General features: G+C 37.9%; 2 protein-coding genes across 2 annotated transcripts; both read right to left on the bottom strand.

Moving 5' to 3' along the window:
• Positions 1 to 39,791: 39,791 nt before the first annotated feature.
• On the bottom strand, positions 39,792 to 47,234 carry LOC306998329 (ribonuclease inhibitor-like; the record flags this gene model as incomplete). The annotated part of the gene is made up of 6 exons (XM_079612294.1): positions 39,792 to 40,504; positions 41,299 to 41,460; positions 41,979 to 42,152; positions 44,355 to 44,528; positions 44,880 to 45,053; positions 47,164 to 47,234. 6 exons carry the CDS (start codon positions 47,232 to 47,234, stop codon positions 40,435 to 40,437), a joined length of 825 nt encoding a protein of 274 aa, XP_079468420.1. The 3' UTR covers positions 39,792 to 40,434.
• Positions 47,235 to 48,519: 1,285 nt separating this feature from the next.
• LOC306998328 (NLR family CARD domain-containing protein 3-like) lies at positions 48,520 to 71,868 on the bottom strand (the record flags this gene model as incomplete). Its single annotated transcript, XM_079612293.1, is given in 11 exon segments — positions 48,520 to 48,694; positions 60,901 to 61,074; positions 61,813 to 61,983; positions 64,549 to 65,308; positions 66,880 to 67,213; positions 67,215 to 67,963; positions 68,057 to 68,252; positions 68,389 to 68,473; positions 68,650 to 68,757; positions 70,664 to 70,791; positions 71,594 to 71,868. Coding segments are annotated over 10 exon segments (2,811 nt in total). The 5' UTR covers positions 70,723 to 70,791; positions 71,594 to 71,868.
• Between the last annotated feature and the right edge of the window lie 221 nt (positions 71,869 to 72,089).

Genomic DNA, 72,089 nt, shown 5'->3' with positions numbered 1-72,089 from the left:
TGTGTAGTGTTGTGTAGTGTTGTGTAGTGTTGTGTTGTGTTGTGTAGTGTTGTGTAGTGTAGTGTAGTGTAGTGTAGTGTAGTGTTGTGTAGTGTAGTGTTGTGTAGTGTTGTGTAGTGTAGTGTTGTGTTGTGTAGTGTAGTGTTGTGTAGTGTAGTGTTGTGTAGTGTAGTGTAGTGTAGTGTTGTGTAGTGTTGTGTAGTGTAGTGTTGTGTAGTGTAGTGTTGTGTTGTGTTGTGTTGTGTTGTGTAGTGTAGTGTGTAGTGTTGTGTTGTGTTGTGTAGTGTTGTGTAGTGTAGTGTAGTGTAGTGTAGTGTTGTGTAGTGTTGTGTAGTGTAGTGTAGTGTAGTGTTGTGTAGTGTTGTGTAGTGTAGTGTAGTGTTGTGTAGTGTGTAGTGTTGTGTAGTGTTGTGTTGTGTTGTGTAGTGTTGTGTAGTGTAGTGTTGTGTAGTGTTGTGTAGTGTTGTGTAGTGTTGTGTAGTGTAGTGTAGTGTAGTGTTGTGTAGTGTTGTGTGGTGTAGTGTAGTGTTGTGTAGTGTTGTGTAGTGTAGTGTTGTGTAGTGTAGTGTAGTGTTGTGTAGTGTAGTGTTGTGTTGTGTAGTGTTGTGTTGTGTAGTGTAGTGTTGTGTAGTGTAGTGTTGTGTAGTGTAGTGTAGTGTAGTGTAGTGTAGTGTAGTGTTGTGTAGTGTAGTGTTGTGTAGTGTAGTGTTGTGTAGTGTTGTGTTGTGTTGTGTAGTGTAGTGTGTAGTGTTGTGTTGTGTAGTGTGTAGTGTTGTGTAGTGTAGTGTAGTGTAGTGTAGTGTTGTGTAGTGTAGTGTAGTGTAGTGTTGTGTAGTGTTGTGTAGTGTAGTGTAGTGTTGTGTAGTGTGTAGTGTTGTGTAGTGTTGTGTTGTGTTGTGTAGTGTTGTGTAGTGTAGTGTTGTGTAGTGTTGTGTAGTGTTGTGTAGTGTAGTGTAGTGTAGTGTAGTGTTGTGTAGTGTAGTGTTGTGTGGTGTAGTGTAGTGTTGTGTAGTGTTGTGTAGTGTAGTGTTGTGTAGTGTAGTGTAGTGTAGTGTTGTGTAGTGTTGTGTAGTGTAGTGTAGTGTAGTGTTGTGTAGTGTGTAGTGTTGTGTAGTGTAGTGTAGTGTAGTGTTGTGTAGTGTAGTGTTGTGTAGTGTTGTGTAATGTTGTGTAGTGTTGTGTTGTGTAGTGTAGTGTGTAGTGTAGTGTAGTGTAGTGTTGTGTTGTGTTGTGTAGTGTAGTGTAGTGTAGTGTTGTGTAGTGTTGTGTAGTGTAGTGTTGTGTAGTGTAGTGTAGTGTAGTGTTGTGTTGTGTAGTGTTGTGTAGTGTTGTGTAGTGTTGTGTTGTGTTGTGTAGTGTTGTGTAGTGTAGTGTAGTGTAGTGTAGTGTAGTGTAGTGTTGTGTAGTGTAGTGTTGTGTAGTGTTGTGTAGTGTAGTGTTGTGTTGTGTAGTGTAGTGTTGTGTAGTGTAGTGTTGTGTAGTGTAGTGTAGTGTTGTGTAGTGTTGTGTAGTGTAGTGTTGTGTAGTGTAGTGTAGTGTTGTGTAGTGTTGTGTTGTGTTGTGTAGTGTAGTGTGTAGTGTTGTGTTGTGTAGTGTGTAGTGTTGTGTAGTGTAGTGTAGTGTAGTGTAGTGTAGTGTAGTGTTGTGTAGTGTTGTGTAGTGTAGTGTAGTGTTGTGTAGTGTTGTGTAGTGTAGTGTAGTGTTGTGTAGTGTGTAGTGTTGTGTAGTGTTGTGTAGTGTTGTGTTGTGTTGTGTAGTGTTGTGTAGTGTAGTGTTGTGTAGTGTTGTGTAGTGTTGTGTAGTGTTGTGTAGTGTAGTGTAGTGTAGTGTAGTGTTGTGTAGTGTTGTGTGGTGTAGTGTAGTGTTGTGTAGTGTTGTGTAGTGTAGTGTTGTGTAGTGTAGTGTAGTGTTGTGTAGTGTAGTGTTGTGTTGTGTTGTGTAGTGTTGTGTTGTGTAGTGTTGTGTAGTGTTGTGTAGTGTAGTGTTGTGTAGTGTAGTGTAGTGTAGTGTTGTGTAGTGTAGTGTAGTGTAGTGTTGTGTAGTGTAGTGTTGTGTGGTGTAGTGTAGTGTTGTGTAGTGTAGTGTTGTGTAGTGTAGTGTAGTGTTGTGTAGTGTTGTGTAGTGTTGTGTAGTGTAGTGTAGTGTAGTGTTGTGTAGTGTTGTGTAGTGTAGTGTGTAGTGTTGTGTTGTGTAGTGTAGTGTGTAGTGTTGTGTAGTGTAGTGTAGTGTAGTGTAGTGTTGTGTTGTGTAGTGTAGTGTAGTGTTGTGTAGTGTAGTGTAGTGTTGTGTTGTGTAGTGTTGTGTAGTGTTGTGTAGTGTTGTGTTGTGTAGTGTTGTGTAGTGTAGTGTAGTGTAGTGTTGTGTAGTGTAGTGTAGTGTTGTGTAGTGTTGTGTTGTGTAGTGTAGTGTGTAGTGTTGTGTAGTGTAGTGTAGTGTAGTGTTGTGTAGTGTAGTGTTGTGTAGTGTATTGTTGTGTAGTGTAGTGTTGTGTAGTGTAGTGTAGTGTTGTGTAGTGTTGTGTAGTGTAGTGTTGTGTAGTGTTGTGTAGTGTAGTGTTGTGTAGTGTAGTGTAGTGTTGTGTAGTGTAGTGTTGTGTTGTGTAGTGTAGTGTAGTGTTGTGTAGTGTTGTGTAGTGTAGTGTAGTGTAGTGTAGTGTTGTGTAGTGTTGTGTAGTGTAGTGTTGTGTAGTGTAGTGTAGTGTAGTGTAGTGTTGTGTAGTGTTCTGTAGTGTTGTGTAGTGTAGTGTAGTGTAGTGTAGTGTTGTGTAGTGTAGTGTAGTGTTGTGTAGTGTAGTGTTGTGTAGTGTAGTGTAGTGTAGTGTTGTGTTGTGTAGTGTAGTGTAGTGTAGTGTAGTGTAGTGTTGTGTAGTGTAGTGTTGTGTAGTGTAGTGTAGTGTTGTGTTGTGTTAAAGTTAGTTAGACAGAAAGATAGATTAGTTAGAAAGAAAGAAAGAAAGATGGATTAGTTAGAAAGAAAGAGAGAAAGATGGATGGATTAGTTAGAAAGAAAAAAAGATTAGTTAGTTAAAAAGAAAGAAAGAAAGAAAGATAGAAAGAAAGAAAGAAAGATGGATTAGTTGGAAAGAAAGAAAGATGGATTAGTTAGAAAGAAAGATGGATTAGTTAGAAAGAAAGATTAGTTAGAAAGAGAGAAAGAAAGAAAGAAAGAAAGAAAGAAAGAAAGAAAGATGGATTAGTTAGAAAGAAAGAAAGATGGATTAGTTAGAAAGAAAAAAGAAAGATGGATTAGTTAGAAAGAAAGAAAGATGGATTAGTTAAAAAGAAAGAAAGATGGATTAGTTAGAAAGAAAGAAAGAAAGAAAGAAAGAAAGATGGATTAGTTGGAAAGAAAGAAAGATGGATTAGTTAGAAAGAAAGAAAGAAAGATTGATGGATTAGTTGGAAAGAAAGAAAGATGGATTAGTTAGAAAGAAAGAAAGAAAGAAAGAAAGAAAGAAAGAAAGAAAGAAAGAAAGAAAGAAAAAAAAGAAAGAAAGAAAGAAAGAAAGAAAGATTGAAAGAAATATGGATTAGTTAGAAAGAAAGAAAGAACGAAAGAAAGTAAGATTATTTAGTTAGACAGAACGATGGATTAGTTAGAAAGAAAGAAAGATGGATTAGTTAGAAAGAAAGAAAGATGGATTAGTTAGAAAGAAAGAAAGAAATAAAGAAAGATGGATTAGTTAGAAAGAAAGAACAAAAGAAAGAAAGATTAGTTAGTTAGAAAGAAAGAAGGATTAGTTAGAAAGAAAGAAAGAAAGAAAGATGGATTAGTTAGAAAGAAAGAAAGATGAATTAGATAGATATAGTTTGAAAATAGATAGATAGATATAGTTTGAAGATAGATAGATAGATATAGTTTGTAGATAGATAGATAGATAGATAGATATAGTTTGAAGATAGATAGATAGATATAGTTTGTAGATAGATAGATAGATAGATAGATAGATAGATAGATAGATAGATAGATAGATATAGTTTGAAGATGATAGATAGATAGATAGATAGATAGATAGATAGATATAGTTTGAAGATGATAGATAGATAGATAGATAGATAGATAGATAGATAGATATAGTTTGAAGATGATAGATAGATAGATAGATAGATAGATAGATAGATAGATAGATAGATAGATAGATAGATAGATAGATAGATAGATATAGTTTGAAGATGATAGATAGATAGATAGATAGATAGATAGATATAGTTTGAAGATGATAGATAGATAGATAGATAGATAGATAGATAGATAGATAGATAGATAGATAGATAGATAGATAGATAGATAGATAGATATAGTTTATTGATAGATAGATAGATAGATAGATAGATAGATAGATAGATAGATAGATATAGTTTGAAGATAGATAGATAGATAGATAGATAGATAGATAGATAGATAGATAGATAGATAGATAGATAGATAGATAGAATGGTATAGTTTAATTGAATCTAGGGCTTCAGGGAGTTTAGTTTTGAGTTTTTGGCTTGTGCACTAATGGGCCACCGTAGTCTTGGCTCAATTTGAGCACTCTCCAATGTAAGTCAATAGGATTTTTATGATTTTTAATATTAATTTTTAAGAAAACTGAAAGTCAAATCAGTCTGAAAAGATATAGCACACTAAGTCAGAACAGTCTGAAAGTCTGACCCGAGTTTGGAGTTTGTAGAGTTAAAGCTCTAGGAGGAGATAGAGTCAGAAATTTAGGTAAGAAGAATAATAATAATAACTAGAACGTACATTTCCAGAAGAAAATGTGAATGGTGCTTGCAGTGGCAAAAAACACGACCCGGTTGCTAGAGTGTGGTACATGATTGCATACGAGCAAACAACCATGTCTGTACGATGTTCTGCTGCTGAGATATGGCTTATTCATGTTGTTCAGGTGGTTGCTAGGGTGTTCTGGGTGGTTGCTAGGGTGTTGCTAGGCGGTTGCTAGGGTGTTCTGGGTGGTTACTATGGTGTTCTGGGTGGTTGCTAGGGTGTTATGGATGGTTGCTATGGTGTTGCTAGGGAGTTCTTAGGTATTTTGGGTGGTTGCTATGGTGTTGCTAGGGAGTTCTACGGTATTTTGGGTGGTTGCTAGGGTGTTATGTGTGGTTCCTAGGGTGTTCTAAGGTGTTTTGGGTGGTTGCTAGGGAGTTCTAAGGTATTTTGGGTGGTTGCTAGGGTGTTGCTAGGGAGTTCTAAGGTATTTTGAGTGGTTGCTATGGTGTTGCTAGGGAGTTCTGAGGTATTTTGGGTGGTTGTTAGGGTGTTATGGGTGGTTGCTAGGGTGTTCTAATGTGTTTTGGGTGGTTGCTAGGGAGTTCTAAGGTATTTTGGGTGGTTGCTAGGGTGTTGCTAGGGAGTTCTAAGGTATTTTCGGTGGTTGCTAGGGTGTTCCGGGTGGTTTCTAGGCAATTGCTAAGGTTTTCTGGGTGGTTGTTAGGGTATTTGGGTGATTGCTAGGACATTTCTAGGCGGTTGCTAGGTTGTTCAGGGCGGTTGCTAAGGTATTTTTGGTGGTTGCTATGGTGTTACTAGGTGGTTGGTAGTTTTCACAGATGGTTACTATGGGGTTAGGGCTAAGGTTAGGCACTCGGCCGCAGAGTATTTAAAATCTCTATTAAACGAATGCATTATAATGAGTGCACGAGGCCTGCGGCCTCGTGCCTAGGAGTGAGTTTTTATAGAGTATTTAAAATCTCTATTAAACGAGTGCATTATAATGAGTGCACGAGGCCTGCGGCCTCGTGCCTATAGCCTATGGTTGCTAGGGTGCTGTAACTGGTTGCTATGGTGTGGCTATGAAGATTTTAGGCCATTACTTATTGGCTGCTGTATAATATAAATCCTCTGAGGGAGAGAGAGGGGGAGACATGCAGGGGTGTCAGGCCCTTTGTGTCTGTGTGTGTGAAAAATGACAGTTGGGATTTGAATTTTTGAAAATTCCGCAATGTTAAGTCAATGGGACTTTTTTGGCCGCTTTTTCGTCCGCTGTGCGAACATCGTACACCCGATCGCTTAGAAAAGATATAGCACACCTCTCCTCAATGAGCCGGTCGATTTGACACCTCACTCAGGGGTCTGTGACAAACGGTGCGGGGCGAGTTTCGCGCCAAACTTTTGTGTGGAATAATAATAAGAAGAAAAATAAGTATGCAAGATAACACTAATGTTGCTTTGCCTATAGGCAAGCACCATTAACTAGAACGTACATTTCCAGAAGAAAATGTGAATGGTGCTTGCAGTGGCAAAAACACGACCCGGTTGCTAGAGTGTGGTACATGATTGCATACGAGCCAACAACCATGTCTGTACGATGTTCTGCTGCTGAGATATGGCTTATTCATGTTGTTCGGGTCGTTGCTAGGGTGTTCTGAGTGGTTGCTAGGGTGTATTGGGTGGTTGCTAGGCGGTTGCTAGGGTGTTCTGGGTGGTTGCTAGGCAGTTGCTAGGGTGTTCTGGGTGGTTGCTAGGCGGTTGCTAGGGTGTATTGGGTGGTTGCTAGGCGGTTGCTAGGGTGTTCTGGGTGGTTGCTAGGCGGTTGCTAGGGTGTTCTGGGTGGTTGCTAGGCGGTTGCTAGGCAGTTGCTAGGGTGTTCTGGTTGGTTGCTAGGGCACCACAGATGGTAACTATGGGGTTAGGGCTAAGGCCTGTGGCCTCGTGCCTATAGCCAATGGTTGCTAGGGTGCTGTAACTGGTTGCTATGGTGTTACTAGGTGGTTGGTAGTTTTCACAGATGGTTACAATGGGGTTAGGGCTAAGGTTAGGCACTCGGCCTGCGGCCTCGTGCCTACGAGTGAGTTTTTATAGAGTATTTAAAATCTCTATTAAACGAGTGCATTATAATGAGTGCACGAGGCCTGCGGCCTCGTGCCTATGAGTGAGTTTTTATAGAGTATTTAAAATCTCTATTAAACGAGTGCATTATAATGAGTGCACGAGGCCTACGGCCTCGTGCCTATAGCCTATGGTTGCTAGGGTGCTGTAACTGGTTGCTATGGTGTGGCTATGAAGATTTTAAGCCATTACTTTTTGGCTGCTTGATAATATAAATCCTCTGAGGGAGAGAGAGGGGGAGACATGCAGGGGTGTCAGGCCCTTTGTGTCTGTGTGTGTGAAAAATGACAGTTGGGATTTGAATTTCTGAAAATTCCGCAATGTTAAGTCAATGGGACTTTTTTGGCCGCTTTTTCGTCCGCTGTGCGAACATCGTACACCCGATCGCTTAGAAAAGATATAGCACACCTCTCCTCAATGAGCCGGTCGTTTTGACACCGCACTCAGGGGTCTGTGACAAACGGTGCGGGGCGAGTTTCGCGCCAAACTTTGTCCAGAATAAAAAGAAGAATAATAACTAGAACGTACATTTCCAGAAGAAAATGTGAATGGTGCTTGCAGTGGCAAAACTCGACACTCGGTTGCTAGAGTGTGGTACATGATTGCATACGAGCCAACAACCATGTCTGTACGATGTTCTGCTGCTGAGATATGGCTTATTCATGTTGTTCGGGTCGTTGCTAGGGTGTTCTGAGTGGTTGCTAGGGTGTATTGGGTGGTTGCTAGGCGGTTGCTAGGGTGTTCTGGGTGGTTGCTAGGCGGTTGCTAGGTGGTTGCTAGGGTGTTCTGGGTGGTTGCTAGGCGGTTGCTAGGCAGTTGCTAGGGTGTTCTGGGTGGTTGCTAGGGCACCACAGATGGTTACTATGGGGTTAGGACTAAGGTAACGAGTGCATTATAATGAGTGCACGAGGCCTGCGGCCTCGTGCCTATAGCTTATGGTTGCTAGGGTGCTGTAACTGGTTGCTATGGTGTGGCTATGAAGATTTTAGGCCATTCTGGGTGGTTGCTAGGTGGTTGCTAGGCAGTTGCTAGGGTGTTCTGGGTGGTTTCTATGGTGTTCTGGGTGGTTGCTAGGCAGTTGCTAGGGTGTTCTGGGTGGTTGCTAGGGCACCACAGATGGTTACTATGGGGTTAGGACTAAGGTAACGAGTGCATTATAATGAGTGCACGAGGCCTGCGGCCTCGTGCCTATAGCTTATGGTTGCTAGGGTGCTGTAACTGGTTGCTATGGTGTGGCTATGAAGATTTTAGGCCATTACTTATTGGCTGCTTGATAATATAAATCCTCTGAGGGAGAGAGAGGGGGAGACATGCAGGGGTGTCAGGCCCTTTGTGTCTGTGTGTGTGAAAAATGACAGTTGGGATTTGAATTTCTGAAAATTCCGCAATGTTAAGTCAATGGGACTTTTTGGGCCGCTTTTTCGTCCGCTGTGCGAACATCGTACACCCGATCGCTTAGAAAAGATATAGCACACCTCTCCTCAATGAGCCGGTCGTTTTGACACCTCACTCAGGGGTCTGTGACAAACGGTGCGGGGCGAGTTACGCGCCGAACTTTTGTGTGGAAGAATAATAAGTATGCAAGATAACACTAATGTTGCTTTGCCTATAGGCAAGCACCATTAATAAGTATGCAAGAGAACACTAATGTTGCTTTGCCATAGGCAAGCACCATTAATAATAAGTTTAAATAGGATTTCAGTAAGTTGGCTTTTCCAAGCCAACTTAATAAGTTTAAATAGGATTTCAGTAAGTTGGCTTTTCCAAGCCAACTTAATAATACAAAAATATTAGAAAAAATTTGATTTTAAGTTGTCATTAATGGACCATAATTATTGCACAATTAGTATTCAGTATTAAAAGATCTCCTCACAATATTTACAGTTTTTCTCGATTGCTTAAACACTATAACCAGGCTTTTGAACTAAAATTTCAAAACCATAATGCCATTTATCAAAAAGCACACCCATTTCACTAAACTATAAACACAAATCCCTTCATTTCTCATTGCCTACACCATGTGGTCATTTAGAAAGCACTAGTATTCAGTATTGTTCACCCAAGTCAACACAGCTTCAGCTCAGTTAGCACACAATTCCCCAGGTGAAAACACTAAGAGTCAAAATTTAACACACATCAATCAGATCCTTCAATAGATGGGCCCGAATCAGTTTATTGAGTTTTGGAACAATAGATCCAAAGATATGAAGAAAGAAGTCAGGGAGGGATAAGAAGAGGAGGAAAGGTAAGGGAAAGGGCAAGAAGACAAGAAGTCTCGGATGAAATTCAAGCCACTTTAGTTGACCATGTCCTTGTCCATGATATGACTATGAGGGAGACTGGGCTATGACATGAGTAAGGCAGAATTTGAGACACTTCACCGTCACCTCCATCATCAGAAGCTTCAGGGAGGTGTGCTGGCAAACAAAATTCTGTCACTGAATAAGAGGCAAACATTTCCAATTGTCTTTGATGAGGTTTATTTTCTACCAAGAAAAGGCCAGCAGTCGTACAGTCACATAGAGTGGCTGCAGAGTGTGACAGTGAAGAGAGAGCATCCTTCCTCCTTTATAGTCTTGACTCCCAGAAAGTTATCTTTCTAGGCCAATGATGGTATTTCAACCATACGTGGAACATTCTTAGACTTGTTCATCATATTGTATCCTTGAGTGGAGGCCCTCCTGTCACGTACAACACTCTTTACCATTCCAATACAATTCCATATTTGAATAAGGTTTGTGTGTGCTCTATTACTGTCATGATGGTCACACACATCTTACGTAAGTAAATATAAAAATAAATTAGAGGAGAGAGTAAAACATTTTTTTTTACTTTTACAAGAGTACATGAATGAATAAAAATATGCCAATGTATCCATTGGTTGTGTCTTTTGTGTTCATGTGAAAAGGTTTGTGAGGGGGGGAACCACAAGCAACATAAGTTACCAGTTTTGGAAATGTTGTTTTGAATTTATTACACCAGTGTGTAAGACTATATTGTAGTGTGTGTTATTTTGATGGCTTGTGTGTCCAGTCTGAGGACAAAGTTTGGTTTTTCAGCAAGAGTGAATGCTTTTGAGTGTAGAGCTTCATTTTGACCTTAAAATAGGATGTTTAGGGAATTGGGTGAGACGTTCAATTCAATTCAATTCAAGTTTATTTGTATAGCGCTTTTCACAATACACATTGTTTCAAAGCAGCTTTACAGAAAATGCATTTCAAAAATATACATACAAAAATACAGTTAGTTAATCATGAAATTTAGGGCATAACATATCGCCGGCGTTGGGTCGTCTCTTCACAGGCGTCGAGTCGTCTCATCACAGGCGTTGGGGCATCTGAAGTCTCCATGAGAGGCTGGATACATAACTGGAGCTGACAAACTCTATTTGAGTTATCTCGGGACAGGCGTCCCGAGATAACAACAAAAAAGGCAGATGGGAAATAATTAGCGTAGCTGCTGTTCTTAATATGAATGCATTTGATCTGATTTAACTGTAGTATAAAAGGTATGAGATGCATCATGTGAATGCTTGGCTAAAGAGATGCGTCTTTAATCTAGTTTTAAACTGGGAGAGCGAGTCTGAGCCTCGGACAGTATCAGGAAGGCTATTCCAGAGTTTAGGAGCTAGATGTGAAAACGCCCTCCCTCCTTTAGTGGACTTAGATATCCTAGGTACGACCAGAAGCCTCGAATTTAGCGATCTTAAAGAGCGCGATGGAATATATGGCGATAGAAGATCTCTTAAATACACAGGAGCTAAACCATTTAGGGCTTTATAGGTCAGTAACAATACTTTGTAATTGATACGGAACTTAATAGGTAACCAGTGTAGAGATGATAAAATTGGTGTTATATGATCATATTTTCTTGACCTAGTAAGAACTCTAGCGGCTGCATTTTGGACTAACTGTAGCTTGTTTACGGAGGATGCAGGACAACCAGCTAATAGAGCATTACAGTAATCTAGTCTCGAGGTCATGAATGCATGAACTAACTTTTCTGCATCAGAAACTGATAGCATATTACGTAGCTTAGCAATGTTTCTAAGGTGGAAAAAGGCTGTTCTTGTGACATTTGAAATATGATTTTCAAAAGACAAGTTGCGGTCTAGTATAACACCCAGGTCTTTTACTGTAGAGGATAAAGTAACAGGACGTCCATCTAGATTAAGGTTGTATTGTAAGAGGTTTTGTGGGCAGTTTTTTGGACCAATCAGTAATACCTCCGTTTTATCTGAATTTAATAGAAGAAAATTACACGTCATCCAATATTTTATATCTTTAACACACTCTGTCATTTTAGATAATTTAGTGTTATCATCTGGTCTAGATGAAATATATAATTGAGTGTCATCAGCATAACAGTGGAAACTTATTCCATGTTTTCTTATAATATTACCAAGTGGCAGCATATAAATTGAGAATAGCAGGGGGCCTAATACAGATCCCTGCGGCACTCCATAATTTACTGACGTTATCTTTGATTTTTCCCCATTTAAATGGACAAAATGGTAACGGTCTGATAGGTACGATCTAAACCAGCTTAATGCCTGTCCCTGAACACCAGTGTAATTTTGAAGTCGATCTAAGAGTATTTTATGATCTATAGTGTCAAACGCAGCACTAAGATCGAGTAAAACTAGTATTGAGATACAGCCTTGGTCAGAAGCTAAAAGTAAATCATTTGTAATTTTAACCAGCGCAGTTTCTGTGCTATGATGTGGCCTGAATCCTGACTGAAACTTTTCATAGATATCGTTTTCTTGCAAGAAAGAGCACAATTGAGCGGACACAACTTTTTCTAGTATTTTAGACATAAATGGAAGATTTGAAATGGGTCTGTAATTTGCTAGGTTATTTGGATCTAATTGTGGTTTCTTAATAAGAGGTTTTATAACTGCCAGCTTGAATGTTTTTGGAACATGTCCTAAAGATAGAGACGAGTTAATGATATTGAGAAGAGGCTCTTCCACTACAGGTAACACTTCTTTCAGTAGTTTAGTGGGTATTGGATCTAATAAACATGTTGTTGGTTTAGATGAAGTGATAAGTTTATTTAGCTCTTCCTGTCCTATAGTTGTAAAGCGCTGTAGTTGTTGTTGAGGGGCGATAATTGAGGCTGAATCATAAGACGCTGTCAAAGATTGTACATTTACAATTGTGTTTCTGATGCTTTCTATTTTCTCAGTGAAGAAATTCATGAAATCATTACTATTAAAATGTAACGGAATATTTTGTTCAGGTGATGTCTGTTTATTTGTTAATCTAGCCACGGTGTTAAATAAAAACCTTGGATTGTTTTGGTTATTTTCTATTAGTTTGCGTAGATGCTCAGACCTGGCTGCTTTTAGAGCCTTTTTATAACGTGACATACTGTCTTTCCACGCGATTCTAAAGACCTCTAAATTAGTTTGTTTCCATTTGCGCTCTAAGTTACGAGTTTCTCTCTTGATAACATGCGTAGCACTGTTGTACCGTGGTGCTTTAGTTTTCTCTCTAACCTTTTTTAATCTAATTGGTGCAACAATTTATAATGTACTAGAGAAAATGGTGCTCATACTGCTAGTCATTTCCTCTAGTTCATCTGTTTGTTTGGGTTCACTGAGGAGCGGAGATAGATCAGGTAAGCTATTCAAGAATCTATCTATAGTGGTTGGAAGGATTGTTCTGCCTGGTCGATAACGTGGCGCAACATGACACATTTCAGCCGTACGTAGTATGCAAGTTACCATGTAATGATCAGTGACATCATCACTTTGCGGTATAATATCTATATCGGTTGGATCGGTTCCATATGATATAATTAAATCTAGAGTATGATTAAGACGATGAGTGGGACCACTAACGTTTTGCTTGACCCCAAAGGAGTTTAATAAATCTGTAAACGCAGCTCCTAACGCATCATTTGTGTTATCAACGTGTATGTTAAAATCTTCAACAATTATTGCCTTATCGACATTGACCAATAGATCTGAGAGAAAATCTGCAAACTCTTTTAGGAAATCAGCGTAAGGCCCTGGCGGTCTATATACGGTAGCCAAGGCTAGAGATAATAGGGATTTCTTTCTTACATCTAGGAGCGTAACATTTAGCACAAGTACTTCAAACGAATTAAACCTGTGGCCTGTTTTCTGAGTAACATTAAGAATATCTCTATAGATTGTTGCAACACCGCCGCCACGACCAATCAGACGGGGCTCATGCTTATAACCGTATCCTGGTGGAGTGGACTCATTAAGACCGAAATAATCATTTGGTTTAAGCCAGGTTTCAGTAAGGCAAAGTACATCGAAGTTATTATCTGTGACCATTTCATTTACAATAACCGCCTTAGGTGTAAGCGATCTAATGTTTAGAAGACCTAGCTTTAGAAATTGTTTTTGTTCACTAATATTGAGATTTTCTGGTTTAATCACAATTAGATTTTTCTTAGATCCTGCAGTAGATTTATTGTTTGGCCTCACTAAACGAGGAATAGACACAGTTTCTATATAGTGTTCTACACTGGTACTTATATCAATTAATTTGGGACAGCAAAGAATGTGATTTGGACTTTGACTTACTAGTCATATGGTGTGTAACGTCTTGGAGATGTTGTCCGACAGAACAGCCGCTCCGACTCTGCTGGGGTCGTTATGGATACGTTATGGATTTGTGTTTACTGTTTTGAGAATATGAGGCATAGTTTCAAGAAATGTGTTTAAGCAATCGAGAAAAACTGTAATAAATATTATTGAACTAATTTATAGAACATTTATTTAATTATAAAACATCACATTTGACCACCAATGAGTATGAGTGTGACCTGAGGGTTAAATGCAAGAAAACCATTAACATTAATGTTGCCTCTCCATCACTCTCCAGAATAAAATTATACTGTAAATGTCTTCGACGTAATAATCAATGCACACTTTGATGTAATGTTTACCAAAAATGTCTGCAAATACCCTATCCTGCTTAAAGGGGTCATATAATGGTACATGCACTTTTACAAGGTGATTGCACTGAAATGTGTGTTGGCAGTGCCTGTACACAACCATCACATAATGATAAAAATCCATCCAGTTTTTTTTTTTATCTCCTGATATGTTTTCCCCTGTCTCAAATCGAGCTGTGTGACGTCACTCGGTCGGACGCCCCTCCCACGATTGTTAATTGACAGCAGGTTTCAACACAGACCCGCCCTGAGCGAGCTGTCATCATAGTCCGCCATCGTTGATACGCTGGAGCAGAATGGCGTCTAAGCGATTGTGGTGTTCTGCTCTCGGGTGTAATAACGAACACAGTCATTTTCATGTTCCTAAATCTGAACCGCTGAAGACGCAGTGGCTGAGTTTTGTTTTCGAAGGGAATATTCCCCACGATCAACTTCAATGCTTTCACGTTTGTGCGAATCATTTCTCACCAGACTGCTTTATAAACACGGGTCAGTATAAAGCTAGTTTTGCTAAGAAGCTGCTCCTGAAAAAATAATCGGTATTCGTGTTCCTGCTGCACCTCCAGAAGAAGTGAGTGTAAAGTTTTATTCATCACTGACAAGCCTACATTTACCGAAAAAAAAGTTTTTCATGACCATTAGCTGTAACATCAATCTATCAATGAACTAACGTATACATCAGTAAACACATAGCGTTCGTATCTCACTACTCTACCGTTACCCTGCCAGTACATACAACGATAGATCAACGTGACATTACGGTAATGTCCAGGTAAAATGAGTGTTTTCTTACAATACTAATGAGAATTTTTTATTAAAGTATATTACCGGTACAAACTTTTCATTTAGACCCTAAAGAATCATATTAACCCTCTGGGGACCAAAAACGCACCCGCGCGTTTTGCTCGTGTTTTTTTTTAGCAATGCAAAACAAACTCAAAATGCTCTGTTAATTTTGATCTTTCATTTTCGTGTTATACATCAATCGATCCTTTTCAGTTTCTATTTTTTTTCTGTATACTCACAATACAAATAAAGTGTTTTGCTTTTTGCCAAATAAAGAAAAATTAACATGATGCGAGTTCTACACTCTCTCTGTCAATGAACTCCAATTTGAAACGCGTTCGAAAATTATCTGTAACTCCGCGAAACTGCAGTCAAACAGGCAAACATACCCACGGGCATAAAGCTTGAGATCGCATCTTTCAAATGAAGTAATTTATATAAAAAACAAATATTCTCAGCTTCTGTAATCTGTATGAAAAGAGAGCGATTCCAGTCGAGCTCATTACGAGCTCATTGACTTTAATTCGTTCACGCCTACTGACGGAGCAGGCTATTCACAAGATAATGTGTTAAGCCATCTATGCAAAACAGGTAAACACCCCCAAGCCAGGGCCGGATTAAGAGTTCAGAGGCCCCTGGGCACAATGACTTGTAGTCACCCCCCCCCCCTTAACTTAATATACAAATGAAATAAACATATTTATTTTTTCAGCTACAGTATGTGTATTTAACAGCATTGAAGAAAGTCATTAAATGATATGAAATATTAAAATAAAACACAACATAGACTTATAAATTGTACATTGATTCTTATTAAAGCTACTATTAGTCAAGTTCTCAGTCAAGAGTGAGGGATTTGCTCTTTGTATTTTGTTGTTTTATTAACAGGGAAATTTTTAATTGTCATCATTTAGCCTACTCTCTCAAGCCGTTTCAAACCCAAATAAGTCTCCCTCTTCTGTTGAAAATAAAAGTTATTTGGAAGAATGTGGGTAACCAAACAGTTGATGTACCCCAGAGACTTCCATAATAGTTTTTTTCCTACTATGGTCAATGGGGACCAGCAACCGCCCGGTTAGCCACACTTTTGTGTTCAGCACAATAAATAAATTAATACATGTGTGGAACAACATTAGAGTGAGTGAGTAAATAATGACATAATTTTAATTTTTGGGTAACTATCCCTTTAAGGACAAGCGGCAGCATGTTTACTATTAGGGCTACTGTCACTTTAAGATCTGCCCGCGACGAGTCTAATATACACGCATTTGACAAGCAGATTTTTTTTCTTATTTTTTTCTACTGTTCTTTCACTTTAGACAAAACCAATTTTGTTTATGTAAACCTTGTGTGTATTTGACAGTATTAGCGCAATAAGACTCGAAAGATAACTTAGTTCAGTAACGGGCGCTGTTAGACAGGCTTTAGTGCATGTGCGCGTCGGCGGGTGTAACGTTATTGCGCTCAGAAAAGCGCCCGTTAGAACAGCGCATCAGCAGCGAATGACATGTTTAACCGGCAAGGCTTTAAAGCACATGCAAATAATTCATTTTTATAAACTACAGTGTCCCGTTCCTCTGCATTTTATGTGAATATACGTCGCGCTGTACAGTATGTTGAGACGGAGGCGCCAGAACTGCAAACTGATAGAATGCACGATCCTACGATATTTCTTCAAAAGCAGATCGTGGAGACATTTTAATCATAATATTTGACATAATATTTGACGGTGCCCAGGGCCCCTTAGATGTCCTGGGCCCCTGGGCAATTGCCCAGTTGCCCTAATGTTTAATCCGGCCCTGCCCCAAGCAAATGCATTAAAAGCTTCAAGTTTCATCATTCAGTCACCTGCGCGTCGGGAAGATGGCACGATACACTGCTGCGGAAGCCCTTCAGCTCGTCCTGGATACTAGCGACGAAGAGTCCACATTTTCATCAGAAGAAGAGCGCGACTACTCTGATGACGAGCATTTGTACTTTGAAGAGCGACTTGATCCAGCCGTGGATAGAATTTTGGATGAGTAAGTATTTAGTCTTACTTGCATTAGTTGACAAGGTATTCAATATAAACATGTAGCTTACATATTGTACTGGGTGGACTATTTTCCACTTGCCATCCAGAGAATTGACATTTGATATCTACCTATATTCAACACGATCTAATGAAAGTGCCTATCTATACCATGAATTAAATATCTCGTACCATTTCAACGTCAAAAATGTGTTTTTTATTTTATTTTATTTTGCTCAGGCTGATGGGCCATCGGGGGGGAGTGTCTGTCACACCCCGGGTCTGAATCTCATTAATATTGATGGGCCATTACCACTGCATGCATAAAGCTGTTTTGACAAAAAAACAGTCTTACAAAGTTTAAATCAATGTATTGTTTTATGTGAACGATTAGGCAGGATGTTTTTCACATCATTTTGAAGCCAGAACTCGAAGCGACAACTCCATTAGTCAAAAGTCTTGGGAAAACATATGTTGAATGCGTTTTGTGGTCTTATATCAGCAACTTTCATTTAAATTTTTTTCAATAACCACGCATAAACATTATTCTCTTAAAAATACAAACATGTACATACATGTTGCTCATATATTATGGTAGCCCCGTTTGTGCTATATAGAGTGAATTTACACCTTTGCCATTAACATGTTTATAAATAACTGAAAAAAGCACAAATGTCAGGGTATTTCAAAACATCCCAAGGGCCCCAAAAACACCTTGGTCCCCAGAGGGTTAACTTGCACATAAATGGCATTATATGACCCCTTTAAAGCCATTCAAATGTTTTGACAGCGCTGTGGTTTGTTTGGAACTAATGAGAGCTCAATGAACCACGTGACCGTGTGTCGGCGACGCCGGCGAGATCAAAGCATGACGGACTCGCAACGTATGGAATGATATTCCGGACATTATTCAAAAAGAATTGTATTTGCAATTGCGTTTTCAATTTGTGGCCGCATAAAATGTGACATAATCCAAACGCAATTGCAAATCGCACATTAACGTTTGCATTTTCGTTAAAGCGAACGCACACTGACTGCCAAATTTCAAATGTAAAAGGTTCTACTTCCACAAACCTTTTTGACGGGGAAAAACCACCGTGTCCCCTCTGCATCCGCTGTGCTACGTGACTGACAGCAACCTTTTCCAAATGTCTGGCCGAAAGATAGGTCTTCTTTTGTGCATGGAGGTTTCTTTAAGTTGTGCTACTTTTAATTACTCTCTCATAGCATCACCAAACATGCTGAGTGACCTAATGAAGTTCTGGGTGGGATGGGAGGAGGTGCCAGAAGAGATCCTGGTTTTGGAAGTGGTGACTGCCAGATCCCTGTTGCTCACTCGTGTTTCAACATGTTGCGCCTTCCCTGTCACTATCAGAGCTACACCACATTCAGGATGGATATGGTAATGTGCCTACAATCTGTAAATAGTGGATTTGGTCTCATTTAACTAGAATAGATAACAGGGGGCAGTGTGTTTAGTAATGTTCTTAAATTGCGAAAAGGATTTAGCCTAAGTTAAGAGTAGAGAAGACAAGAGGCTAAAGTGTTACAAACTTTTACAATGTTTTAAACGTTAAATCAAATTTATTTTCAAGTCGGTATAAATTAATGTTTTATTGAATGTCTTTTAACCCAGTAAAAACCTGTTTGTTAGTAAAAACTGTGTTAGAAAGCCATATCAAATGTCAAAGGAATAGTTCACTCAAATGGAAACTGTAGGATTGTTTTTTAGATGAACCTAAAACTATTTTTCATGCTGCATAACGTTTTAATGTTTGGCCTAAATGCAATAAAGTCTATACATATAGTTTGATATGTACATAACATATATAAACAGCCCGTTCTCACCCCAAAACGTCATATACTGACGGGTCTTGACCATACGTCAACATACGACTAAAAGGGTACCCCTATAACGTCAATATGAGACGCAGACATAAGCGCACCAGCAGCGCCTCCTAGCGGTACCCTAACGCATACCTAAACCCAACCATACCCGAATCGTCACACATGGATGTTAAAGGGTACCCTTTTCGTCGTATGTTGCCGTATGGTCAAGACCCGTCAGTATGTGACGTTTTGGGGTGAGACTGTGTTAATATAAACAGACCCGTTTAGATTCCCACTGACTTTAAATTGTGAGAATAAGAAACTTTTCTTTTGGCATAAAATTTGCATTAATGTTGAAAACTTGAGTAATACCTGTTGGTATATAGATACCGCATCGCATGTATGTTAAAAAAAAGATAAAGTGTACCAATTTTGAATGTTGAAAACATGTTTGATAATACCTGTTGGTATATACACACCACATGTACATGTCAAAAAAAATGTAAAGGACACCAATGTTGAAAAAGTGTTTGGTACCTGTTGGTAAACTCTAGGTGTATAAAAATAATGAATGTTATTTTCTACCAATAAATATTGTACAGTGGCTAGATATGAAAAATGAAAGCTCCACACATACAGATTAAGCCGGTGTACAACAAGGCAAGAAAGCGTAAATTAAATTTGGCATGGACTAACTTTCAGTTAATCTCTCAACATACTGGACAGTGCTAAGATATAGCTCTCTTCCATAAGACTCAGAATGTTGCATTGGGTCGATGGTTTCTTCAGTTGTGCTATTTCATCGTCTGTCAATGAAATGTCAAGCACAGGAACATGCAGCCCAAGGTTTGGGTCCTCCAAGTATCCGCTGTCCTCCCATTCAATGTTGGGCATGGCTTCATTCTGAAGAAAACTAATTTCAAAGATCATTTTATTTTTGGTTTAAATTTTTACTTGGTTTTACACATTTAATATTTGCCTCCATTTTACGTGGATGCCAAATTGACCTCTGGATCCATAATTGGATTTTGGAACTGGCCAACTTGCCACAACTGGTTGGGTGTTAGATTGTGCTCTGTTCTTATGGGATGGTTGTCCCACCCCTCAGAAAAGACATGCAAGCTGGCCTGGATGTGTGGCAGGAACACATAATGCCAGCTGAATAAATGGCAGGAGTTGCTGATATCCAGCAGGAGTGACTGTCCTCCAGTGTGTGCCGAATGTTGTGGTCGACGCTTGTTACCCCTACGAATACATCACGCCAGAGACACGGCTCTATTCTGTACAATTCTGTATTCTATACAGAAGCACTGCACCACTGCAAGCCTTGAACTCCTCGTTCTCATAGATGAGGGACCGTTCTGTTTTGAGCTTGGCCTTGTTCAGCATGGGGTATGCGGCGCCTCCACTGTTGTTTCAAGCGGTGTGTCAGGGAACTTCACACTGTGTTGTGGGAACAGCTCTCCATGCAACAGTGTTGCGCTGATGAGGTGCTGGGTGAAGGAGAACCGCTCCTTAGCATGGGTCAGGATGGTATCACACACCTGTAAAAGATTCATCAGCTTAAATTTGCAATAAAGCCATTTTATTGAAAATGATTCTGACTGAACGAGTCAAATATGATTACTAAAGGTTTTAACACCATTATTCCTAATTGCACTTTACACTACGTTTACTTCTCCTCACTAACTCCCTATTGGTTTCCGATACAAAAAAGGTTTAATTTCAATATATAAACCAGATATTTTCTGTCACATGTGAGGATTCCTTACGCACTGAATTTCTTTCCAATGAAAACTGCTATTATTTTACTGCTTGTGACTGCTTTGTCAAAAACCTGGAATCTACTGAGCTAACAAGAATAAGGATGCAAATATAAATTGCAGACCACCTGCTCCATCAATCGTCAGATGTGGCAATATGCCATCCTTCAGGTTTTTATTACGTAGCTACATACCACCACAGGCCTAAACATCTTCGTATAGGAAACACTGACTGTTACATCTCAACTTACCTCTGTAGCCAGCCTTTGCTGTTCTCCTGTTCCCAGTATCCTCCATCGCTATAGGCTGCTGCTGGTCCGGTGCACCGTCCCCACACAGAGAGGGAATAGAGGCCCTGGTCCAAAAATAAAGTTTTAGTTAACTCCCACATGTGCACATCCACTCATATACACACATAAGGACTCTGTATAGCAGCTAGTAACCTGTGAGGTACATCATTCAATTTCTAACTTTAGGGACCTGGAGAAGAAAGCAGAAAATCCTGCAAGATCGGGAAAAAAAGTGCCGATTTTGGGGATGTGTGACGTTGCCTGCTGCATGATGAGATTCAGCTGATGCGGATAGCAGTGGAGTTAGTGAGCATTTTCATGGACATCCATTACCTTGCGCTGCACTCCCCTCATTACATTAGCTCCGTCATAAGCTTGGCCGATAAGTTTGGCTTTTTGTCCATCTGCAGTATGATGCTTAGCCTCTCTAGAAGCGTTGTAGCGATGGTGTCTGCCGAGGCATTCTGGATCGTAATGAACTCGAAAAACCGCTCTTGGATGTCGTTGTTTCCGTCGATGTAACGTAGCACAAGCACCAGCTGGCAGTGGGTGGAAATGTCAGTCGTCTCATCGGCTTGTATGGCGATGAAATCCGCGCGCTTTACTTCCTCCAGAATGTAATCCTTGAGCACTGACAGCATGCAGTCTAATAGCTCGTTTTGTATGGTCTTTGACGTACCTTTAAAAACGGTGGCTGTCTTAAGGTGCTCCTCCAGCACACTGTCGAGTGAGGCAACGAATTTGTCATACAGTAAAAATGGCGCCCTAAGACTCGTCATCCTGACTTTAGTAGTGCTGCGCATGGGCCCTAGCGCCCTCTATTGGCCAGCCGCCCCTGTGCTTTAGGGTGTTATAAATTATTTTTAAAAAAAATGTATTTAATGTACAGACAATATATTTACACGTTGAACAGCTGTTTCTAAATATATGATGATGTTTATCTTGATCGAACTACATTGTTTCAACTTAGTGGTTAACAGTAACTAGGCCACATGTTTTGAAATGTATTTGTTACTGTAAAAGCGTGTTCACACTGACCTAACAAACATCAATTTATAAAATTAGATTATTTAGAATGATAATTTCACAACACTACTCAAAATGTTACTTCAGTCTTTACACGTCTTTCTTTTTACAATCCTGATTGCAGTTTAATTTATAATTACTGTAACTGTCTTGTTACAACTGTCTAGTTTTTTTACTTTTAAGTTTTCTATTCATCGATACACTCGTACATTTCAAACATGCAAAACTTTTTGCCAACAGTTGTATATCTACGAATTGTGTTTTACGTTTGTGAAACGTATTTTACGTTTGTATAATTTTATTTTTAATTGTTTTTTGTCTTCACCCCAAGGGCTGGCCAGGGCCGCACTGTATGAACTAGTATTATTTTGCAGTGGGTGGGTACTATTAATTTGAATACATGATGTAAATTCACAATAGTTCATGAAGTGAAAAAATTAAATGCAACACCCGCTGCAGCCACCAAAAAAAGATTGTAGATTGATTGGCGCCACCAGAGTTTCACTGTATCTGGATTATTGCGTAATCCAGCGTTTCCCAAACTTCTGGCGAGAGCAGGGGTGCTGTGTAAAAACTCCATCAAACATTTTAAAATGACTAATGTGTAAAAAACAAACAAAAAAACATCTACCATCAACCTCGGATTGTTGGAAGTCTCTAACAACAACAAATAATGCACACAAATTTATAATAACAATGCAAATCATACGTTTTCGGCGTTCGTTGAATTGCGGTGGTTGCGCCTGATATCATTCCCGTGCTTCATAGTGCGTCCACATAAAGCTGCCTCTTTTTCATGGCTTGTTGCGCTTACGGTCAAATACACACGAAAGCATTGTCACAACGTTCGTCTTGCCGCGTATTCATCCTTTGGCTAGAGTTGCATTATATAATCATGTTCTTCTTCATGCAAATGCTTTAAAACATGCAAGCGCGTAAAGACAAAAGAGAGCGCACATTACATGTCTGTGAATGTCCTGCTGATGCGCAACGAAGGGCGCCAGAATCGACTTTCGCGCTTGAATGAATAATAACACAGTTATGCCAAAATGTCCGTTTTGTTGAGTATCCTCATGAGAGATGTCTTAAATTAGTTAAGTAAAGTCTTGAATTAACGTTAAGAGTTGTGAGAGAACGGCCCGCGTGTGAGATCCACATGTGCAGCGGTGACAACAGAATAAAGAACACAGGAACAGAGAAAATCACTCACTGCTCTTGACTAAAGAGCGCTTATCTTTAATAAGGATTCATCTATATTTAATGTATCATTTATGCAGTGAAGACTGTAAAGTGTTTGATAACTTTATTCAGTTTCTGTGTATTTCCTGTAGACAGGTGGGCACAGGTCAATATGACATTTATTATGGGCTTATGTGAAGATTGTGACTTGTTGTGAAGATATTTTTTGGAGCCTAATCAATTTTAAAATTGATAGCTTTCAATTATTAATACTGTAATGTTGAATGTTGATCATTATTTTGTTTTATTAAAAAATAATAATAATTGAAGACATCATTAGCAGTATTGGTATCAGTGATTCTGGCCTTACAATTATTTAAAATGTACTGTCTTTGTTTCTACATTCATTTGGAGATTAACTGTGAAATTATTACATTATAAAATATATTAAAAGCAAGCTATCTTGTGCAATTATCACAGAATTATCCCAATATAAAAATACAAATCCTCTGAGTGAGCAAACATTTAGGCGAGAGAGCTTTGTTGTGTTTGATTTGATCTGTTGTGTTTTCCTGTCACTTTTATTAATAGGCGGTTAGACTATTGTAGCCTACATGCTGTGAACCGATGTTAGCCGACAGCGTTTGTTTTTCCGTTCTTGATGCTTTAATAGTTAACAGATTATTAAAGTCAAGCGTTTTGTTTAATTAATATTGGCACATTACAACATATTTGCTAAATTCCAGTAGAGCCTCTGTTGCGCTACACAGACGACAAAACCCGAAGGTGCTGTTGAAGATTATCAGCCGATCCAACAGAAAATGAAGATGATGAAGCTCGTCTTTAATCTGCTAAATTATTGTTTTGGGAATCATCCACGAGATTGAGATGACTGACAGTGATACCCATAGCCATGGCAAAAACAGATCCATACATTGAACAAATCTGATTTAGAAGACTGATTTTGTTGACTTGGCTACAAATTGTTTAACCAAAAAAAGTTACAGACTGCGGCTTTAAAGTCATATTGTTACATTAACCAGAAACAAACGTAAACAAGTATAACACACATTACACTGAATTTTTTGTTTGTTTTTGGTGCCACCCCAAGATTTTGCTATGGCCTCCTCTGGCCACCCCCATTAAAATGTTCTGGGGCGCCACTGCACAGAAGACTTCTCCGTGGTCAGTTCAGCTCTATCTTTTATAAAACAGAGCCTTATGGCAGGCGAGCTTCTTAATTTCAATTATATATATTTTATTAAATACAGGTTAACTAGTTAACATTAAAGGTACTAATATATAAAATAAAAGTAAATAAAAACCAAATAATTCACAAGCTTTAACTGCAGGAGGCGCAATGGCAAGGCATCTAACACCGGAGAGGCCGTCCAGGTGAATCAGCGTCTGCCTGGACTGCCATTCCTGCTCCTTTAAAGTCCATCAAACTCTTTGACATCTTCAGAAATCCCCTCCTGGAAACTCCCTAGGACTTTTTCATGTAAAGCCTTTCGCCTCTTCGTCCTCCTTCTTCTGACCTTTTCTTTGTTGCATTCTGTGTCTCGTCCGCAACACACACGCCGGTCAAGGGTGAAGGAGAACCTCTGCGTTTTGAAACGGGTGAATGCTTGCATTTTTCTTCTTTCCTTAGCAAAGCTATTTCTAATACATTTTCAATTTCGCTCTACTCTGCCATTTGCCTCAATAAATGCTTACAACATTCAGTGTGGTATGTTTTACTTCATAAACCACTTTCTCAATAAATGATTAGAATGATTGTTATAAGTGTCCTTCATACTATATCACTTTCTTAATAAATGTTTTAACAACAACTTCTGGTGTCTTGCTTTATAAAAACACTTTCATTATAAAGTTACAATTGTGGTTAACTATAACCAGAGCCCGTCTTTTTTTCTTATGTGTGACTTTTGCACTGTCTCCATCCATCTCCGTCCAAGCAAGCTTTGCTTTTGCTGGTGGTGTAGTTGCATATTCAGTCTTTCTCTCCTTTTTTCTTCTCCTTTATTGTCTCAGATCCACCTCCACTATTTCTACACTGTTAAAAAAAAATATTTTCATGATTTTTTAATCACACTTTTTATTTTTTGTCAAATCAACTTAGATAATGTGGTTCATAGCATAATATTTTGAGTTACTATTAATTAAGCCAATGTCCTTCATGTACTTACAATTACAATATTTATATCAATGAACTCAATATTTTAAAGCAACCAGGTAACTTACTTTTTTAAGTTAAACCAACAATAATTGTTTACAGTGTACACACCTCGTCATTTTCATTACAGGAGTATCTTCAACCTCTCTCTCCTTTTTTATCGTCTCTTCCTCAGCCTTGGTATCTTGTGCAGGACTGACATCCATCCAAGCATGTTTTGGCGTTGCTGGTGGAGTTGCACCTGGAAGTTTTATAGTTGAAGAGCATAGCTGTGTAGAGCATAGAGCATGAAGAGTCGGTCTCTCCTTCTTTTTCCTTCTCCTCCCTCTCCTTTGAGGTGGACGCTCTTGCTCCGCCTCAGCTGGAGTCATCTGAACCATCAGTGGTTCTGCCACAGTGGAGAAACATTTCCTCCTCAGAAAGTGGAGTGAGATACCAAGGTGCTTCCTGAACCATCAGTGTTTCTGCCACTTTAGTGAAGGAACTGGGCAATTCGTTCTCAAGTTCTTCAAACTAAGCCATCAATGCCACAGTGGAGAAAGATGGCAGTATTTCCTCCTCAGCTTGTGCCTCTTGAACCATCAGTATTTCTGCCCCTTTAGTAGAGGAACATGGCGATTTATTCACCTCATCAGGGGGAGTTTCCTTTTCAGCCATCAATGGTTCTGCCACAGAGGAGAAAGATGTCCATGTTTCCTCCTCATCTAGTAGAGGGTGTTGGGGTGCCACCTGGATCAACAATGGCTTTGCCACTGTGCAGGAACGTGGAAATATTTTCACTCCAGCATGTGAAGTTTGGGATTCAGGCTCCTCCACTGGAATCATCAGTGGTTCTGCCGCACTGGAGAAATCTGGCAATATTTCCAGCTCAACAAGAGAGTCCTCGTAGTCCATCTCTTCCTCCATGTCTGTATCTTCTGGAGGTCTCTGGATGGGCTCCTCCTGAATGCTGCTGCATAGGTTGCCATCACTGGACTGTCTTGACAAGTGGTGTCTTGGCAACAAGAAGCTAAAGCACCCAAAAAGTTTGCTCAGAAATGTAATTTTCGCAATGCATCGCAATCGATCACAATGGATTGGCACTTATCCAAAAATCCAATATCACTAGCAAAAATCAATATGTCTGCGATAGACTTCTGCAATAGATTGATAAATATCCAAAAATCCGAGTTGAACTAGCCAATATCAACGGTCTGATAACACTGCTGATCACTGTTTTCCTCCTGAACTCAACAGACAATCAACTTTGCACTTTACCGCGGCCGGAATATTATGACATCATATAATGGAATTCTAAATAGCAGCCGCCAATACGGCCAAAATCCTTCATTTGAGTCTGCTCTTTTCAATAAATCGTTTGATTCGGTTCACAAAACTGTTCATGGCAGTTCGTGAGTCAAGGACTCAAACGCTGTAAAAACGCCAAATTAATAAAACGTTGGAAGAGCAAAACATTTTTTTAAGTTGAACTAGGCCTAATGCTTGGGTTTAGTTATATTACGTCGGCAATATATATGTATGTGTGTGCATATATATAAAATGAAGGGATATTTTTAAATAATTAAATGAAGGGATATTTTCAAACCCAGTCAACATTCAGAATGGCTATGTTGACTGGACTAATAAAACACAAATCTAGCCAATATTTGCTAAGCCTAACATTTTACATAAAATATTTGTTGTTGTGTTGATTGATAAAACGAACATGTTTAAACCTAGGCATATCAAAACAACATGTATCACATTTTTGAGGTTTCGTTTTTGCACTATGGGAGCGGATGGATCCTACAACACTATAGCTTTATTTATTTTTTCAAATCTTGAATTTAAGCCTTCTTGTTGTTTTGGAAAATAAATACAAAAAAGCGCATCGCTAGCCTACATTTAAAGACACGATTGTTTGTTCTGACAGAGGAACTGTTCACGACATCGACCCGCCTTCAGATCGCTGAGTTTCCACACATTCAGGATGTTTTTATTTTTCATTTGTATTTTGGTGTGTTTAATAATTCAGAATTGAATAGCTATCATAGATAGGCTACTGCAGCTATATTCAGTCATTTAGCATCTCCCTGTGGTCTTGTTTGGTATTGCAGGTTGACTTGTGCTTATTTGTTCAAGTTACTGTATATAACTGAGCAGAGCAAGTACTTTTAAGTTGTAAAGATGAATGCTGCTTGTCACAACAAGTAACGTTAGGGGAGAAAATACTCTCCACTTGCATTTCATATTTGGATAATAATAACTACTATCATTCATCAGATGGCATACAACTTTGCTCTTCTAACTGATTAGTCTTTAGTTATTCTTCTCAACTTCAGCTTTTGCCCCCACTTGGCTTATTTTGCAAATGTATTCTTTTAAAACATTAAATTATTTTAAATTGTATCATTTGTCTCAGAAGCATATAGTTAATAAGTGTGTAGGCCTACTTGTTTTCAGTTCAGGGTTGCCATAGCCTTCTAACTGTTTCCTCTTACAGTTATCATGTTACAGACCTGCACATTCACTACAGGTGATGCCTCAAAAGCCCTTCGAGAATACTCCACCGAGCATTTGTAAAACTAACTGTAAAAAACACAACTTGAAAAAAGTTGAAATGACTGATTTTGTTGTGTTGGTTCAGCAAAAATCCACACTGTAAAAATCTCATACAACAACAAAAAAAAACTTAGTACTAATTTACATATCTTTTACTTGTTGACTCAACTTTTATAAATAACAGTTATACGACCTGAAAAAAACGTTTACTTGAGTCAACTTGACATTATTTGTTTTCTGGAGAGATTCAACTATTCTGTAACAAATCTTTTGTAGTTGAGCCAATGCAACATTTTTTTTTCTATTGGAAACAGAAGTTCTTATTAAGAATGAATAAACACACACACACACACACACACACACACACACGTTTTTGTGGTATAGAAGGACTTTGATGGCCAAACAAGTGTAATCTATATGCCTTATGCTTCGGACTCTGGGTCCGGATGAATTAGCTCAAATGATCCATAGGGAATTTTAATAACTAATCATGAATATGATTAATATTTTGCATATTACAGTTACATTAAATCGTCGAAAGTGAAAGTGGATTATATGAATACATGAATAATCAATCACAACGAATTATAATTCCTCATTCATATATCAATAATCTTACTTAACTTCTATTATGAGATAATCTTTAAGGGAAATTAATGTAATTATCAAATCGTTGTTCGTCCAGCGACCAACCGTCAGATTAAGTGATTAATTTCTCAATAAAGTCATCCTTTCTTATAAACTCCAAGAAACATTAACCTTCTGGCCGTGAACATCAATATTTCTGGTGTTTATAAAATTAAAACTACTTAATGTAGTAAACAGGGAGCGTGGTAGCTCTTGAATCTATCTCATTGACGTTTGTAATTTTACAAGCACTTTCACAGAAACAGTTGAATATATTGTTTTAATAAATGCAAACTACAGAATATAACGGACTACACATATTGATTATACACCGATTATATCTATGTACATAATTTACAGTAAACAATACAGGACAACGAATAACAGATGAGAGAGAGAAGGTGAGAGAGATAAAGTTCGGAGGAGGGGCGCGCGCTCGTTTTGAGTGCGGGAGAGAGGGAGAGAGTGCTCTGGGGCACGCGCTCGATTTGATTGCGGGACAGAGAGAGAGAGATAAAGAGAGGATGAGAGAGAGAGAGAGAGAGAGATCACGTAATGATCTCATGTAGCAAAAATCACAGAAACCTGGAGAGACATCAATGCATCGAACCTTAAAACATTAAAACTCGTTAGAGTTTGATACTTGCAAAAGGATCGTTGTGTGAGTGTGGAGCGCAGAGCGCGTGTTCTCGTGCTGAGGCGCGTTCTCTCGTGAATTCTTCGAAGCAGGGCGCGTGCTCGTTGCCAGAGCACGTTGTCGCGGGAGCTTTGAAGGCTGGTTGCAAGTGAAGTTGCTGAAGGCATTCAGGCTTCGTTCGTTCGACTCGTAGGTGGAAACGAACAAAGGAGAATTTGAAAAGGAAACAAAAGAAACTTAGATAAAGCAAATAAAAGAAGACGCAAACTCCTGGAGGAGTTCAGGCTCGGACTTTCACATGCTGACGACGGCAGGAAGAGCAGGGGACGAGAGAGGGAGCAGGAAGAGCGTTTGGGTCTTAAGGAATGTGTGGCTCACGCCTTCTTCTGGGACAAGAGCGAATCGGATCCTCTGATCTAGAGCGCGAAAATGTTCCTTTGTTTGTAAAGACACGCCCACTTTGACTGTCATGTGAGAGATCGAATTTAACATTCATATTTAGAAGTATGGTATTTCCTAGAATAAATGCATATTATTGTACCTTGCAGTCAAGATTCAACTCCGTTAGATTTAGAGAATTACAGAGACATCAAACACTTCCGATTTAGATTATTAGATACAAAGTTACATAAAATATACAGATTAGAAGCATTTAGAGTTTGATTAGTACACATTAAAACTTACATTAAATCCCAAAACCTGTCGCGACATATAAATGGCAACACAGAATGCATTTGGTAATGTTTTAAATATGATTCGTTCAATAAAAAGTCTCGTGTGTGTGTGTGCTTATCTCTCTGGAGACGTTGGGTGTTATATTACGTGTGTGCGTAACTTGCTGTGAGGAATGTTGGGGGCTGGGTTCTATGGGGAGCCACCAAAATGTCTTGTCTTTTCAGACAAAGAAGTATGTGTTCTTAATTCATTAATTGGCAGACCAGATGTCAATAGTCAATGTTGCTACACAAGTTTGGTGGTGGTATAAGGGGACACACCTTTCACAATGCCCTACAGTGATGATAAAACTATCACAAATTTAGTTTTAATCTGCAGATCACAAATCTGACTTCAAATGTTCATACACACAATAGAACAGAAAATATGACAACATGATATTTTGGTGGTACACAAGGACATTCCCGCCCATCCTAAAATGTTCCCGCCTATGACATAATTGTGATTTTTGGGGCTCGACCTGATTATGAGGACACTCATTTTACAATACACAAAATATGTAATTTCGGTGGATTACAGGGACCAATGTGTTTTACAGGCACATGACCACACACAACACACAAACGTGACACCACGGTATTTTACCGAGACTAAGGTGATTTAGGAGTACTGGATATTAAACACAATACACAACTGCACAATCCAACATTATAAGGACGAGTGTGTTTAATGGTACATGCCCACACACAACACACAAACGAGACAACACGGTGTATTATCCAAGACTAAGGTGATTAAAGAGTACCGGATCTCCAATACATTACACAAAAGAACTTACAACATTACAGGGACAGAAGTGTTTTAGAAGTGCTTTATGACTTCAAGAATATCATCATAAACATAGAGTTTTTCCAGTTTTACCATGTCATACCATCATGTCATGCCATTTTAAGAGGAAAATGACATCCACAAACTTAAAAACATGGTCAATAAAACTTTCAGAAACCATACAGCATCATTACTGTTTTGACATATTTAAATGGAAAGCAGAAGAACCATTCAAAACTTCGGAAAGATTGACAAAACAGCCCTTGGAAACAGGAACATTTTAAAGATGTCATCAAACAGGCTTTGAAATGTATAAAATTAACTCACTCAACATGCAATTAATGCTGCAACATGTAGAGAAACCGACTTATAAGGGACGGTTTACCCAAAAACACAATTCTGTTATTTCCAGAAAATGTAAACAGAATTGTCAAGTTTCAAAGCAGATTTACACAGATAACAGGAAAAGTATTCAACAAAGTTTGTGTGGGCTGTACATGAGCTCTAGAAGAGTATAATATCATTAGAATACAACCATCATTGTAAGTACATGATATCTCATGTGTTTAGAGTTTACTAAAGTATGTATTCTTCTGTACAGAGAATGAGAGTGAGGCAGAAACTGAAGACCCACGGAAAGGATCTCAGTGGTCTTTCAGTCAGTGAGGTCAGTTTGGTTATATGTGCATTAAAATGTTCGATTACAGCTGTAACTTCAGCATTTGACCCGCACACTTTTGGTCCTTTCCGCAAGGTTTTCAATTTCAGCCTCACTTCTGTACAGAAGAATACATGCTTTAGTAAGCTCTAACTATATAAGAGCTCATGTACTTACAATGATGGTCATATTCTGATTTAAACCTCAGGTACCTTGAGAAACGTCAGTGGTTTTCTCGGTGGGCATCTTCTGAACACCTGGAAGAAATCAGTTATATACTGATCAGAAACTCAGAAGTAACTTAAACCTGTATCTAGAACTTAAAACTGGTTATACATCTGATATCTAAAAATTACATTTCAAATGACATTCAAAATATTATTCTGGAGATGAAATGTTGTGTTAAACATCTCCTTTATAAAGTTTTTGACCAACATGGACATGATCAACTTATTGGTATCTGCCAGAATTACAATGTTGGTGCAAAACTGATTCCATTAATGTTCTTCTAGAAAAGTTGCACTATATAAGTGCAAATATCTGATTATTGATAACTGATTATTACAATTAATGGCAAAAAGAATGTTTAGAAATGTAAACTGATATTACCTACTGAAACACTATAGGATTACATACATATACAGGTGCTGGTCATATAATTATAATATCATGAAAAAGTTTATTTAATTCAGTAATTCCATTCAAAAAGTGAAACTTGTATATTATATTCATTCATTAGACACAGACATACCTATTTCAAATGTTTATTTCTTTTAATTTTGATGATTATAACGGACAACTAATGAAAATCCCAAATTCAGTATCTCAGAAAAAAGTATGAGCATGTACAGCACTCAATACTTAGTTGGGGCTCCTTTTGCCTGAATTACTGCAGCAATGCGGCGTGGTGGAGTGGATCAGTCTGTGGCACTGCTCAGGTGTTATGAGAGCCCATGGCCTTCAGCTCTTCTGCATGGTTGGGTCTGGCGTATCACATCTTCCTCTCCACAATACCCCATAGATTTTCTATAGGGTTAAGGTCAGGCGAGTTTGCTGGCCAATTAAGAACAGGGATACCATGGTCCTTAAACCAGGTACTGGTAGCTTTGGCACTGTGTGCAGGTGCCAAGTCCTGTTGGAAAATGAAATGAAATGAAATTCAATTCAAATTTATTTGTATAGCGCTTTTCACAATACATATTGTTTCAAAGCAGCTTTACAGAAAATGCATTTCAGAAATGTACATAGAAAAATACAGTTAGTTAATCATGTATTAATTTAGGGCATAACATATCGCCGGCGTTGGGTCGTCTCTTCACAGGCGTCGGGGCATCTGAAGTCTCCATGAGATACATAACTGGAGCTGGTGAACTCTATTCTACTGAACTCTACTGGCGTCCCGAGATAACAACAAAAAAAGGCAGATGGGAAATAATTAGCGTAGCTGCTGTTCATAATATGAATACATTTGATCTGATTTAACTGTAGTATAAAAGGTATGAGATGCATTATGTGAATGCTTGGCTAAAGAGATGCGTCTTTAATCTAGTTTTAAACTGGGCGTGCGAGTCTGAGCCTCGGACAAGATCAGGAAGGCTATTCCAGAGTTTAGGAGCTAGATGTGAAAACGCCCTCCCTCCTTTAGTGGACTTAGTTATCCTAGGTACGACCAGGAGCCTCGAATTTAGCGATCTTAAAGAGCGCGACGGATTATAGGGCGATAGAAGATCCCTTAAATACACAGGAGCTAAACCATTTAGGGCTTTATAGGTCAGTAACAATACTTTGTAATTGATACAGAACTTAATAGGTAACCAGTGTAGAGAAGATAAAATTGGTGTTATATTATCATATTTTCTTGACCTAGTAAGAACTCTAGCGGCTGCATTTTGGACTAACTCTAGCTTGTTTACTGAGGATGCAGGAAAGCCCGCTAATAAAGCATTACAGTAATCTAGTCTCGAGGTCATGAATGCATGAACTAACTTTTCTGCATTAGAAACAGAAAGCATGTTACGTAGCTTAGCAATGTTTCTAAGGTGGAAAAAGGCTGTTCTTGTAACATTTGAAATATGATTTTCAAAAGACAAGTTGCGGTCTAGTATAACACCCAGGTCTTTTACTGTAGAGGATAAAGTAACAGGACATCCTTCTAGATTAAGGTTGTATTGTAAGAGGTTTTGTGGGCAGTTTTTTGGACCAATCAGTAATTCATCCGTTTTATCTGAATTTAATAGAAGAAAATTACACGTCATCCAATATTTTATATCTTTATCGCACTCTGTCATTTTAGATAATTTAGTGTTATCATCTGGTCGTGATGAATATATAATTGAGTGTCATCAGCATAACAGTGGAAACGTATTCCATATTTTCTTATAATATTACCAAGTGGCAGCATATAAATTGAGAATAGCAGAGGGCCTAATACAGATCCCTGCGGCACTCCATAATTTACTGACGTTATCTTTTTAAATTTATTTTAAATGGACAAAATGGTAACGGTCTGATAGGTACGATCTAAACCAGCTTAGTGCCTGTCCCTGAACACCAGTGTAATTTTGAAGTCGATCTAAGAGTATTTTATGATCTATAGTGTCGAACGCAGCACTAAGATCGAGTAAAACTAGTATTGAGATACAGCCTTGGTCAGAAGCTAAAAGTAAAAATCTGCATCTCCATAAAGTTGGTCAGCAGCAGGAAGCATGAAGTTCTCTAAAACTTCCTGTTAGACAGCTGCGTTGACCTTGGACCTCAGAAAACACAGTGGACCAACTCCAGCAGATGACATGGCACCCCAAACCATCACTGACTGTGGAAACTTTACACTGGGCTTCAAGCAACGTGGATTCTGTGCCTCTCCTCTCTTCCTCCAGACTCTGGGACCTTGATTTCCAAAGGAAATGCAAAATTTACTTACATCAGAGAACAGAACTTTGGACCCTTTAGCAGCAGTCCAGTCCTTTTTGTCTTTAGCCCAGACGAGACACTTCTGACGCTGTGTCTTGTTCAAGAGTGGCTTGCGACAGCTGAAACCCATGTCTTGCATACGTCTGTGCGTGGTGGTTCTTGAAATACTGACTCCTGCTGCAGTCCACTCTTTGTGAATCTCCCCCACATTTTTGAATGGGTTTTGTTTCACTATCCTCTTCAGGGTGCGGTTATCCCTATTGCTTGTACACTTTTTTCTACCACATCTTTTCCTTCCTGTCACAGAGCTGCCCTCTGTTCCCCTTGTTAACCCTTGCTAAAAACACATGCACACATACTTGGGTTTTAAAAGACACTTTATTTACCTTGATGTACCAGCGAAGGGAGAGATGGATTACACCCACACCCACACAAACATGCACCTACAACGAGACTGTTGTGTCTCAGACTGGCCACCTGAGCACGCATGCATGGTGGCGGCCATCTTGATTTTAGTAAAAGACCGGAATGGACTTTTGTTGTGCTTTTTGTACCTGTGCTGTGTTGCATCATGGGAGTGGGAGATACCAAGTATGGTGTGTAAGGGGTGGAATTGTTCTGAAGTTATTTATGTATAATTATTGTTGATTGATATAATTATATTTATACTTTTTATAATTATGGTTGAACTGAAGTTTGTGCTGTGTTATTTAAATTTGTGTGTTGAAGGGAATTGGGTTATATGATATTTAATACATGTTTATGGTATTTAATACATCCCCATTTTATGATTGAGAAATGGTTGTACCCATGTGTATAAATGCTCACCTGAGGAAGTGGACAGGGAGTCTAAGACTGGTGGTAGTGAGTGCAGTATCTGCTGAGTACTCTGATTGAACTGTGATACCTGATCCAAGGTGATTGTTTTGGTACATTGAAGTCTTTTTATTTATTTATTTTTTCCTTTTTGATGTTTCATGTTTTGGCACCTGTGAGCACCTTGCACTTTCCTGGCTTGGGAGAATAAACTGGAAAACTGGCATTTAACGTCCTCCATGTGTTGATTTGAAGAACTCCTAGATGGTATCCCTAGTTGCTCTTTGACACTTCCCTTCGCTTCTCTATTAATGTGCATGGACACAGAGCTCTCCTTGTGCAAGGTGTCAATGGTCGTCTTTTGGACAACTGTCAAGTCAGCAGTCTTCCCCATGATTGTGTAGCCTACAGAACTAGACTATGGCCCTGTCCCAAATGGCACACTTCATATGCACTTTCGGTCTTGTGGACTTACAATGGCTGGCGTGTGCGCGTGTCCGTTAAGTCCGTGAAACTTAGTAGGGTGTCCCATTTGTCATTTTACCTCTCAGAAGGCTGCTCGCGAGCTGCGGTCGATTTGCGCCCTTGATGCGCACTTTTGCCAAGCCCGCACTGATGCACACTCCGCAGCAGACTTCTTCCCGACAGTCAAAGCGGCGTTACGTTACGAAAGTGTGGACTCAGAGGAAGACCGCGAGTGCTTAGGGTGTCATTTGGGACAGGGCCTGAGAGACCCTTTAAAGGCCTTTGCAGGTGTTTTGAGTAAATTAGCTGATTAGAGTGTGGCACCAGGTGTCTTCAATATTGAACCTTTTCACAATATTCAAATTTTCTGAGATACTGAATTTGGGGTTTTCATTAGTTGTCAGTTATAACAGAGCCCGTCTATGGAGAGCCTGGCCACTCCCTATTAAGTCCTATTGTACCAAATTGTGGTTGTAGTTCCACCAGAGTTCCACTGGGGGTGATCGCCATGAGTGCAAAATGAATGGGAGTCTATGGGGCTAGACGGCTAAATGTGTCCCTTTCACCCGATTGCCGTTGAGAAATCTCAGATTTGATTGTAGGTTTGGCAAGTTCAACATGGGTTATAGGTCGAAAGTTGAATGAACGAGTACTTATGTCCTTTCGATTTCTTACAGGTTGAGTTGTTGTTGCCCATAACACGCTAGCATTCTGCTAATGAACGCTGATTGGTCAGTGAAGGACTGATTACGACCAGAGATACCGCTTGATGGCATCCGAAGCGGGATCAGAATGTTAAGGCGGACTTTTTCGCCCAAGTTTTTCTTTTCAACGCAGCAACTTTTTTTTGTTTGCTGGCACTTTTATCTGCCTATGGTTATGTATGTACTGTGAAATGTACACGGAAAATAAATTGAATTTGAGTACTTTTTGTGTTATTCTTATGTTAATAAAAACAGGATACATATGGTATAGTATGACACCTTAAAAAACACATACCCCGCTAAATATCAGAGCCCGTCTAAACTTCTCGCCTTATTAGACATTCCCTGTAAATATCAATAAAAATTTAAAAAGGAGAAAAATGCCTCGCAGGTGTGCAATGATAAATTGTTCTAATAGTTGGGCAAGGGTTGTCCTATTTCTCATTTCCCAAGGACGAAAAAAGGTAACCCAAGCCTTCCTGAATTTACGGTGGTTCATATATATATATATATATATATATATATATATATATATATATATATATATATATATATGTGTGTGTGTGTGTGTGTGTGTGTGTGAGTGTGTGTATTTTCGGCGGCGTCTTTTAAAACAACAAAACAAAAACTCTTCTAGCACGTGTATTTACCTGTGTCAGCACAGCTCTGGCTCAGCTGTGTTGCTTCGAGAGAAAAGAAAGTGCAGAGCACGAAAGCACCAGAGCCGTTAAATAATTAATTTTAAACGGCTCTGAAAGCACCAAAGTGACTGAAGGATTGCCGTAAAGCAGTATCTCCGGTCGTACGATGTGTATGACTTCATTGACATTTTAAAATACTTTTTAAAGCAAATAAGTGACTCTAAAAAATCTAACACCCAGCAATGTGCAATTTTTTTGTATCTCCTTTCGAATACAACATTCAAATTACTAGGCAAAAAATTATATCCTGAGAAAAGTGGATTTTGAGGGGTATAGCTCCATCATTCTTCATTCATTCATCCTGTGAGCGCCCTCATGTGGAGCTAGAGTTGAACTGCAACCAGACAGAAGCCGGAAGTCTAGCGAGAGTGAAACTTCACCCCTTATTAGCAGGGGGGCAGTGTTCCGGAAGACATTGAAGCATTCCCCGGGCGCCACAATTGGCTAGCGGACCCCCACCTGCTGTTAGCATTCCATTGACTCCCATTCATTTTGGTGTCACTTTGACAGCGAATAACTTTACATCTGAGGCGTTTAAAGACTCCATTTCTCCATTGTTTATTTCTAAAGAAACACGAAAATGTATAAAAGGCTCCATTACCTTGTATCTTACGTTATGGCCCCGTAGAAGCAGTTTTTGTAAAAAATAGGCTAACAATTGCGTCATACCCGCGCGACTCTGTCGCACAAGTCGAGAATTTACTGTATGGACAGGCAGAGAAGCTCGCAAGCAATCGGGAGGACGTGGAGGCATAAAGTCAAGGGAGAAGCCCATAGAGATTGATAAAGTTGCTCCCGCTGCTAGCTCATGGACAGCTAATGCTCACGCTCTCCGTCTCTGCGAGATTCGGAAGGGAATGATTCAGATTTCTCTCGGCACAGCTACTAGAAGACCTACAGGTTGCTCACCTCACATATACGTCGTCAAGCTCAGTTTGAGTCTGCGCAGTTCGCCTGGCGATCAGGAAGTGATGCTTCTAATTGACTTCACTTCTCTCCGTTGAAACCTATGGGGTCGCTGTGTCCAGTTTATATACTGTCTATGCTTATTAGACATTCTATAACTGTATAAAAGGCTCTGACATTTCTGGGTACCTGCCGCTTTAAGACTCTTCTTCTGTGGTTACGGTAGAGGAAGTGTGTAGCTAGTGTGTTGGCTATAGTGGGTACGGAAACGTGTTCAAGTTCAACAGCATAGTTTAGCCTACATACATGTGTTGTGTAGCTTCTTTAGTCCTTCCTGAATGATCCAGCTTCCAATATTCATGTGTTGAGTTAATGACGAGAAGTAAGTGACTGTCTCTTTGTTTTGTTTGTGTTTCTATATTGTAGAATTACCATGCATTAATATGTGCCCAGCGTGATAAGTGAGATTTGTCATGATAGAACAATGTTTATGCTGTAAAACACTGTAGGAAATAATAAGTTAACTGGTGTGAGCCTTCTGATGTCTAAGTTACAGTAACGTTTATAATATTGAGTTAAAAAGAGTTAATATCGTGCTCCGGAGACCATGTGCGGACGCTGTTGTGTAGTAGCCTTGTCTGGCCAGAGGATGTCGCCATTGCTCCTTCTGTAAACCCCTTTTAATACAGTCTCATGTAAACTGAAGCTCCTTATATTTCTTCAAAGAGTAATATCCTAGTTTATGTAAGTGTAGATTGTTTAAAGTGACATATCAATGTTTATTGAGATATTTATGTTAGATGATCCTGATTTGTATTATGTGTGTGGATTTATTATTCACGTTGGATAGTAATTTAAGTACTGTAACTGTTTAAATGACAGTATAATGGTGATTTATTTGTTTGTTATCAGACTATAATGACGATACTGGATATTGGAATGTTCTGATGAGAACTGCTGGAGCTCAATACAGTTAAAAGAAGAAATTACATCTCCTCGTCTTTATTCCTGTGTCCTGACCGATACCTGTTTACTGGCTGAAAACCTTGATGAACTAGCCCTACTTGAATACCTCACTAACAATAACACATAAGTACTTCATACACAAAAAGGCATATTTATAGGAAAATGTGCATATTCCATAACACTACGCATGTGTGAATCATGTTTTTTTTTTTGCGTGAATTATAATTGATACTATTCTGGCTCCATAGTTCAAGACTTTGGATTGGACAGATTGTCTGTAAAGGACTGAATGCATGCTGAGGGGTTTCCAAATGTCAAAAGTATGATGGACTATAACAGGACTGGAAAATGAATGTCCAGGCAGACGCTGATTCGTAAAGGACGTCTCCAGTGTTGGATGCCTTGCCATTGCGCCTCCTGCAGTTAAAGCTTGTAAATTATTTTGTTTTGATTTACTTTTATTTTTGTTTTATACATTACTACCTTTTAAGTAAACTAGTTAACCTGTATTTAATAAAAAATATATATAATTGAAATCAAGAAGCTCGTCTGCCACAAGTCTCTGTTTTACAAAAGATTGAGCTGAACTGACCATGGAGAAGTCTTCTGTGATCTAAATATTGTAAGTATTGAAATTCAAATGCTTATCATTTAGGACAGATTTGACTTACTTTACCTAACCTGAGAATTTGTGGCTGTCAGATTGCATATGAGATTTTACAGCGTTGATTCCCATTGTAGCTTAATTACCTTTTTACAAACGCTGCAAAATCCTTCTTTATTTTGACCACCAAGTCAAAATAAAGCAATCACCAAACTGGTTCCGCGTGTATATCACACTAACGTACATATTTTGCGATAGCAAATAAAAATGATTAATTAATCATAAAGTATAAGGCAGCAGCCCCTCGCGGACGACTGCTGGCCACACACAACAGAAATACAACACAACACAAGTCCAGGCCTGTTCCTCTCTCCATCTCCACTGTCGTCGCTCCTCCTTTATGCTTCCGCTCCTCCGTGAGAGATTCGAGACTGGTGCGCCTCACAGGTGTCGCTCATTATCAATCACCCCACCGTCCTCGCTGTCCTCACACGACCCTCGACCTCGTCCTGCTCACCACAGCAATGTAACCGGGACATATTTGCCATGTCATGTGTGGGACACTTTAGGTTCACATTCAGATTCACAATGATTACTGTCCCTCATCTTTGCCAAAACTGGGCCAGATATGTGTTAAGATAACTGGGCCACATTTGCTGCAACATATGTGGGCCATATTCAGTTTACACCCAGATTAGTCATTGTCGATTGTGCCACATTTTTGCCCACATTTGGTTTGTGATATTAGGGCCATATTCATGATTTATCATATGGGCCTTCAGGCTTACATTCAGATTACACATTGCCATGAGCGCCGCATCTTTGCCTAAAAAGGCCCACGTGTGATTTAAAATATTTGGGCCATATTTGCCATTTTACACATGGGCCACATCCGGCTCACACACATTTAGTGCGGGCCATAAGAAGGCCTGCAGTGCCGCATCATTGCCTGCCGTGGCCCACATCCGTCTGCTGTCTGAGGAGCGAGTGAAAGACACACAAATGCTGTTAACTGGTAAACATGTTTAGTCGGTCTGTAGAGGAGAAGAGACTCCACAGAACAAAGACAATACACTGTAGATCTGTGCATCAGACACACACATAACTAACTTCATATACAATAAAACCATAACAATAAACATATTCTGTGTTAGAGAGATAATGTAAATGTTTAAAAGTTACATGTAAACGTTATATCTTTGAAACATTTATGTGCAATACTTGACAATCACGTTCATGATTAGAAATATTGTAATAATTATGGATGAGTTCAACCCAAACATGATTATATTTGCAGGCCTGATAGTGGAGATTTCTGCGGACACTCATCTGAGCTTCTTCCTCTGTTCACCTTTAATTACAACTAAACCATCATTTGGCTGAATAATAAACCAACATTAATCTTTCAATATCACATATTTCTAATACGCATGCTAACACACATGCTGCTTTATTTAACTGTGAAGTCTGAGTCTCTTCCTCCTGTATGACACACATTAATCACACAGTTATTCTCCTCATAGACAGCAGTGACTCTTCTGTGGATCTCCTGATGGTTTCTGCTCCTCTCATCTCCGTTTCACAGATTTAAACCATGTTAACAATCCACCGACGTTTGGTGATCGACCTTCATCTACTCTGTAAAGTAGAACAGAAGAGAAAACAATCAGTGTTCAGAGGAACAAAGTGCATTTCAATTACTGTTTTTTTTTTTTAAGAATAAGTTAAATTGAATTCCTGTAATCAGATTAATTACTGACTTTACATGATCCTGCATAGATATTTGTGTTATTAAATATAATAGATTTAAAACCTGAATAATGTTCATATGTGTGTGTGTGTGTGTGTGTGTGTGTCGGTGCGACTCCTATTGAGTCTCTGTAAAGGAGAAACTAATGAGTGTACGGCGTATGGAATAAACCACAGGGAGCAAATACTAATGTTACTTTGAGTTAAACACACACCTTTAGTTAAAGCCGCTTGTCCTCTAGTTTAAACATGTCTGTCGGCTCTTAGTAAATCACTGACAGTAAAGTAAGTGTAGAGGAGTGTGACGTGTGGCTCGTCCCAGTAAAAACACACTGGAGACAGAGACATTTCTCCTGTGAGCTGAAGCTGGACCTGCACTGAGTTTAGCAGGAGTGCAGCGCTTTCCTACAATCTGACCAAGTCTGTTTTCACACTGAAATGATTCACTTCTACTGACACAGTTCATAAAGCAGGTGTTGATGTGTAAAGCTGTGACCGTGAGCTTCTGTTCTCTTTCCTCCTGTGTGTTCAACATTTCAATAACTTCACATTGTGTTCTCACACAAACCCTTTGTTGCAATAAAGCTTAATGATAATTTCCTTTCACGAATGTTTGAAAGGTGTGTTCACATATCAGAGGAAAATGAAGATGTCTTTAATATCTCAGAGTGATGTTTCCTCACCTCAGGACACAGTTTGAGTCTCGTAGCTCGTCTCTGAGCCGCTGCTTTGAGTCTCCTATATTATTGCCTCTCAGATCAAGCTCTTTTAAAAACTGCAGTGCTTTTGAGTCAGTCAAAGACTGAGTTAGAGAAGAAACATCTGTGATGCCACAGCCATATAGACTAGAAAGACACAAATAGAGGAAGAGAGATTATCTTACAAACAAATCATGAATGTGAAGAATTTTACACAGATATAATGTGAACTCAGACTCACTGTGAGATATTGAGAATAAAGTGTTTTAGTTTAAAAATAACAATAGTTCACATCTATGATGATCATCTTATTGAAGAGCTACAGCAGCATTTAGTGTCCAATAGTCTGTTCTGAAACCCAGTCACACTAGTTCTGTGCGCTGGAAGACACGGTTTCTTCTCTTTCATTTTAACTATTTATTTGACGTCTCTCTTCTTTATTCTCTGTTGAAAAGGCAGATTTCTGCATGTACACAATCAGTACATTGTATCAAATGCTGGAAGTTAAACAATCTAAACACTATCTAGATAAAAACACATAAAATGTGAGCAATAGGGAAACCCCAGAAAGTGCACTGCTGTAAACAATGAAACATAAGCCCTGCTGTCTTCAAATAAATAAACTTCAGTCACACTGTAATTGCTGTCAGTATAATGACACTAACTGTAGTTTCTCCAGCTTGAGTTGTGGGTTCATCAGTAGATCACTGAGGTTTTTCACTCCAGAGTCTCCTAGTTTATTCCAGCTCAGGTCCAGATCTCTCAGGTGTGACGGGTTTGAGTTCAGAGCTGAAGTCACATCAGAACAATCTTCATCTGTCATATCACAGGAGCTTAACCTACATTAGCAGAGAGAGAAGAAAATAAGACAGGAGAAAAGAAAACTGTTTATTCTGTAACGTCACATCATCTTCATCAGCAAATAAAGCAGACAGAGGAAGAGAGATCTTCATCTTTATTTCACCAGATCACAAAAAAATACTACGGTGAAAATGTGTGCAGAAATATAATGTGAACTCAGACTCACTGTGAGATATTGAGAATAAAGTGTGTTAGTTTAAGGAGAGACACGGCAGGCAAAAACATCGGGTTTTTCACTGGTCAATTTTGAGATTTTGGGATATTTGTCTTCAATAACATGTCTTCTTTCAGACTTGTGGTGGAAAAAAGTCAGAAATACACATTTAGGTCTTTATTTTACTGCACTTTGTCTGTTTGCGTGTGTAGATTTCTCATAAATTCAACAAAAGTTGGTGTTATAAATCATCCGCTGCTCCGCGATCTCTGTCTGCTCCCTGTCATCACACACACCGTTAGAAAGCTCTCTCTCTCCTGTACAATGCTGTCGGATCCAAATATGGTCATTTCCTGTTTATCAGCAACCAATCGTGAGAATAAAAGGGGGATTTAACTCTAAATGTGCAATCTCATTGGCTGATGCAATCTTTAAAGGGGCGGTATAATGCCCTTTTCACAAGATGTAAAATAAGTCTCTGATGTCCCAGAGTGTGTGTGTGTGTGTGAAGTTTTAGATGATGGGGTATGTGAAAAAACAACAACCTTGCATCACAATAAATTGTGATTGTCAAAACATTTGGTAACTTATTTTTATTAAGTTTACTGACAACATGTTACAATGTTTAGCTGCATAGTTACAATTACTGGCAGGTTACTGTATTTATTATTGCTTAACATCTTGATTCAATATCGATTCATTTTTATAATTATTAGTTACAGTAGAAACATGTTAAAAAATAAATCACTAATGCTGTAAACAGAGAGCCCTAGGCTATTTTTATTAAAGGTTAAAAATAACAACTTAAATGAAATATAATGCGTTCTTTATTATAATAACAACTTTATAATATTTTAATGATATAAGTAAAAATTTATGTAGCCTAATATAGTGCACTTATTTAACAAAACTCTATAGCTCATTTTTCCAGCCTATAAATGGTCATTAAATTGCTTTCCTGATGTAAATGTAACTGGTGTGACATTGTTCTAGCCGACCTGTTTTATTGACTTCTTACCGTGGTTGAAAAACACTGGTTGATCCGAGGCATATACATTTCGGTAAGTTCGGGTTTATTTACTAATAGTAAAGAAGAGCAGAGCCGAGAAGAGTTAGAGTTGATCGGTTTACGTGCCGCTTGAACTGAGAAGCTACAGAGATCTGTCACGTCACATTTACAAGCGCCAAAACGGTATTTATTTATTGAATTGCGTAATAAAATTGACAGAATCTGAGAGCTGATCATTTATTTTATATCAAAAGTAACCCCTGCTCTGTCTTGTCTGTCGTTGTCAGTGTCCTCTTTGCTTCGCAATTTTTTTCTGCGTGAGAAAATGGATGTGTGGCGTGAGAGCGTGTGGAAAGGGCCAATTGCGTGAGTTTCAGGCTCAATGCGTGAGAGTTGGCAGCCCTGACTAAAGTTAGAAAAGTGAAATCATAATCAACCACCCCTTTAAAGCCCGTTTTCTCAAAATGACTTTTCTCTCATTATTCAAGTCTGAAATCTCCACTTCAGTCGCACCGATATACACCAAACCTTCCAGTATTGTGCCGAGTTATATTATGAAGACATTTACTGAGGGATTTGTAAATATATTATTCCTTGCCTCATTTATATAACATTTTATTCCAAAAAACGTGGCGAAAATCTATTTTTTAAGGCTATTCACAGTATATTCTGATTTACAGAACAACAAAAGTAGATATCCATAAATCCCTCTGTAATTTTTCCCCATCTAATATGTGAACACAATAAAAAAAGAATTTTGAACCTGGCTTTATCCAATACTCAGATTTCATTTTATTAAATATATGTATTTACAATGCCTAATTTGCATATTTAAACATTAAATTACAGAAAACTTGTAATACATTTTTTTCTCATCTTAATGTAGGCAATCAACTGGGAAAGTTTCATGGTGATATCTACTAGTTACACATTTTACCCTATTCACCTGTAGTGTCTCGCCTTAAACTGTTGAAGTGATTTTAAGCATTTTGATTCTTGTATGTGAACGTGACTGACCTCAATCTCTCCAGTTTACAGTGTGGATCCTTCAGTACGGCACATAAGTGCTTCACTCCTGAGTCTCCTAGTGTATTCACGCTCAGGTCCAGATCTCTCAGGTGTGACGGGTTTGATCTCAGAGCTGAAGTCAGGATGAGACTCTGTTTCTCTGTAATACTGCATCGACTCAGACTGAAGACAGAGAAATAACAATAGTTCACATCTATGATGATCATCTTATTGAAGAGCTACAGCAGCATTTAGTTTCCAAAAGTCTGTTCTGAAACCCAGTCACACATTTATTTGACGTCTCTCTTCTTTATTCTCTGTTGAAAAGGCAGATTTCTGCATGTACACAATCAGTACATTGTATCAAATGCTGGAAGTTAAACAATTACTATCTAGATAAAAACACATAAAATGTGAACAATAGGGAAACCCCAGAAAGTGCACTGCTGTAAACAATGAAACATAAGCCCTGCTGTCTTCAGATAAATAAACTTCAGTCACACTGTAATTGCTGTACAGTATAATGACACTAACTGTAGTTTCTCCAGCTTGAGTTGTGGGTTCATCAGTAGATCACTGAGGTTTTTCACTCCAGAGTCTCCTAGTTTATTCCCGCTCAGGTACAGATCTCTCAGGTGTGACGGGTTTGAGTTCAGAGCTGAAGTCAGGATGAGACTCTTTTTCTCAGTAATACTGCAATCACTCAGACTAAAGACAGAAAGAGAAAATAAAATGAATCAGATTTATGATGATCAACTAGTGTGTTTAGCTTCATCCAGCAGACTTTTGCTGACAAATAAACAGGGATATCCAGGTGCAGGTAAACCAGAGAAAGACTACACACTGCTCATTTAAATAAACTACTTTATGTTCGTGTACACATTCATTTCATATAATTTTTAAAGGGTCATGAAACCCCCTAAAACAAATTTTTTGAGATGTGAACAGATATGTACAGGCTGCACATCACTGAAAATAATAAAAGCACTTATAAGTATTACCAAATACGTGGAAATGGGTTATTTTTGTGTTTTTCTGAGCAATACACATACAAACAGCCCTCATAATATTCACAAATACACATACATTTCTATAAATCAGTTTTTATGAATGAATGGCTTGCTCTAACTGTTGCTCTGGTCTTCGTCAACAACACGCGCTTGTGCCCCCTGCTGGTGAGGATGACTAACAGCAGATGGAGATTATGCTCGGTAATCTACTGCTTTTCCTGCAGTTCCTGGATGTCAATGTTGAATTTACTGTCGAATTTGAACCACTGAATTTGTGGAAGCGAATTCAGTGGTTCAAAATCGACAGTAAATTCAACATTGAAGTGGATTCACTTATTGTAGAGTTAATGAAAGTTATCATGAGCATTGTAATGTTTTAAGCAGATGTCTTAACAAATGTCAGTAGACCGGGAAGATTTTAAAACGAGCTGTTCATTCATAAATACGCAAGATCGCTGTGAAATGCAGACAGGAAGTCAAAAGACAACGAGCGCAGCGCTGGAAAGGGGCTATATATGGTCTATATAATGAAGGTTGTGAAATAATTGGCTAATATTAACTCTGCTTTGGTGCTGTAATGATATTGCACATCACCACGATAAAGACCTCATCTGAGCTGCTTCAGCGGACTAACAACACTCAATGTCAATGTCACCATGTTTTAGATGACCAATCAAGTCAAAGTAGACGGGCTTTATGTTCACAGAAGCTGCGAGTCGAGCGCGAATTCCAGCGCCGCTTCACGACCCGCTTCAGTTAACGGCCATAAAGTGCGAGATATGATGCAAGCAGCGAAACTAAACCGCTGTTTTACGATAGAAGTTATGAACAACAGACAGAAATAATCAGTTTGCAAAGACTATCAATCAAAGCTCAGCTTTGGGAAGGGAAGATATACAGGTGAAGATAAGAAGACTGAGAGAAGAAGAAAGATTCAGAATGTGATGAAGATGAGAGAGGAAGAGCAGGTATTGCATACTGTGGCCACGGTGAGATTATCATTATTACAATGGATTCATATTTAACACATATTATGTTCTTCGCTATTACAGCGGAAACTATAAACTCAGTTTAACAGCACAAGCACCTATTAAATATATTTCCATAATAGTATTATTGTATAAATATATATTTGGATACCTCGAATGTGTTTGAATACTTCACCAGTATCAGCACTGGGACTGTTCGCTGTATTACTTCACTTGTCTGTGTAACTTGCATCATTAAGCCAGAAGGGGGCGACAGGTGACTGTCTTTATGAGTGAGCAACTGAACCATTAATTGAACCGATTAGTCCAAAAACATTGATTAATTCAGGAAAGAAACAAGTTGCTGAAACTGATCTTTGATGCTCACACATATTGCTCATATGCCTCTGGACACAGAAGGATTGCATTGGCGTTTGATTGAAATGTAACATCTTTGCAAAATAATCATTGAATCATTTCTCATTCCTGTTTGGAATAAGTGATTGTGTTTTGTCCACAATAAGCATAACATCTATGCATTCAATTTTGTAGTGTGGATCATTCATTGCAACATTTAACCTAAAAAAAGCACTATATAAATGTAACAAATTATTATTATGAGTATTAATCTGATTCTCATGTTTAAGAATCTGTTTTCTGCTGGACTAATAATTTATGCTTCTGCCCACTGACATGCTTTTAAAGCTAATGATATCCTTTTTTTTTGTCCTTCAAACACCTTAAATTGCACATGTGTAGATCAGGAAAATCACAAATGTCCCCTGAACCCCCACAGCAACATCAATTTTGGGACCTCAGTCTTTATAAAGTCCTGCGTACGGCCCTGCCTTCATGTTGCCATTGTCTTCTGTCTGGCTTTGTTCCCTGTGACTGCTGTTGGTGACCTTCATGTTTCTCAGTCAAGTCTTTGTTTTTTTAGTTTTGTTCACGTTTATTTGAATAGAAACAAAGCTTTTCAAATCTTCAAATCAATTAAACCAATTTCGTGGCACAATGATTCACTGTTCTGAAGTCAGTCAAAGTCCTGGCAGAAAGCAAAGCATAAGGATGTAGTGTGATGACACTGGTGAGTTTTGCAAGGGACTTTTACTGACTTTTCTCAACTCACCGAAGTGACGTCAACGTCCGGTCTAGCAGTAGCATAACCCATCAGGCAAGTGTTATTTTAATAAACTTATGATGTACTTATAAAACGAGGCATTGGGAAGTTTGTGAGTACGGAACCTATTTGCACTAATATAGAAGTTTGGTAACATTATGGACATTATTAGTGGGGTAAATTACGAGAAACATATTTGGAGCCGTTAGCGCCTGCACTAAGCCATTCTGCTGATTTCTCTAAATAAGCTATAACTTTTAATATTTACAATATTTCACAAACACTTGTTTAATCTCAGTAAACCTGCATGATTCATGGGTTCACAGAGATCATCGCCCCTCAGTGGTAACTTTAAAGCTCGACCAGGAAAAAAAGGCTTCTGGCAGGGTGTTTGGCTCGAGGTCATGGTGCAAAGGACCCTAGGTTGATTTTACTCCGGACCATCCCTTTAACTAATCATCTAATATGATTAAATATCAAGTGTCTGTATAATATAATATTATTATGTGCTCTTTTTTCAATTTTCAGTGGCTCAGCTAAACAGGCCAAACGAAACTTAACTACTATTATTCCTTTTAATTATACTAATGTCAAATTAAAACGTCTACAAATGTATAAAACTGATCAGAGATCATCGCCCCTCAGCAGTGAACCATTGACATTTTGAAATGTGTCGAAACAGTTATAACGTAACGAAGCTCGTTTACTGAAATCATGTGACTTTGCCAGTTTGATGCACGTTTTGAACCACTGATCACTAGAAATACAAACATTGAATTGAAACCAGTTATGAACATTTCTGATTCTGATGTTACAAAAACATTGTTCTGCCTCTACAGTTACTGAAATAATTATTGACCCATGATCAAACTGTCTGTCTTAACCAAATATTTAAAGCTTGATATCACGTTTTAATTGTGTTTTTAATTTGCTGTTTAATTTTATTACTTTAAATTGTTGTGGCTCTTTGTGACGCTGAGGAAAAAACTGCTCTGACTCAAACAAGTGAGGAAATATCATCATCAGCTAACATTACAACTAAAAGTAAAGTAATATTATAAATAAATGAGCAATACTCACGTCAGTGTGTTGAGTCGACAGTGTTTATCCTGCAGTAGAGCAGCGATCTGATTCACTCGTGTGTCTCCTGGTTTATGTTCACTCAGATTCAGCTTTCTCTGGAGTAACGGGTTTATACCCACAACTCTATCCACATACTGACAGGCTTCCTCTGCAGCAGGACTCACAAACCTGCAGAAGAGTCAATTCAGTTCTCAACTCAATGTCTGTTGCACTACAAAAAAGATTGATACGATAAATGTATTTTTCTTTTTCTTTGAACATTTAAATACACAAATAAATATAAATTTGAAGGAAACTAGAGCGACGCTCAGTCCTAAAGCAAACTCAGTCATCACTTGGTCGCCTCCAGTTGGTACAAAATGCAGCTGCAAGGCTGCTGACCGGGAACAAAGAAATATGATCATGTCACCCCAATTTTAGCGTCCCTTCATCAGCTCCCGATTCATTTTAGAATTCAGTTTAAAATCTTGTTTCACTGTTTGTTTTGTTTGGTTTTACGTGTCTGCGCTTTTATTTATTTATTTTGTATTACTATATTCAGCACTTTGGGTTAGAGCACCTAAGCTCTGCTATATTTAAATGTGCTTTATATATATAATTTACTTACTTACTTGCATAAGTACAGAAACGTCTCACAGAGCAGAAGGGCAAAAGCTCACTAGATCATGGTTTTCAGTATGAATACAGAGTGTGAAATTAAGATCTTTCTGGCTTTTAAAGGATTAGTTCACTTTTAAAATGAAAATTCTGTCATCATATACTCACCCTTAAGTTGTTTCAAACCTGTATGAATTTCTTTCCTCTGCTGAACACAAAGGAAGATATTTAGAAGAATGTCAGTAACCAGACAGTTTTTGGTTCCCAATGACTGCCATAGTATATTTTTTTCCTACTATGGCAGTCATTGGGAACCAAAAACTGTCTGGTTACTGACATTCTTCTAAATAACTTCCTTTGTGTTCAGCAGAGGAAAGAAATTCATACAGGTTTGAAACAACTTAAGGGTGGGTATATGATGACAGAATTTTCATTTTAAAAGTGAACTAATCCTTTAAGCAGGAGAAGTGAGAAACGTCAGCACAGAGAACACTGGCTGTGAAACTGCATGTTTGTGAACATCTGGAGACTCATAGACCTGCTGTAGAGATGCAGTGAATCTGGGATTGATGCAAAACTATTGTGTTCAGAAAACTATTACACTAAAAGGATATCTAGAATTTTGATGAGAAGTGTGCACAAAAATAAAATTGTTCATTTAAATGATCAAGGTATACTCCAGAATAGCAGCCCATATACTGACCCATAATGTCTATTTGACCTTTAGCTCGTATCACAACTAAACTGCGTTGACGTTTATCATCATCATGACAGAAGCTGCAGCATCTGATCTGAGGGTTGTTCCATAAAAGACGCCAAGAAAAGCGGGGATTAAACTCCAAAACCCGACTTGAATGAACCTAACAAATAAGTTGGGGCTAAAGCGGTTTCATAAAAGGTCATTCAAGTTCACGCAATCCCACTAATTTGATCCAGGTTTATCTAGTCTAGATAACTGCGTGTGCACGCGTTTCTTAAGCAGCCCTAGAGGTCGATCATAGATCAAATCGATCCACCATCAAACTGCATACATTTTGTGCCGTTTAATGAGTTTGAAACATGGTGTTTGCAAAACTTACTTTTCACAGGAATATTCTCCATCTGTAAATCTTAGAAAAATCGAGCAAATATTTCCATTTTGCTGCTAAACCTCATATAGAACGAGCGCTGCTGCGCGCTTGTGCGCCAAATCGGAGCGCGATAATTCTGACTAATATATACATTTTGCTTGGAAAAAAAATAGGCTATGCGATATTTTATAACACCAGAAATATTTTATAAAATTTCTGGTGTTTATAAAAAATATTTATAGAAAAATGTTATACTTAAAATAAAAATTAAACGGAAGTAATTCAGGGAAGAATTTAAGAAACCAAATATAATAAAGATACAAAATATAGTTTTGGGTTTAGGACCTAAGCTACTTAATAAAGATGACTTATACTTATTTAGAATGCTGAGAATTACAGCTTTTAAAGCAATTTTTTTTTTTTTTTTTTTTTTTGGAAAAAGCAAGAATGTTTGGTTGGATTTAGTTTATACGGTACATTATGGAGAGGATAACATGAAATTAAGAGCAAAAGTATACATTTTGAAAAGATATGTTTAACTCTAAAATCAAAGAATATTCCATAAAATAAAGGAAAACATATTAGCCTATAACTAAATAACATTCCCTCCCTTTTAATTCTAGTTATTTGTTATTTTATTTATTTAATTATTTAATATTTATTATTTGATATTTAAAAAATATTACTTGAATAACTTATTAGGAATTATGTCATTATAAGAGTTTGATATAAATATGTGAATGTTAAATTTTTCCCTTTTTTCATATGTAAAAGTGTCTAACTATGTACTTATTGGTTATTGTTCCAATTATGTGTTGGTGGGTATTATCACAAAAGAAAAAAAGTAGAAGGAAAAATAAGAAGGATTTATTGGGGGAAAAATATTATGTCTTTAACTGTACATTTGTACTAAATGTGTTTGAATTGAAAGACATAATAAAGTACATATATATACAGATGGTACTCAACCAGAATGCCTATTACCGCCGCGACAGGCACCGCGGCGAAACTACCGCGGTAAAAATAATCCAGTCGCATTTCAAAGTCATTCGCGAAATGACCGCCAGGTGGCGCAGAGGGACATTGTGCAAAACAGCCGCTATTGCCGTATTTTGAAATGTAAGCGGGGTTAATGTCAATTAACAGATGAAATAGGCTACTATAGAACATTGTTTAGGACAGAAAAATAGAATCATAATTTTAAAATAGAGACGAGAACAATATAGCTTTTATTTCATATTGTAACCTAGACGTCGGTGGGCGACATAAGCCTATTGCCCGTTGGGAGCAGCGTGATAAAATAATAATAATAACAAAAATAACGAACAAAAATAAATTAGGTGCAAAGAAGCTGATTATTTGTTTACTACTCAACTGAGGAATGAGACGAATGATGAGCGCTTTTCTGGAAGAGATTGGATAAACCGGGCATTTTTAAATGAGTATATTCATGGCCGAGTGGTAGAATTTACGTATTGGTCATATGGATGACACGGGTTCGAATCCCGTACAAACAAAGATTATTGTACATTTTATATTAGCCTATTAATGCATGTCATAGCCTATTATTAATGCAGACAATCAAACAAACAAAACATTTTTTTTATACAGGATAGCCTTTTTTTTGGTTCATATAGAGTTTGTAAAACATGGTTTTAATAAGGTGCGATTTGCCAGGGGGGACGGGGATTTCCTTCTGGTCTAAACATCCCTGCTTCTGCTGAATTATTTTAATCCCCCCTCCCTCCACAGTAACCAATGCTATAAATTACTTCACCAATAGACCATTTAAAATATATAAAATAAAGATATGCAACAGGCACGTTTAAACGACAAACAATAAAATCAGAACCAGTTTCAGTTCATGGTTCCAGTGCCTTAATGCATGCACGGCTTTCAAAATGTCACAAAGCGTTTTGAGATTATTTTGAATGAAATATTGAAGTTTTTAATTAAGTATTTTGGCACACCACACCGAGTGGCGCTATCCATTGTTCTAAAGTCGGGTTTTATTCTGGCATGTTTAATTAGTGTTCGACAGACGCGGCTGCGCGTTCATTTGGATTTATTTTTCTCATAACAGACATCTAAAGCTCTAATTGGCTACTCCGTAGTTTTTTAGTCATACAGATCAGAGTAGAGTAGCCTAGCCTACATCGGTCAAAACTGTAAACTTGTATTCATATTCAAACTTTTATTCAAAAGTTTATCTGTCGTCTCTGCATGTCTCCGGGAACTGCGCGTCACAAAAATGAACCGAGAGCCACTTTCCTCCGCTCAGTCACGATAAGAAATCGGCTATGTCTAAAGCTTTTAAATGTCTAAATATTTAATAAATGTTATCTGATTAGGTAATCCGTATGAAACCGAGAGGTGCAGATCTACTCAAATTAGCTGTGAGCGCTTCCCAATGATGAACGGACAAGGGTGAAAATCTCGCTATAATTAAATGTAGTCTCTAGGCTAAATCGCCCTGAATTAAATTGTAAAAATAGATCAGATAATTTATTTGTCGAAATGTTGCGATATTGTTTCATTTAAGTTCATAAATATTATATAAATGTTATTTAGTTTAGCAGCAGCACAAAGCACTGTGGTTCGAGATTTATATATAAAAAAATAATAATAGATAATTCACAAATCGCGCACCCTGGTTGTAATCCAAAGATCCCCGTGGAATTTAACATTGAGTTGAACATTGTATTCATGACAACAAATGAACATGCGTTTGAACAAATGAACATGCGTTTGTATTTAGGCTTGCTTGGAAAAAGCTGCCCAAACCGAGGTAGCGTTTTATTTCTTCAATTATTGAAATAATTAAATGTTTATTAATAAACTTTTATGACAGAAATATTAGAAAATTAGCCTACATGTAGCCTAAATAATTAAATTATTTCATTATCAACACTTGACTAGCCTAATGCTATGTCTAGAATTAAGTGTGAATTGCGACTTCTCTTTGTTTTCAGTCGGTCTGAAACTCAGATGGCCTGTGGGGGGTTGGGGGTTCAGGAGGTGTTAATGTTCCGTCTTTCATATGGAGAGTGAGCCTGATGACCAGGCAAAGGCAAAATACTTTTAAAGATAAATCTCTCGATGTGTCCAAATGTAGGCCCTTAAATTATAAATATTGTAGTTTTATGTAGGCTATTGTATTTAAAGGGGTTTCACACACACTTTCAAGTGTTCAATCCATTTGTTTCAACTGGTTTTGTAGAATTTTAACACGTTTGAGTAGTGTGTGTGTCAACAATCTGGCATTATCTAAACATGAACTATCGACGAAACGCGTTCTTGCCAACTAAACGAATGCAAGTGAGCTGCAGATACAGAGCGCTTATTCGCGATCCACCTCGTTTTATTGTAAGGTGAATTCAACCAGGCATTCTGTTTGAAGCAAGACTCAATCATGTTACAGTTTTTTTTTCGTGATTTGTCTGGATGACACACAGCGACATCAGTATTATCAGCTGTATAATGGGGTTTTACCCTGAAATCTCGTTTAATTTCGAGAGAGACCCGGCGCGCGCAGTGCAGGGAGACATAAACTAAAATAAAAGAGATCCAGCGCGAGAGAGAAGCAAAGAAAATCTTAATTTATGTTGCTTTGAACTATTTTCGTTTTGTAGACTAGCCTACTGTTTTAATTGTTTATTTAGCTGCAATTTCTTTGGCAATACAGATTTAAAATGTTGCAAGAATAAGATTCTGTTTATTACTTAATAAACTCTAACTCGATGCAACCCTGTTTTAAATAAATAAACTGCCCCGACACTTTATTTAAACCTTGAAATGTCCAGGATCTGTTTTTAAAAATTTCTTCCTTTGCTATGACGGGTATCAATTGTCAGTCATCTCAATTTCGTGGATGATTCACAAAACAATAATTTAGCAGATTAAAGATAGCTTCCATTTTCATTTTCTGACGCGATCGGCTGATAATCTTCTTTCATCAGTTTTCTCGTCTGTGCAGCGGCTCTACTGGAAAGTAGCAAATGTATGTTGTAATGTGCCATTGATAATTAAACAAAACGCTTGACTTCAATAAACAGTTACCTATCTAAGCATCAAGAATGGTAAAACATTTAACGCTGTCAGCCAAAGCTAATGAGATTCGATTCTCGCATCGCTTGAAGCTCCGTGAAGCTCGTGCTGTTGCGTTGTCCACTGCGCTACCGTCGATCCGCTGATGAGACATCGCTCTTGCAAAGCCTCATTGATGTAGCCTAATATTTTTCTATTGCAATGTTTTGTGTTGAAATGTTTTCATTATTTATTAAATGTATTAGGCCTACATTTAATTTCAGTCTTGTGATTATATGAATTCATTTAACTACATGTTTAACTTGAATTGATCTGTTTTACCACATTTCAATCACTCTCAATGAGCCGCGGCGCGGCGGCAGATTACGCAATAGAGAGAATAAACTGACACTTTTCAAAGTCTGCGATTGTAGCGCCTCTTAGCGGTCAAAGCCAGCAAATACACCCCCGCAATTTTACCGCCGCGGGAACGGCGGCGGTAAAAGTCTCATTCTGGTTGAGTACCATCTGTATATACACATGCTAAAACATTTGTTGTTGGACATTAGATGTGCATTATTTAGAATTTTAAACCTACAAATAAGTGTATTTTTTATGATAGAAATAACTGTAAATGGACTATTGTAATGGGGTAAATCAAGTCTAATATAGTCCAATTACTAAGCACAGATTCATCTTACCAGTTAAAATGTAATCTGTGCTTTTGTAATTATTTATTGTCAATTTTGTGATTTTAACTTCTGCTTTAATAAGCTTTTTTTATTCTATTTTAGATTGTAATGTTCTAATGTTCTTCTAATAACCATAAAAATGTACTACAGCTGCCAATTAAAACCAGAGAGAAATGTATTCATAAATCTTTAAAACTATCTAATTAAATCTTGGGCACAAAACATTCAGCCAGTAAGAAAAGAAAAACTGTAGGATATATATATCACTGATTCTTGAGAGTCGGGACAAAACATGTCCCACATAGAAAAGTCTAATTTATAGCAAAAATTAAGAAATTCATCCTGATTGACATACTTACAAAGTTAAATCTAAAGGAATTGTATATACCTATCTGATTTTTGGAATAAACTTTTTTATCTTTTTGGGGAAAATTTGTTTAAATGTATGGTCTGTGGTTAGAAGGTCCATGTTATTGCACTTGTCCTCAGCAAGAGGTCACAATATTAACCATCCCAAAAAACTTTAAAAAAGCTCTACAATTGTGAAAACATATATATCAAATAAAAAATAAGGGGTATACATATAAAAAACAATGCATGAAGTGAACATCAAACAATATTTTCCTTAGAAATCTGCCTATTAAAGGAGAACTCCGGTCAATTTTAACATTGAGCTCAATTTTTAGTAAATTTGGAGTGCTGTCAATACAGAGAACAACGACAAAAATCGGTGTTGCCTACACCGTGTTATCCTTTTTTTTTTATTTACACCCTATTGACTTGAATGGGGCAAGTTTTAAACTTAACCAGTTCTTAGTCTTATCATCCTTGATGTGTCATTACAAGTGCCCAGCCATGTTGAGTGATTCCTTCAGAGTAAACACGAGTTAATCTGTAGTCGATTGTCGAGTTCACGCGCATAGGTTTAGTTACAATGATCACGCGCGTGAACTCGACACCGAAAACAGGAACTAAATACAGGTATTTGCGCTGGCTGAATTAACATCATTTTTATTCATATCTTTCACATCTACTGCAGTCAGATTGTCACGGAACACACACAGGAGAGAGAGGATCCAAGTGCAGTATTTTATTTGGGGTAATCCGTAAATCGTCATCCAGTCCAGGCAGGGGTCAAAACCATATAAGCAATCCACATACGATGACAAAACAAGAAACAGGCAGCAACAGGAACGGAAGTGTGGGGACATTAAACAAGGACTCCGTGACACATACTAAAACAGACAGGGTTATATACACAGGGAAATGACAATGCTAATGGGGAATAGGCTAAGTGCAATGATTAGTGACAAGGGACAGCTGAGTGTAATGAGAAGACAAGGATCGTGGGAAATGTAGTTCAATAGTGTGATGGACACCGTGGGGAAGGAGGACATCTAGTGGTGACCCAAGGAACATAAACCAGACACTGTGACACAGATTCACTCGTGTTCACTCTGAAGGAATCACTCAACATGGCTGGGCACTTGTATGACACATCAAAGATGTTAAGAGGATAAAAGCAGGTTTAAAACTTGCCCCATTCAAGTCAATAGGGTGCCAATTTAAAAAATAGGATAACACAGTGTAGGCAACACCGATTTTTGTCGTTGTTCTCTGTATTGACAGCACTCCAAATTTACTAAAAATTGAGCTTAATGTTAAAATTGACCGGAGTTCTCCTTTAAAGTTGTGTCCTCAGTTTCTGTCAACTCCGTCAGTTATTTTCATAAAGCTCTTTAAATCAGGAAATAGCATGGCCAGCTATATCCATGGTCAGCTATATCCTGAGGACCCCTTTTCATCCCCCTGCCTGTGGTGAATGCAGCACTACCACACATGCTCTAGTACGTTTTAAATTTTTAAATATTTTAGACAAACAATGTCAATATTCCTATGGTCACAGCTGCACCATGTCAAGACCATCTTTCTGTTAAGATAATTTTTTTTAAACCATAGTGGATTGAATTTAAGCATTTTAGTGAGGTTATTGGGACAGCTAGCAACTGAGGAAAAACTACCTAGCTGCAGTGTACAATACATGTTTTGGCGGAAAATACATGCCCTGACGTCAACTCCGTCAGATGTCAACTCCATCAGGTTCTATGTCTGACGGAGTTGACCTGTAAGATGACGGAGTTGACAAATCCACCAATAACCTCTTAATGTACGAATATTAGGGGTGTAACGGTACGCAAAAATCACGGTTCGGTACGTACCTCGGTTTTAAAGTCACGGTTCGGTTCATTTTCGGTACATTTAAGGGAAAGAAATGCAAAACATTAAACTGCTGGTTGTTTACTATAAACTTTTTTAAACAATTTGTTTACACTTTTTTAAACACACTTTTTAATAAAATATAATTAATAAAAAATATATAAAATAAAAAAAGAATAAGAAATAAAATACTGCTGCAAAGTTCTCCACTAAATAAAATACTCTTAAACCAATATTGGCCATGACGCTAGCTAGCGAGAGGCTGGGCTAAAGCGAGCATGCCGTGTATGTGGTGATCGGGCCGAATTTTAGGCAGTAGATTTTAGACAGCAGTAACCGAACTCGACCCAAGCCCGACAGGCATAAAGATATTTATGTCCGAGCCCGACCCGAGAGTTAAAATCCCACTTTTTTTCTCATACTAATGACACATGTACGTTTGTTTGTGTGGAAAGCCCGCTTTTATTAAGCAACTGAAAGGCATTTGGAAATGTCAACAGATGAGCACATCAGCGCGCATGGAGCAAAAAGCGCTCTTAACACAGGCGCCAGGCACGCGTTTCGTTGTCACAGCAACATAAACAAATTTCCGCACACAGGAAGACAGATGTTATGGTAATATTTTACATGTATTTGAATCACAAAAACGATTAATCAGATTTAATCAGTGCAATGCGGAGACTTCCGACACTTAATATGTTTGTGTGGAAACTCGGAATTGGCGCATTTTCCGCACACAAAACTAGCCTAATTTACGTGAAAGATTGCATTCGGTGCACATGTGAACCGTACCGAAAGCCCTGTACCGAAACGGTCCGGTACGAATACATGTACCGTTACACCCCTAACGAATATAATGAAGGGTTAAACTGTTATTTCAGGGTTTTATTTACGCATAAATGCACATACACAGCATGCATTACATTATTTAACCGTACGCATCTGACTTGTAGAGAATGGGCAGGCAGTGGTCTGCTTATTATTGTGTAACGTGTAACTTTGCCAGCACTTTAATATATATATTTATATATGTATAGAGACAGAGATAGAGAAATGAGAAGCCAGTGTAGGGCTGGGCGATATGGCCCAAAAAAAATTATCACAGCCCCTGGTTTTCCTTTTTATTTTTTTTTTGGAAAAACGGTGTAATTTAAAACAGTTTGAAACGGTGTATGTGCAATATGTTTATTATAGTTTGCTTTACAGTGAGTTCAGTACTCTAATAACAAGGAGTAGTTTTAGTAGTAGTGTTTAAAGTGCACATCTGTTCACTAATCAGCAATGCACATATTTTTCGAAATTTTTCGTTTTTCACCGTCAGTTTTTCATCAACACCGTCAGATCCTCGACGTTTGGATGTATGTTTTTGTTATTTTTTTGGAGAAAAAAAAATCTTCCTTCAGTTTATGTGGTTTTTGTAATAAAGGACCATCTGATCTACATCCCCTTATGTTTTATTTATTTAAGGAATTTGTTTTTACAATATTGAAATTAAAATCAAAGTTTGAAAATGCAAATATTAAGAAATCTGAGGTTTCAGAATAGTGTGAAATCACAACTTAAGTTTATGTATTGTATTTTTTTTACATATCAGAGTAACTAAACACTATTACAATATACTTCCGAACTTTAGATTCTTGTTGGATTGAAATAATTAAAATTGTTTACTTTTTAGTGTGTCTGACGGAGTTGACACAAATCCAGTTCTGAAGGGAAACATGTGTGGCAGAATTAGGTAAGTGACTGACAGTCCTGGTGTCCTATCAGGAAAGAGTACGGTCTATTTAACGCTGGTTGGCTGTACTCTGAGATGCGTCATGTCTTGTCCTCACCCTCCTGCGTCATCCACTATCGCCTCAGGTATGTGCTGGTAGCGGATGGTTAAATCGTGTGTTTAGAACGCCACTGATATGTGTTATCTTTTTAATTGTAGCGTTTCATTTAAGCACTTGTCTGACGGTGCATTTTCATCAGCTCAGAATAGGTGTTTGCCCACCCTTCAGGTATGTAAACTGTCCCTGTATTGAGTGGTGGTTATGATGGCGTGTGGTATACTGAGTCGCTATGTCACTGTTAATGCGTTGCTTCCTGTACCCCAGTTAATCGGTGGTTATGATGATCGCGGTAAACAGTAGCATGTGGGGATTACATGTGGGGTAATGTCGTCTTTTGGTAAGTGCTTGCGCTGCCCTCCGTGTCACGCTGATCGTGCCGGCGGGAATTCATAAGGGCACAGGATTATACCGTCTACTTCCTTTCGTTTTTTAGTGTGATTAGAAAAGTTGATTAATAATAATTGACTGTTATTTGTACGAGAACCAGTGTGTGTGTGTGCACACGCGTGTGTGTGTGCTACACCAGCTCTATCTGCTGTGATTCTTTTCTCTTTCTTTAGGTCAGCTGTGTTTATTGTTTAGATTTTGTTTCTGTAACTACTGTTGTGTGTTGTTGTGGACCTTGATTATTATATTTTTTGGATTAAACAAATTCAGCTGTTTATCTTGCTTCTCCCAGGAACTGAGGTGACCAGGCGGGAGGACCTCCGAGTGCATTTGTGGTGGTGGTAGTATTGCAGTGGGTGACACCTTTTGGAGTGCTTGCGTGTATGATCCAAGTGCACGGTGACGTGTGTGTGAGTAGAATTACGCTTTTGGAAAAGCCATTAAGTGGTCCTTCCGCCGGTAAGCTCAGCCTGGTTTTGTTTTACTTTTAGTTTGACAAACTCCTCCTACCCTCGTGGGTAGAGCACTATGTCGGTGTGTGCCACTCATATTGCCCCCCTTGTGAGCACCTGTTTTTGTGCCTTGACATTTGTGCATTGAGCGCTGTGCGCCTTTGTTTTAAAATAAGATACTGTTTTTAACTATTTTTGTATGTCAATAAAATACCTTTTTGTAATTATGTGTACTCTTGTCTCTAACCTCCCTGACACACACGAACCTGTGTGACCTAATGCTAACTGCTGGGTTATTTAGATATTCCCTGATTTATTCAGGGTGGCGTAGTCGACAATTATCACCATAAGCAAAGTAACTTATTGAAATCCTTTACCGCTCCGTCACACAATGTAAATTTGTTAAAAATGTGTTTTTATTTAGAACCTGTTCCTTTACATGGTTAAATAGCTAAGACCTTTCTCTGCAGAAACGTATAACTAGAATTGATATAGTGTGTATTTAAAAAAAAAAAAGTTTTTTTAAAACGTGTTTTGTCCCGACTCTCAAGAATCAGTGATATATATATATACGATATAACAACGATAACATAAACATTTCATATACAATTTAACACGTTTGTAGGTCTATATTATCTCATTTATCATTGTAGCCTTATTTAAGTTGATTTGCTTGTATATTTATTTTTGGAATGATAGTGCTTAATAAAGTCAAATAATGTATGAGAGAATATTAGTCATTGTGTTCCTATTGGTCAGTGTTAGAGGATCTGTGCAGAGGATCTGTGCAACAACTGAGGCTTAGCCTGACAGTTAGCCTGCCCTGGACCAGGCTAGTTTCCCAGCATAAGTTGCCAGAGTAACTGAGTTTGAACTATTTTAAGTTTGCTTTATGAAAAAGAATCAATCGACAATAAGTTTGACTAACCAAAATAAGCCTGGCTTGTATTCTAATCTTGTTTTATGGAACAACCCTCTGATCTTGATCATTTTGATGCAACAAATTGTCAAGCTAATTGTATAGCTAAAATAATATATTAGTTATGAATATTTAGCCTCCATATAACTAATTTAGTTAATTGTTAGATCCCGTCTCACCTCAGTGTCTTCAGTTGGCAGTCTGGATCCTGTAGTAAATCATTGAGCTCCTTCACTCCTGATTCTCCAGGATCATTCCCTGTGAGATCCAGCTCTATCAGGTGTGAAGGGTTTGATCTCAGAGCTGAGGCCAGAGCTTTATAACCTTCTTCTGTCACACTGCAGTTAGAGAGTCTAGAACAGAGAGGAAAACACTCAGCTGAATAATCAGGTAAACCTGAACAATATAAATCTGAATGATCGCTCTTCCAGTCGCCTCTACAACAAGGAAGCCCATCTTAGTCGTCTTGTTAAAGGGATAGTTCACACAAAAATGAAAATTAGCCCATGATTTACTCACCCTCAAGTCATCCTAGGTGTATATGACATTCTTTCAGATTAATACAATCGGAATTATATAAAAAATATGTCCTGGGTCTTCCAAGCTTTATAATGGCAGTGAATGGCTGTATATTTTTCCATCAAAGTGCATCCATCCATGATAAAAGTGCTCCACACAGCTCTGGGGGGTTAATAAAGGCCTTCTGAAGTGAAGCGATGGGTTCGTGTAAGAAAAATATCCTTATTTAAAACTGTATTGACTAAAATAACTAGCTTTTTTATTAACCCCCCAGAGCCGTGTGGAGCACTTTTTTTTACAAGAAAAGATACTTGCCAATGGCCCTCAGGATCTGTAGCTCTTATTCTGATATTTAATGTTAGATCTTTCCTTTTCTTGGAACAAAATGAATGAAAAAACAACAACAATAAAATAGCAAAATGACAGGATTGATATGGTATACCCACGTTGTAACAAATAAATAAAAGATCTTTGAATTTTTCACAAAAGTTCTCTTGCGCTTTTGCCTCCGGCATCGTCCTGTCAGTCATCACACCTCACTCTAGTCATGTGACTCCTGTGGCTCAACTTACCTCAGTATCTCCAATTTACACGTTATATTCTTCAGTCCAGTGCAGATCAGCTCCACTCCTGAATCCTGCAGATTATTACTGTTCATGTTCAGCTCTTTCAGATTGGTGTCTGATCCAAGAACTGCAGCCAGAGCTGAACAGCTTTTGTCTGTTAAGTTACAATCATTCAACCTACAATAAATCACAACACAGAATTAGATGGAACACATACAATACATGTTCTATATATAAATATTAAATACATATTACATTTATTTTGTTGCATAAACAGCATATACAGCAAAGAGGCTGAGTTAAACTAACATTCATCTTCAAAAACTACTATATCCTGTGCATTAGTGTATTTAATCAGTGACAAATTTCCTAGATAAAATGAAGCATGTTTGAAAACAATATTTGTGTAAAGTTTTTATAGCTATAGGATTTTTTCTCTATTTATGTCACCTGATGGAGTTTAGGTTCTTGCCACTGTTGCCTCTGTCTTGCTTAGTTGGGGACACTTAATATTCAACAATATTAACTTCACATAGTTGAACTGGTGCCTGACTAAAATTTATGAAATTGATGGAAACATGTTGAAATATGAACTATAGACAGGTAGGCAACCTTTCAATGATAAATAAATATAGCCTATACAACACAAGGATATTTTTATGTTCATAATAAAATACAGCATGGTATAAAATTAGGCTATGAAATTTATGATGCATATTATAATGTTTAGACTAGTGTTTACTGTTAAATGCTGTGTTCATTGATATCTGCTCAAACTAGGATGTTTATAATGTGCTAGCAATAATGTTTCATAGTTTGGAGCGGTTCGATCGCTTCAATAATGTTCTCTGCACACTCTGTGGGTTTGGGTTTTGAAAAGCAAAACGCGCCAAACATAGGCTTCATGTTTTTACGCCAATCTCATTTCATAACATCTAAGGAATATATTTATATGTTCTCAGTTGTTTTTTTGTTTTGTTTTTTTACTACTAAATGACACTGATGGAGTCCTGCTGACTTGGTAAAATGAAAAATCAAACAATATGGAAATGACAGGTATGTACTATGTTTCAGGAATAGCACAAAGGTGTGATCAGTGTGTTCAATAATGTACTTTTTTTGTCCATTGTTGTGTATCTTTGGATTATGTTGTGTTGTAAATAAATCCAAAAAAATCAAAAAGCCATTCTTTTTTTAAATTCACTCTTCATTCTTTGTGCAAGGTTCCTCTTAATGATATGGCCTGATAGGGCCATTATGGGTATTTGTCTTTCTCAGGTCTGAAGCACATCAATATGCATGGGTGGTTCACGCCTACCTCGCATACAGCTTTCTTACACAAGACATGTCTTACAAATTTTAAATCAATATATTGTTTTATCTGAATGAGTATGCAGGATGATTTTGATTCAAATATTCTAGGCTATGTGATACAATTTTCAAAAGTCTTGTGAAGAAATAATCAGTATGGGTTTCATGACCTTATTTCAGTGACAATTATTTAAAAAAAAAAATCACAAACCACGCATAAACGTTATTATCTCAAAACTACAAACTTTAACATACAAGCTGCTGACATATTATTGTAGCAGAGTTTGTGCTGAATGCAGTGTAATAAGACTTTAGCCATGAAAATGTCACAATTAACAGAAATAAGCTCAAATGTCAGTGTATGTCAGAACACCTCCAGGACCCAGAAAACACCCCAGACCCCAGAGGGTTAAAGGCCTTTCACTATAATTCTAAAAATGCCTCCATTCACATGTACATGTCTCTTTGACATAAAATCTTTAATGATTTAACCTAAGAAATTGTATTTGTTTTTAATATTTCAAGATTAAGGTCAATCGATGGCTGATGCAGATATGTTAGAGAGCAGGGTGGCCAATGGGTGATATATCATTCATTTAAAGATAGTAAAAAAGCATCCTTAACAATTGCTGAAATGAAATTTATAATTATTTTACTTAATTACTAAATTAGAAAAATATATTCAAAAAGATTATATGAAAAAAATAGAGATTTTGAAAGATAAAAAACTTTTTTTGTAGAAAAAACATCTTAAAATGTGTACATCAGATATGATACAACAGGCTTTTGATAAATGTTTATTTGTAAATCTCTTGATCTACATATTGCATTAAAATAATATTACATTAAACTACAGAATTACTCATAGAAATAAACATTTAAAATATCTAATTACTGGGAGAAACAGAGGGACAACTAATATATGATGTGGTAATAATATATGATGTGGTAATATATAAGTATTTTATTTAAGTAGCCTGTTTTATAAAAATCTCAATGTTTTATACTATAACCTTTCAGAATTTCATCTTACTTTTTGGCAATATTAATAACATCTGTACCAAATTACATTATTTCCCCCCAGTTTGGATATATGAATAAAATATGTCTTTTTTTTCTTCCTCAATATGAGTATGAGCTAATATATATATATATATATATATATATATATATTATATATATATATATAATATTCTATAAGTCATACAAATATGGTGTATTATATGATACAAAACAAACATGCAAACATTTTTACATGGTATTTTATATTTTGTCTTAAGGTTTGATAAACTTTCTACACACAAAAAAAGGCGCGATGTCAGGCTTTACAGGTATAGGTTCATGTTTATGATGGGGAATCACTATAGAGTAATGTAGATAAATGCATTTTAGATGAGAGCTAAACATGACAAAATATATTAGAAGATTAACAGAGCTCTTCTGGAGGTTTTGATGACTGCCGATAATCTAATGAGACACTCGTCTGATTTCTTGAATTTCTGAAGCTCAAACTCCTCCAGCTCTTCCTCTGATGTCAACAACACAAAGACTAAAGCAGACCACTGGGCAGGTGAAAGGTCACCAGATGAGAGACTTCCTTTGCTAAGGTGGATCTGAATCTCTTTCACCAGAGTTTGGTCGTTCAGTTCATTCAGACAGTAGAACAGATTGATGGATCTCTCTGCAGGAAGATGATCTTCTAATTTCTGCTTGATGTACTGAACTATTTCCTTGTTGCTCTGGTCATTGCCGTCTTGCTCTGTCAACAGACCTCGTAAGAGTCGTCGATTGGACGGGAGTGACAGACCGAGGAGGAAGCGAAGGAAAAGGTCCAGGTGTCCATTGTCACTCTCGAGCGCCTTGTCCACTGCAGTCTTGAGAAAATCAATCATGGTTTCATTTCTGTTCTCCGGTTCTGTAGACTCATGATCAAACACACTTGTCTTGTTGATGTCTAGAAACAGATGTGCATAAAGGGCTGCAATAAACTCTTGAATGCTCAAGTGAACAAAGCAGTACATGGTCCCAAGAATGATCCCTGTTTCCTCCTTAAAGATCTGGGTACACATGCCTGAGTACACTGATGCCTTATAGACGTCAAGACCACAGGCTTCCAGGTCTGTGTCATAGAAGATCAGGTTGCTTCTTTCCAGCTGATGAAATGCCAGTTTCCCCAGTGAAAGGATGGCGTCTTTATCCCAGGAGTAGAGAGAGTGGCTAGCCGCACACTGATCCAATTGAGACAGAAAATGTCTACGAAAACATTATTTTATTAATAAAGTGCAAAGTGCAGGTGAATTTAAAAACAGACAAGGCGAGCAAACGTTTCAGCACATGCTTTCCTCAGTGCTCACTTAACAAACAAGATTCACCCCTTTTGAACAAGTCAGTAATTGAGATCAATCAGCTGAGTCCAATTTTCACAGATAAGTGATTGAATACAATTATCTCAGGAGAGTAATTACCTCATTGATCACTTAAGTAGAATTCACAGCAGATTTTGACAACATTTAGCAGGAAATATGAAACATAACTACAGAGAATAATCAGATTTTACAAAAAGCATGACAGTTCAAGTTCTTCATTCATACCCTCAGGAAATAGGGATTTAAGTTCAAAAATCCAAAAGGCCTCTCTTTGGAGTAATTTTCTGTCTCTATCTCCACCTCTCCTGTGGGGAAGGATCCTCTCGATGCCCAGGAACTTCATGTCAGCCAAAGAGTGGTTCGCAGATTTAAAATGACGAGAAATTGAGGATGTATCATCCTGTCTTCTAATAGCACTAGTATGTTCAATCATTCTTGTGCGTAATGCACGTGTAGTTTTCCCAACATATAGTTGTGAACATGGACAAATGATGATATAAATCACATGTGTGCTTTTACAGGTAATCAATTGTCTGATCTTGTATGTTTTTAATGTACGAGGATGTGTAAAAAATTTGCATTTGACATACTTGGTACAAGAGGAACAGTTGTGACATGGGAAATTACCCTGGGCATCGACAAGAGTGGTTGGAGATGAGATGTAGGTATCAGCATGAACAAGTTTGTCCCTCAAATTCGAGCTCCTGGAAAAGACACAAAGTGGTTGATCATTAAATACACTCAATAGTTGAGGATCACTTTGAATAATATGCCAGTGTTTCTTAATGATGATTTTGATATCATTGCTAAGTGGACTATATGTGGATTTGAAAATACAAGAAAAATTCTTATTTTTTGTGTCTTTAGTCAAATTGGTCACCTCCTTTCTCTGTATTCTAGAAACCTTGTCAAGAGCAGTATCAAGCCACTTTTTGGGATAGCCCCGTGATTTAAAGTCCATATACATGCTCTGGGCTTTCAAATCAAAGTCTTCTCTCCTGGAACAGATACGATGAAGTCTCAGGAATTGACTATATGGTAGACCGCGTTTCAGGGGCATTGGATGAGCACTGTTGGCATGAAGAAGACTGTTCTTAGCTGTCTCCTTTCTATAGAGGGAAGAGACTATTTGATTATCCACAATTGAAATAGAAGTATCTAAGAAATTGACATCTGTGATCCCCACACAATGAGTGAACTTAATGGAAGGCCTGAGGCAATTCATGTATAGAACAAAAGTTTCAAAATCCCTTTCAGAGCCCTTGTAAATAACAAAGCAGTCATCAATGTATCTCTTAAATAAAATGATATTATCAAGGAAAGGATTGTTATTGAAGACATACAAGTCCTCCAGAAAACCCAAATATAGATTTGCATAATCGGGAGCCATAGTGGCCCCCATGGCTGTCTTTATCCCAGGAAACATCTGGTGTGTATTCTCCATCATACTTTCGGCGGCTCTGCTGGATCTGAAAGCGGAGAAAGTGTGTGTACATTTGTGTCAGAGTCTTGGGAGTGTCTTCAGTGTTTGATTCCTGCTGTGTTTTAGAGATCTCATCAGCCTGAGTGTTTTTCACATCATTATTTCTTTTCTCCTCCAGAATGTTCTGGAGAACAGTGGCTGAAATCCAGCAGAAGACGGGGATGTGGCACATGATGAAGAGACTCTTTGATTGTTTAATGTGATCTATGATTGTGTTGGCCTGATTCTGATCAGTGAATCTTTTTTTTGAAGTACTCTTGCTTTTGTGCGTCGCTGAATCCTCGTATCTCTGTCAGCCTGTCGATGCAGTCAGGAGGAATCTTACTGGCAGCTGCTGGTCTGGTGGTGATCCAGATGAGAGCAGAAGGAAGCAGATTTCCCTTCATGAGGTTCGTTAGGAGAACATCCAGAGAGGCTGGAGACGATACATCACGCCACGTCTCATTACAATCAAACTTCAGAGGAAGGCGACATTCGTCCAGTCCATCAAGAATGAACAGCACTTTGAACTGATTCCTTCTTGTAAGGTTCAGTCCTTTTGTCTCTGGGAAAAAATGAGTTATAAGGTCCATCAAACTTAGTTTTTCTTTCTCCTTTAAGTTCATCTCTCTGAATGGAAGAGGAAATATGAAGCTGATATCTTGATTCTCTTTTCCTTCAGCCCAGTCCAGAACAAACTTTTGCACAGAGACTGATTTCCCGATGCCAGCGACTCCTTTTGTCAGTACAGTTCGGATCTCCTTGTTTTGTTCAGGCGCTTCAAACAAATGTGTGCATTCAACCTGTATCTCTTGTGCTTCATGACGCCTGGAAGCCACTTCAATCTGTCTCACCTCATGTTCAGTATTGACCTGTTCACTGCCACCCTGAGTGATATAGAGATCTGTGTAGATGTTATTCAGAAGTGTGGAGTCACCTTGCTTCGCAATTCCTTCAAACACACATTGATACTTCTTCTTTAGGCCACATTTCAGCTGATGAATGAAGAACAGCTCATCTAAACACAGGAACAGAACATAGATAGATTTAGTCTTATTTTCTCTCCTACATTTATAAGAGACAATCTGACAGATGATCATGAGTCTCTCACCTTCTAGAGCATCAGCAGCTTCATCTTGCTTCATCTCTCTCAGGTAATGTAGTGTGAGATCAAGAGCTGATTCCTTGATACTAGATCTGTTCTCAATAAAGTCCTTCACAAAGTGTTGTGTGTTCTCTTTTTGTAATATTTTCTTTAACTTCTCCAGTTCATTCCTCAGAAATGTGACTATTTTGCTCTCCAGATCCTACAAACAAAAGTAAAAGAAATGACAGAATAACAAAATTTAAGCCAAATTGTACATCTACATTTGGTCAACACTTTATTCAATAATTATAATACATGTACATAAAAAAAACATTTATAAAAATGTGTTTTCCTACCTGGAAGATCCCTAGAAGATTGTCTTTGAAATTCTCGTGGTTCCTGTGAGTCTGAACGTCTGAGTCTAATGTCCCACATTGAAGCCTGTAGTCAAATTAGTAAAATAAAATACTTACTGATATTTTACAGAAAGAGAAATAAGCATTAGCTGTAAATACTCTGACAAATATTTGATCTGAACATGTTTCATGATTGGTATTCACTGATACAACTTTTAAACACACTCAACGTGTGACAAAAAAGTTAGTAACACAAAATACCTTTTATTAGATGATGGTGTTTTCTCACTGAAGTTTGGTGGATCTACACTTTTAGACCAGTCACTCTTCAGAGACACAGAGCTGGACACATGTGAGCCTGATCTTACACTGATCACACAAAGAACAGAGAGAAAACACTTTAGTGAAGGAGGATCAACTGTGTCTGAAACACATCTGTGTCTTTATCTAATCCTCCACAGAAATACACACACTCACACAATTTACAGTTTTATAGTTAACCCTAATTTAATTTACTGGCTCACATTAGTTTAACAACTTCTTTAATATACATGAGTGATATTAAACATGTTAAAGGGGTCATGACATGGTTTTTTTTATTTTATTATTATGTTCCCTTAGGTGCAATTATAGTATTACTATAGTTTTTTTTACAAAAAACTTTTAAAATGTAGTGATTTATGACCTTTTCCCACCCTGTTTCTCATCCTCTGATTCAAACAGTCTGTTTTGGGGGTGTTTCCCCTTTAAGAGTTCAGTGTTAACGCCCACTGTTATGATTGGGTAACGTCAGTGCCTATGCATCAATTATTAACGGCCCCAGCCAGAACATTTGCGGATTTGGAGCAACTGTTTATTAGCGGGTGATGCATGCGAAGCGATGGCTCTTGCAATGATAAAACCTTATTATGTTTGAGCCGGAATCAGAGGAAAATGAATCATGACCACAACAACGAAGACTGGATCAGCCAGTGTCCACATGGAAAGTGAAACTATTTTGAATTAATAAAAAAGTTGTAACCCGAGACACTTGAAAACGGATTATTGTTGCATAATTATCCTATAGCTTAATTTGCTAACAGTTTAACATTATTTAACTAATTTCAATGACATGATAGGGTGTACCACGGACAAAAATGCATGCACAGGCCATCTTTGAAGATGCAGCATTGATAAAGGCAACATTTTTAATTTTCTATCACATGTACATAGGCCTAGACAGGCGACATATTTTCAAGATTCTCTTATACATGTGTTTATATTAGCCAGTGATACAAAGTAAGTTTGCGTCGTCGTTGTTGAGCCCAGAATAGTCGACACAGACTTATCTTTGAGCAACAGTTTTCTAGCAAAGCCAGCATCATATTGGGATTTTTTCTCAAAACAGTCATCCTTATAATGTATAGAACAAACACTTACATTAACACTGCCGTGACTGAGACGTCCGCAAAATATAAAGTGCATCCATTTTTCCCTGACGACTGGATCTTTCGCAGCGTATTCACAGATGTTGTTTGTCCACAGCCAGGAACAGCACATCTGCGGCGTCGTAATTTCCCTGTACACAGACCCACTCGCTGTCCGTCGACTGAACGCTTGTGAGACGCGGCGCGCGGTCGTGACAACGATACGAAATGAGCGTAGTTGTCTTGCGCTTAAAGCGTAGTTGTCTTGTGCTGGAGGCGGTCATATGCAAACGCTGGTACGTCACTTCGTACCGTGACGTCACTTCTTACCATGGATCCAGAACGAGCTGTATTTAGAGCTTGATTAAATAAATGATCCGTTTATAATGGGGAGGACGTCTTAAGCTATGAAACTTGCAGGACGTTTTAATGGTACAAAGACCTCTTATATACCAAAAGATCAAGGCAAATTTGGTTTCTCATGTCATGACCCCTTTAAAAATACTTTAATTTCAGAGAAAATTTCAAGTGTTTGTTTATTGACAGAAATGGAGAGGAGAAATGTCTGTGTAAATTAAGTGTATAGTCGTTTCCTAATGTCTGCCAATAATTTTATCATCTAAAAACTAAAGTCATTTATTTGGAATAATTCAACGTCTAGAACATTATTAACAAATTATTAACTGTGATATTTTCTTTAGAGCAAACTGGGCTTTATAGACAATGTCAGTGTTAATTTAAGAAGTTTAAAATTGAAGTTGTGCAAAGCATTTGCAAATATAAAGCAATGCTTGAAGTTGTGTTATTGACAGGGAAACACAAAGTCCAGTGGAGTTTAAACTGCTAGTGTGAAACAGACGCAGTCTTACCTGTGTTTCTCTGAGAGACTCATCTGAGAGAGAGAGTCCTTTCCTCTTTCCTCTGACATACTGCAGCTAAACTGACCCTGGAAACTGACCAGCACTGCTTTCTGCAACACTCAATCCTTCAGCATCACCTGCAAATCACACCATTTTACACAGATGAACAACATCTTATCTAATGCGGAGTTATCATCAACAACAGCAAAAACAATGTATAAAATAAAGTGAGTTACAGACAAATGTATTGCCATGTAAAATAACTGAATGGTCTTAATCTTTTCAGATTGTTTAATGAGTTTAACTGACTCTAAATATGAATTCATTGGGAACAGAAATTTACACTGTGCTGGGAAAACTGAACCCAATTTGTTATATTCTCTATTAGAGTATAATATCATTTTATAATCATATTTACCAAATCTTTATTAATTGTTGAATCATTTGTCATTTAATCATTACTTTAAGTTCACAACGGTGGTTAATTTCATTACTTCCTAAAATAACTTATTAAGTAAAAGTAACCAGAATTATAATAGACATACTGTATAACTGTTAATCATAATTGTTATATGACCTGAAATATTCAGTTTAATAACAGCAGATTGTTGTTCATTGGCATTAGGCTTCATCTGTCTGTCTACTGTAAATGTCTGCTTCAAAAATACTTTCGATTTCACATCACGAAAACAACAGCCGAACACGGAAGAGGAAATGGGATTAAACTTTTTAGAAAAATATTTGTTTTCAATAAACCTTTTTTCAATAATTTTTTTTAGTGTTTCTACTTCAAAAGATTGTAATTTCTGGCAGATTCTTCTTCTGTTCGGAGTAGCAGAAGAACAGCTTCTGCAACTTCACATTTAAATCACGCTTAATGTACAATATGCAGTTCCTAATAATTATAAACGACTGTAATGAAGTATGTATTAAACTTACTTGCAGTCTTGTCCACTAAGAAGTGAATTTATAAGTATTTTAAACTCAGTTCTGCTTGTTGTCAGTCCGCACGCGTCGTTCTCAGAATCTCTCGCTGGTCTCGATGGATTGTGGATTAAACACATAAATGGCCGCGAGTGTTATTATATTTGGTAGGCATTGTGCTAAATTGACATCTGTAGAAATGTTTTCTGGATCATAGATTAAATTAAATCCAGTGAGCAACAGGTTCAGGTGTTTACAGGTGTTGTTGCTTTCGTTTTCCTCTTCTTCGTGTGTTTTACAGGAGGGTTTGTAACAGCTGAACATTTGCACACCGACACCTACTGCACTGGAGCGGGACATTATACCACATATATCTCTAAATCCTGTTTAAAACCTCTTAACTAGACATTTCAACAGTGAATCTGTTATATTCCCTGTTTCTGGATCATAAGATGCTGGATATTGTAAATGACTGACATCCTGAGGTTTGTTTTTTTATACATTTAATCCA

This window comes from Phoxinus phoxinus (assembly GCF_949152265.1).
Source record: "Phoxinus phoxinus genome assembly, chromosome: 5".
NCBI lineage: Eukaryota > Metazoa > Chordata > Actinopteri > Cypriniformes > Leuciscidae > Phoxinus > Phoxinus phoxinus.
This window is presented reverse-complemented; position numbering and strand designations above follow the sequence as displayed.